This window comes from Phragmites australis, chromosome 10 (genome assembly GCF_958298935.1).
Source record: "Phragmites australis chromosome 10, lpPhrAust1.1, whole genome shotgun sequence".
Taxonomy (NCBI): Eukaryota; Viridiplantae; Streptophyta; class Magnoliopsida; order Poales; family Poaceae; genus Phragmites; species Phragmites australis.
The window spans coordinates 30,760,767-30,832,430 of record NC_084930.1 but is presented as its reverse complement, the minus strand read 5'-3'; the positions used below and the strand labels follow the sequence as shown (position 1 = coordinate 30,832,430).

At 48.2% G+C, this 71,664-nt stretch overlaps 3 protein-coding genes and 1 non-coding gene across 7 annotated transcripts; all 4 read left to right on the top strand.

Annotated features, from left to right (window-relative positions):
- The first annotated feature begins 43,659 nt into the window (after positions 1-43,659).
- On the top strand, positions 43,660-62,577 carry LOC133930680 (uncharacterized). Of its 3 annotated transcripts, none has more exons than XR_009911793.1 (2): positions 43,660-43,996; positions 62,344-62,577. XR_009911793.1 is itself a non-coding variant. In XM_062377382.1 (2 exons), the coding sequence occupies exons 1-2, from the start codon at positions 59,244-59,246 to the stop codon at positions 62,345-62,347; spliced, it is 588 nt and encodes a 195-aa protein (XP_062233366.1). In that variant the 5' UTR covers positions 59,116-59,243; the 3' UTR covers positions 62,348-62,577. The 3 variants fall into 3 exon arrangements, 2 of the variants coding, with proteins under 2 accessions (XP_062233366.1, XP_062233367.1); XM_062377382.1 differs by lacking the exon at positions 43,660-43,996 and adding an exon at positions 59,116-59,827; XM_062377383.1 differs by lacking the exon at positions 43,660-43,996 and adding an exon at positions 59,116-59,831 and having other exon boundaries at positions 62,348-62,577.
- LOC133930682 (uncharacterized) lies at positions 44,003-48,191 on the top strand. Its single transcript, XM_062377384.1, has 2 exons — positions 44,003-47,030; positions 47,767-48,191. Exons 1-2 carry the CDS (start codon positions 46,462-46,464, stop codon positions 47,771-47,773), a joined length of 576 nt encoding a protein of 191 aa, XP_062233368.1. The 5' UTR covers positions 44,003-46,461; the 3' UTR covers positions 47,774-48,191.
- On the top strand, positions 54,755-54,893 carry LOC133883793 (small nucleolar RNA Z247). Its single transcript, XR_009903001.1, has one exon. It is a non-coding gene; the product is annotated as a small nucleolar RNA Z247 (small nucleolar RNA).
- Positions 62,578-67,858: 5,281 nt separating the features above from the next.
- Positions 67,859-71,249, top strand: LOC133930677 (uncharacterized). 2 transcript variants are annotated; one of them, XM_062377378.1, is made up of 2 exons: positions 67,859-68,712; positions 71,011-71,249. In XM_062377378.1, the coding sequence occupies exons 1-2, from the start codon at positions 68,129-68,131 to the stop codon at positions 71,012-71,014; spliced, it is 588 nt and encodes a 195-aa protein (XP_062233362.1). In that variant the 5' UTR covers positions 67,859-68,128; the 3' UTR covers positions 71,015-71,249. The 2 variants fall into 2 exon arrangements, with proteins under 2 accessions (XP_062233362.1, XP_062233363.1); XM_062377379.1 differs by having other exon boundaries at positions 67,859-68,716; positions 71,015-71,249.
- The last annotated feature ends 415 nt before the right edge of the window (positions 71,250-71,664 follow it).

The following is a 71,664-nucleotide window of genomic DNA, read 5'->3' as shown; positions in this document are numbered from 1 at the left end:
TCATAGAAGTAGGTTTATTTGGATTATATTAATTAAATATTGACTTAGTATTTTTGAATCAAATCAATTAAAATGAGTTGCTAGTGAGATCTAATTTGCTCATAAAAATATTTAGAATTTTTAAATCACTCTTATATCTCTAAATAAAATTAAAAATTAAATAAAAAAATACATACATACACCGGCTGCACCGAGCCAGCCAGACTCACAAGAAACACATCCTAGCCGGTACAAAGGCTTTGCATGAGCATAGGTTAGGGACTGTTTGTTTCAGCTTCGGATTGTAGCTTTCAGCTTTTACAATCCGAAGCTGAAACAAACAGACAGCTTTTAGTTATAACTTTTTAAAATTTGTTAGTTGGATTGTGGGAATCTGAGAATCTGGTTTTTCTCAACTTTTGATAGATTATGAAAGTCTATTTTACTAAACTGTCTATCAAAGTTTTTTAGAATCTACAATCTAAAACCTATTCACAATCCAGCTTCTATAAACTGCTTTTCAAAATCTGTAGCTAAAATAAACAGACCCTTAGCCAGTCCACACGTGCAGACAACCAAACGTGCTAGGCTTGCATGTGCGGAGGCAGGCCGACGCTAGTGCAGCCAACCAAACGGGCTCCTAGAAGCCAGAAGGGTTGGGTAAGCACGAGGTTTTCAACTAGAGGTGATGCGGATAGGCGCGTTTTCCTGTAGTTCATCTAGAAGACGGAAACCGCAGGTCGCGCGCTCACGCACGGAACTTCTTCTTCCTTTGTCGCCTGATTCTTAGACCAACCCCAACCGTTTCCTTCCCTTCCCACTCCAAAATCCCTTCCCAGATTCATTCCCTTCAGGATCCTGCACTCCAACAGCATTCACTTCCCCGTTCCCATCCCCAACAGACTTTTAATATTATATTATATTTGGTACCGAATCCGTATTTTGATGATGAATGCGTTTGTACGGCGAATGTACGTTCGTATGCAGTACGAGTTAGAGTGTTGACTGTGTAGAAGGCTTGTGGTGGAAGGAAACGTTGGACTTTTCAAGCGGCTTGCAATGGAAGCTATTGAAGTGTGGTTTCTCAGGGAAGATTTGTAGCACTATAAAAGGGCTAGCATCCTCAAAGCGGACTCACACTAGTTCCCCGTTTTCCAAATACAAAATGAACTCTTCAGATTCGGAGGAAATGATGATGTTCTCCTCGGATTCGAGTGACGAAGAGGACGAGCTGCTTGTGCTTATTGCCATCGAGGAGGAAGAAGCAGCAGCTGCGCGTCGTAGCCGTCAGCGTGGGTCGATGCCGGGCCATGCGGTTATAGACTGGCAACACCGCGAAGGTGCTGCTAGGTACTGTCCCAATGCTATGAACCATTTCACTGAAATATCGTAAACCGAACAATCAAAAACATTGTCCTACACTACAGCAATCCTGCATGCACCAGAATTTAGGCAAATCATGCCCTTTCAACCGTTTCCAACACTGCATTCAGGTCCAAGACTATCACACCCATGGCCATTTGGGTACCAACACCTGCATCCAGCAAGTGTACCTAATCAAACAAGAGTACAGGGCCACTGCAACCCCCCTGAATCAAACACACAGGGCATGGGCTCACAAACACATTGCAGTACTATGAACCATTTGTCTCCAAGACTGGAAACCGGCATGAGGAAGCTACTCAAAGCACACTATAGGCATACAGACCTAGTTGCAGTGGCCCATTGCTAGTGCTACTTTATGCATCACTGAAACACAGAGGGCATGTCCTCACAAACAAATTGCTGTAGTATTCATGGACCACTAAAAGGACTTAAAATGAGGCCATACTGATAAAATATTATTGCCATACTGATACAAAACAAAATGGAGACAACAATCTTGCAAAGCAGATGCTTTTTTTGAGCGCCAACATGAAATGGACAGACAGACCTCCATCGTTCACATGGACACACAGCACACCAACACTAATACATGATTGCAATTCAGTTCATTACACAGATTAAGCCGACAACAAACCTAATTTTAAGGGTACGAACCAAACTACTACCAGCAGACGCTCATCGCACAAGAGGATGACACCAAATCACACCTTTCCATCCTAACCGGCCTCCAGATTACAGCCGTCACGACCTATCGGACTCAACGGACCCGCAATCATCAGTACTGCAGCATAGCACCTCATCCGTGCTCCATTCAGAATGCTCCATGTCATCGCCGTCGATGTTCAAGGAAGGCCATGCCTCTTCTTCCTCCCCCACGCTACTCCTGTCCACCTCCTCAGTAGACACGGACAGAGAGCACCGGCCCAGCGCATCCTCCACGGCTCCACCTGGAAGATGAGCTGACCCAAATCACCGGCAATAGCATCCACTTCTAGCAGCGCCATGTTCAGATCGACGGCCGCTGGTGTGCTCTCTAGGCTCAAGTTGTCATTCGCTAACTTCTTCAGCGCGTTCGCCGCCTCCTGGACATGGTCTTGCATCAACAAGACAAGTGCCGCCAGAGCTGCCGCGTCCATCTACATCATGCACCACGGCAATCCCATGAGGCCGATGACAACCCTTCACCGCCGGCAATGCAAGGTGACCCCGGGCCAGTAGGCCCGTGCACCCTCCCACCACCTCCTCCGCCGTAGGGCGTTGCACAGAACCCACCACCCCCTACGACGCCTCCATCACCCCACCCCGTCCGCCCTTCCCCCATGTCGGACGACTGGTGAATCGACCGACGCCGCCGCCTCCCCACCCCTCCGTCGGTCCCCTGATTCTCAGGGAACCTCCGACTCCGGTGGACCCCTGGACGACCGTTGCGCCATTCCCCCATGTCAAACGACCGGTCAATCGACCGTCGGTGCCGCCTCCCCCCTCCTCCGGTCCCCTGAGGCCCCGGACCCTCCGTCCCCCGCGGCACAAGGGCTGATGACCCTTCTGACCTAAAATCGATGCCGTGCCCGATCCATTCACCTAAGATCCCTTCTTCGAACCTACCCTTCCCCGGATCTAGAGCACGCATAGGGCTGCTAGGGCGTACCTGCTGTCGATTGCACTCTGCGCCACCTAGCCACCTCCGGCGACGTCGACGCTGCCGTCCCCGTGCAGTCGAACTGCCCCCCTCGTCCGAGTCGAAGGCCCGCCGACCCTTGCGCCTCTGTCGTCCCTGCTCGCGTCGCCTCCGCTTCACCTCTCCGCGTCTTCCGCACCAGCGCGCGACGCCAACTGCCGGACCCTTCCCTGCTGTACTTCTGCGCGAAGGGAACGGAGAGAGGTTCCCACAGCCGAGAGAACCTCTCTCCTTTCCCGTCCCGCGCCGCGCCGGGAGGGGATGCGGTTGGGAGTTCTCTCCCGTTCCCGTATCGGGCGTTTTCCCATCGCGAAGGGAATGAGCCCCGGGACGGGAACCCGTTGGGTTCGGTCTTAGCTGACCGGACTATGGCGTGCGTGTGCCACCGATGCTGCACCGTAGAGACGCATCTGTGTGGGGCCGACTGCGGTCGCAAGGTAGGGTGACCTCTGACTGCGGTAGCATCGACAAGAGAAGGGAATTGACAGGTCAAGTGGCTAGCAACGACCAAAGGCAAACAAGAAAATGTATTACCCCGGTTGGGGCAGTATTTGTTGGTAACAACACATCAAGGAATCACCTGTCCAGTTGCAATTATGCAATCCGGTTGCTGGCTGCTGCCGTGTCCCTGAGGACGGTGATGCCGTCAGGAGATAACCGATGGTCACATTTTGCTGCTCTTACAAAGCTGCGAGGTCCCATTGGTCGATGACTTCTGCCATGGTCGTGCCAATGACACGCCGAGAGAGAATTTTTTAAACGTAGAAGCTGGCCGCCCCGTGGCCGCCAGGATTGGGATCACATGATTAGGTGAACTGATTACTTGATTAGACTAGAGAAAATATCATTGTGAGGCAAAGGATGTTGACTTTTCAGTCTTCACGCACACGTTTCGGACATATCTCTATGATAGGTATTTATTTATAAAATATCATATTTTAAATATTATTTTATTTTAAGTTTTAATAAAATGATATTATTTAAAAATAATTGGAAGAGAAAGAGAAGAAGAGGAAGAGAAAGAGGAGAGATCCGTTTCTTTTTGTCCAGTTGTCATCCACTCTCGTTCTCTCTCCAGAACAAGGGATAAATGCAAAAACCCCCCCAAAAGTCACTTGGATTTTGACTTTTCCCCCAAAAGTTGTTTTGTTGCAAAAAAACCCCCCAAGGTTTGATTTTGTTGCAAAAACACCCCTAAAAATTCAAAAAAATTTAAAACAAATCACAAAAAATTCTAAAAAAAACTAGAGACAATTATAAGACCTTTTGTGAAATTTGTTTTCAAAAATAATATCCTTTGCATCATATTTCATAGAGAGTAAGTTTGAAAAAAAAGAAAAACGTGCAACTCATTTATTAATTCGAGTTAAATGCATAGTTAATTATTTACTAATCCAAAAATCATGAAACAAAATTTTTTAGTCTTCTTACATGATCCTCTATCTTGTAAAAATACATGAAATCTTGAAATAGTTATTGTAACGTGCAGGATTCAGTAGATGGGTTGCAGATAGATTAATTCATAACTAATCCATAACACCCCCAAAATTAGTGAAACCACTTTTATTAGTTTACTTAAATAATTATTTGTGTAGGAAAAATAATGGTAGACATGACAAATTTAAAATAACATGAGTTAATAAATGAGCTGCATATTTTTCTTTTTTTTCCAAACTTCCTCTCCATGAAATATGATGCAAAGGATATTATTTTTGAAAACAAATTTCACAGAAGGTCTTAGAATTGTCTCTAGTTTTTTTTAGAATTTTTTTAATGATTTTTTTATTTTTTTGAATTTTTAGGGGGTTTTTTGCAACAAAGTCAAACTTTTGGGGGGCTTTTTGCAACAAAACAACTTTTGGGGGGGAAAGTCAAAATCCAAGTGACTTTTGGGGGGGGTTTGCAGTTTTCCCAAAAAACAAATCAACCCACTGCGGGTGCGCCGTGCATACGTGGCTGTTAAGAAATTAACAGGAAGAAACAGTGTGCTCTATGCCTCTTTGGAAATCAGCCCCGATCACTGAGGTAGAGCGCACGAATCATGAGGCCGATCCAAGCCGTCCATTCTCCTATAAGATCACGAAGCACCCGACATTGGGGACAGGCCTTCAACCTTCTTCTCCCTCTGTCTCCCCCTTCGATCCAAAAAGGAGAGCTCTGCCATGGCTTTCCACGCCACACTCGTCATCCTCTTTGGTTTCCTAACCGTGTTCTGCTGCCTTGAACTCCTTGAAGTCACCAGCAAGATCCAGAGGTCGTCGACGCAGAGTTAGGCCCGGCTTTAATATTTCGGTGACTCGAGACGAGATTAAAAATAGGATCTCATTATTAAATATAAATCATCCAGATCTAATTTTTTCAGTTTGCTTTTGGACTGATATACACAGTATATATATACATATGGGGCCTTTGGATTTTAGGGGCCCGGGATGGTCATACCGCTCGACCCCCCCTCCGGACTAGCCTGCGCAGAGTCGCGTCGCCCACCTCGCGGCAGGCGCTTTCCTCCCGGCCGTTCTGACCACATTCGTGCTCACTCTGCTGCTCCTGTTCACGCACGTGCGCGCGCTCGGTCACGCCAACGCCGGAGCCGGGGCCCGTTTGCTGCGGCGCCTTGCCAAGGCTACCCTCGCCACAACGGTGGCGGCTCTTCTCACAGGAGCCGTGCTGCGGCTCGCCGCCGACGAATATCTTGGCGACGCACACGACGTAGGATCCCATATTTGTTAGGGAAAAATGCAAACCCTCAAAAGTCAGTGTGTTTTTGAGATTTCCCCCTAAGCTGTTTTGTTGCAAAGAGCCACCCAAAAATTACTAGCGATTTCTCATGTAATTTGTTCGGTAATCGTTCTTAAGAGGTCGGTAGTTCGTTGTGTGTTCGATTAGGATGATTTAGTGATTGATTCGTTCGGTTATCGACCATTTACTAGCGATTTTTCATGTAATTCGTTCGGTAATTCTTAGGAGGCTGGCAGTTCATTGTGTAGCCAATTAGGACGATTTAGTGGTTGATTCACTCGTTTATTGACCCTATTGTGTCGGTTTTTAGCCCGATGCGTACGGTTGTTACCTTGTACTGGCAAGGGTTGTTAATATTGGTCAAGTTTATTGTTTCTTGAGATATTTTTGCATGACTAGCAACATGACATCATATGTTTATCAATTTAACATGCATGGATATAATTATTAGTAGGTTAACCATTGAGCTTTCTTCTTCCAACAGAGACAATACAAATTAATCGATAGCGGATAGAGATGTGGTGTGACAGCACGGGGAAAATTTGACCTCGGGGTTTAGGTGCAATTACTGTAATAAGGAAAAGAAAGGCGGTGATGCCATAAGACTGAAAGAACATTTGGCAGGGCGCGGATCGAATGTTATACATTGTGATAGGATGCCTCCAGATGTACGTGATTATTTCAGACGTGAGCTAGATAGGGCGAGAGATAAGAATAAGGGAAAGGCTGAGGAGAGGTTTCGGAGGCAAGAGTCAGCAAGAGTTCAAGTAGATTTAACAAGCGATAATGAAGACACAAAAGAGGAACATGTGCATTATGTCATAGCTCAGTCTATGGACGATGAAGAGTTCATGAGGAGGGCAGGTGAGTCCTACGAGCATGGAGATGGCAGTGGAAGTGACAGAGGAGACACTGTGTTAAAGAGGATGCTTAGGAGAGCATCTTCAACTAGCGAGCCATCACCAAGTGTCAGAGATTGCAATGTTGTTGTAGCAAAAGCTCCTGTGCAGCCGAGGATTGACACCGGGTCATGGAGTGCGAAGGAAAAGAAATCGAAGGAAGCTACTGGTTTGCTATGGCCCAAATTTTTCCATACTTCAGGTATTCCTGGTAGAAGGGCAGACGACACATTCTTTGTTGCTGCAGTGAAAGAAACACAGAAATGGGGTGAGTGATTAAGTTTGTAATGAATTTATCGTTATCATATTTCTTTCTTTTTGACTTATGACCATCTGTTCTATAAGAGGCGAGGGTGTACCATCTACAACTAGCTGGGATATATATGGTAAGTACCTAGACAAGAATGAGAGTGCATTGAAGAAGATATTTGACAAGTGGAAGCTAGAATGACCAAAGTATGGTGTGACCATCATATGTCATTCTTGGACTGGACCGACACACATGAGTATTATTAATTTCCTTTTATATTGCAATTTTTGTATGTTTTTTCACAAGTCCGTAGATGCGACTGACTACAGTCAAGATGTAAAGTATTTGAACAAGGTACATTATTTTGCTGAGTTAGTAACATAGTATTTTAATTGTTGCATATTTATTTGATTGATTTGTTTATGCAGGAGATAAGAGCAGTGGTAAATGATTTGGAGCCACAAATTATTGTGCAGATCGTGACTGATAACGGGTCCAACTATAAGAAGGCCTATCAAGTTCTCAGAAGGGAATATCCTGCTATCACGTGGCAGCCTTGTGTGGCGCATACGATAAATTTAATGTTGAAATCAGTTGATGAATTTAGAGAACATGACATTATCATTCAAAGTGCAAGGTTCATATCGCGATGGCTGTACAATCATTCAAAGCTACATGAAATGATGAAGACCGCGATTGGTGAAGAGTTGGTGAGGTGGAATTCCACAAGATTTAGCACAAACTATCTATTTCTTGAAAGCTTTATATGGCGAAAGGATAGGTTCATACAATTGATGGCATCTAGTGAGCCCCAGCAGTCTTGCTACAATAGTTTTGATATTGGGAGATATGTACATAGTTACCTATCCAGCTTACCATGGTGGGATAATCTTAAAATGGTTGTCAATTCCGTTCAGCCATTGTATGCATTACTCCAATTTGTTGATCAAGACAAGGTGCCAATATTGAGTGAGGTGCTCCTGAGATACACCGTTGGCAAGCAGGTGTACGATTCGTTGTATCACAATGATAGGGATTCTTTTAAAAAGTACATGGCAATTGTCAGTTGTAGAATGCATGATCTAACAAATGAGATCTACATGAATGGCAATGATACACTCCTACCACTTGCATTTTTATTGTACTAATGCTTATGGTTCTAATGCTTTGATCATCAACTTGCAGCGGTCGCATTGAACCCTCGCACGCACTACGCGTATAGCACGGGTCCAAACTTGTTCGAAGATCTCCAGGAGGCATTCGAGAGGATGACAGATGTTAGTACTGCCGCGGAAGCACTAATTGAGGTTGAAATATATCAGACAAAGTCTCTGTCGTTCGCTGGTCCGCTCGCTTTACGGATGGCTTGTGATGCCAGGACTCAACCTGGTATGAATTGAGTTGACATATCTAACCTTTGCATCACTTTATCTACTTTTCCAAATGTTATATCACTTTACCTACTTACAGCGCAATGGTGTTCTATGTTTGGTTCGTCTACACCTACACTAACTATGCTTGCCAGGCGCCTAATGTCTCAGTGTGCTTCATCTAGTGGGTGTGAGAGGAACTGGAGTACATTTTGCATTTATCCACACGAAAGTTCGCAATCGCTTAAGCTACAAGAAGCTCCATAAGTTGGTATATGTCAACTACAACCTAAGAATACAGAATAATTTGGATCTAGACATCAGGTCAACTGTTGATGATGATCCATTTCAACATTTTATGGAGCTCACATTGAACGAGGAGAACAATCCGCTCTAGGACTGGACGGAGACCGGTAGATAAAATGATGTCCCAGAGCTTGACGAGGAGGACACGGACAGTGACATACCCCTGCCAACTCACTTGGTGACAAACACAGTGAACGCACAAGATTTACAACAGTGGGATAATAAAGTGGTAGGTGACACACAGGAAAGAGGAAGAAGCAAATGGCGCATCCAAAGAAGAGCAAGAAGATTAAGGGTAACGGCAAAAGACAAGTACAGAGCGATGAGAGCACAGATAATAACCCAAAGAGCCTAACTTACCAAGAATCGAATGACAGCAGCTCAAAGACAGATAGCGCTGATGACGACAGTAAGGAAGGTGATGTTCCTCCATGCCCATCCTCTGTCATTGCTCCCATGCAATTCACTAGTGAGAATCATTTTCCACATGCCACACAGGACCAGGACTACGGTACCCCATCCTCACCAAGGCATGCCATACAGAGTGGCTATGATGAACCACAAGATAGTGAGAGCTATTCCAGCAACTATAGCATGGAGATTAGTTCTGGATCGTATCCGTACCACTATCCTGTCCCCGATGCTCAGTCAGAGTCTTCTATTCAGTGGGTCTATGAGTGGTAAGCCCTGAGTTTTATGCCATATTGCAAGAACAATGGTCAACCACTTCTGCATGGACAGAGCAAACTTGGGTAGAGTGTAAGGCGGAGTTGCTATCTACACGATAGATAATACTCATATCCACCGAGGAGTACAATATAGTTGAATTTAATCGCCCTCTAAGCTGGTGGTTTTGAAGGTGATGATAATTTATTTTCTGCAACTACTTTATTTCCATACCATGGTATTATACTAATTTTTTTCATCTCGTAGGTTGCACGTGGCGTGGATACTATGCAAACTATATTTTAAGCATCGACTATCACTTTGGTAATTACTGATGGATTGTATGTGATTGTGTTTTTAGCATTTGTATGGACAATTTGACATATTTATTAATTTGAGATGCTACATATGTAATGTATGCATATATTCGATGAAACAATTATATGGTCATGCTCGTATTGCTATTAGTATCTATTTGTTTACTTAAAAATATCCAAAATATATCAAAGGTCATGCAAAAAAAATTCTGATTAAATAAAACATAGCAAATCTCATCCATATTTGTTACTATTTTTCTGATTTTTGGTGATTTTTTGTGTTTTTATTTTCCTAGAAATTCATAGATTAGGAGTTAATTCGGTCGGTTTCCGCTTCAAATCACTCGGTTTTAGATCAAAATCGCTCGGTTATTGAGCGTTCGGCAATCTTAAAAACCGTTCGGTTTATCGTAAAATCGCTCGGTAACCGGTCCAATTCGACCAGTTACCAAACGACGAATCTGGCTTTTTTTTTCTTCAAATTTCAAATTTTACCGAATAAATTTTGAGCGAATTTTAGCCGAATTTCAAATGGTTATCACAATAACCGCGATTTTTCGGTAACCACCGGGATCCGGTTACCGTTTGCAAAACAATTTTGAAAACTTGCCCCCACCTGCCGTAGCACTTACTTCTGTCGCATATTAAACTCGTTAAACGAGTCTTTAGAAACCAACCTTCAGATACATGAGCTGGATTGAACTACATCTTCCCTTTAGATTAACCGCATACTTGAACTATCTTTTATTTTATTTTTTTTAGCCTGGCGGTAAGAAATTCCTTGAGTGTAACCCGGGTTACTTGTTTATGGTTCATTCAGGGACAAAGACAAAGAAAAAGAAAATGCATCCAATAATTTGGCGAGTATACTAGTTCAGTCAAACTCATAATGGGAAAATTGAATAAGGATTCCTCTGTCAGAGTAAAATCTGGAGAGGCAAGCCTTTGCTGACCTGAGCGTATTGTGGATGATAAAAAAACTTATGTTGGATGATCCACTATGCATGTGTTTGGTTGAAGAGCAATGTTGCGCAGCTTGACCTGAGCGCGTGCATCTTTCTGTTATTTTGACCCATAAGTGTTGCACATCAGAGATTGAGATGAATGATGTATGTACAATTCTCTGAATCTGTCGGAAATATAGGAGTGCTACTAAGTTACGTACAAGGTGCTGGTTGATTGCAGCATGTGTTTGCAGATTATAATGAAGAGGAGGAGGATCGATTTGCCTCGATCCTATGCGCGAGCCAGCGAAAGAAAGAGGTTCGAGTGGATGCCTTTTCCCCGTGAAATTCCTGTGAAATCGTAGGGTGGCAACATTGTTCCTATGGAATTTCTTCGTTGCTTTCATGTGAACCAAAGGCCTCTACAGTCTCCAATCCTCGTGATTCCGAAATCCTACATTTTTCCTTTGGAAACCATCCATTCCAAAGGAGGAGGATTGCAGCATGTGTTTGTAGATTATGATTTTGACCCATATATACTCGCACAGTCGCAAGTTCCGCTTTCACCGATGACTGGTTTACATCTCGGTTCGACCTGAGCAAAGCAATTGGAAGGAAATCGTCAATCTTACACGATCACATCAACAACACTGACATTAATTTGATAGCAAGACTAAAAATATATCTATTCCTAGCAGACACAGTGATGCGCCACACCACATAACCGCACGTGCTGTCGTTTCTGCTGCAGCAAGTAGTCTTTTATTTTTATTTTTTATTTTTTTTACGAAAAGCAAGTGCTCTCTCTGCAAGTGGTCTGCAGCATGGTTGACGACGTAACACGAGACCGTTTCTTAATTTCTTATTCCACCAAGGTAGACGACGCAACTGCACATGGGAAGATCTTCTGCCCTGACGTGCAATCAACAAAAAAAATGCAACCAAGCTACTAAAGCATGATTCAAGGAAAAGCTTCTGAAGGCTTTTGTGTTTGTGGTCCTTGAGACTATGTAGCATCATTTCTTCTTTGAAACACGGAGATCACATTTGCCTGAATTTTCTTCTCTACTCCAGTCTCTAGCCAATTCGCAGATTTTTACGGTGCAGTCCAGAGTCCAAAGTCCTGTGGCCGGCTGCGACGGCATCAACTGCTCGGGCCGCCCTCGAATGTACTCCAACCCGTCTGGCATTTGCCCGTTCACACTTGATGACTGGCGCCGCCGTTCACATCTATCTAGCTGCCTTAGGTCACAAGGAAGAGGAGACGTCACAGCCTCACAGGAATACATTTAGGACCTGTTTGATTACCTGTATAGTTTAATTTGGTTGAGTTGAGACTAGGTGAGTTGAGTAGGGCCGGCAGGGTGGGGGGTGGGGGGAGCTAAAACTAGGATCATCTCTATATGTGTATATTGTATATATCTAGTAATCTGCACGATAATAAATAGAACTAGACTTAAAGTAGCAGGTAGAACTAAAAATCTGTACGATACGACGTTGGTGGCCTGGTTCTTTTGGTCTGTAAAAAATCAAGTGCATGTCCATTAGCCTTTCTATCTAGCTTATTTGGTTGGTTGCATATTTCCTGTTTACTTCCATCCAGATAGTCCAATTTTCTGTGTTCCTTAGGACCACGACTCCAAGACGTTCTGCATACCCATAGCTTCGATCGAGGATAGACGTCAGCTATTGCCATATGAGTTTTTGTCATTAGTTTTTCTCCTCTATAGTTTCTACTCTAACTCAAATGAATCTGACCCTTACTGAGATTGCACATTTAAAATATAGAAAGGTCCTCACTCATTCCGGCGATCAATAGGTCTGGCTCTGTTGCACGGTATGGGGGCGCCCCCCATGTGTCCCCAATCATCACCGTCACAAACCCCGACCAGGCACACCACCAATCACTGAAGCACGCAGCCGGTTGACCACCAGTGGTTGAACCCAGCTATTTAGCAGCAAGTAGCTAGCTACCAGCTCTGTGTTTGTGCTGTGGTTCTGACATCTACGAGTAGATAGCTCCGAAGCCATATTATAGCTGCAAGCTACTTGCTGCATGTATCGGTGAGTAACTAGAGCTGCACGCATCAAGTTGTACATAAGCATGCAGATGCATGTGAGTAACTACCTGCTATTCGAGTGAGTATCTCTACCTAGTTAGCATGCATTAACGTAAGCATACACACGTATACTCTGATTCCTCACAAATTTATTCCGATGAGTATTTATGATAATTTTATTCCCGCAAGCATTTACGATAAGTTGAAACAATATGAAATCAGACGCATTTCAGGTTGTTCCAGCTTACCGTAATGAACGTATTGTATGTTGGTACAGTTTATCATAAATGCTCGTGGACTCTATCCAGAATATTATCTTTGCAATTGATATATACATATTTCGATGTTTATGTTCAATAGGCTCCTATTTTTTGTTTCGCCCTAGACCACTGAAATCTTAGGACCGATACTGGAGTTAAGACAGGCTGGAGAGATGCAATAGAGTCTGTTTAGTTGGTCACATGTGCTCAGTTTGTCTAAGAAAAGATTGTATTTTGTTACACGCATGAGTATATATTGCATTATAAAGACATTTACTTCTTCATCAAATAACCTAGGGTTAACAATATTTTTATAAATTAGTACATCACATTATAAGAATACCTAGGATTTTTTTTCTTCTGATTTTTAGAGAATTTTAATTAAATATTGGTTTAGCTTTTTTTATCAAATAAATTAAAATAGATTGCTAGTAAGATCTAGTTTACTCTAAAAATATTTAAAAATTTTAATCACTTTTTACCTCTAAATAAATTGAAAGTTAAATAAAAAAATCACGCTTAGCCCGGCTCGCACCCCGCGAACCTGGCTCGCATAGCATTCTTGCACCTGCTCGTCCAAGCCGACACAAACTCCAAGGCAACCAAACGCGGGACACGCGCCTGCATTCACAGGCCTAGCTCGCTCGTCCAAACAGGCCTTAGGTCATCTCGAACAGATACTATAAAAATTCATCCCCTATAATACTATTACAGCATCCCTTAACACTATTACAGTATCACCTATTTTTTTTTTATCTCCAGCAGCTACCATATTTCCTACTTTTTATTACCCACCTCCTCCTTTCGGACTTACAGTGTCACGGCTGCAACACTGTAGTACTGGAAACGGGATTCGCTGGAGAGAGCAGCAGCCAGCAAAACGAGCAGTACAGGGATGCGGCTGAGTTTTGCAGACACTGCTGGAGCTGCTCTTAGCATCTGCTCGATATAGCTTTAGCTTAAAAAAAAGTTCTATAGATTCGTGGAGTTAGATATAAGGATATATTAAAAATATTTGGATAAAACTATCTTATTTACATTATTCTAGAATAAAAATAAATATTTAAATTACTTTATATTAACCTATATATATTAAATTTAAAATAAAGCTAGAACCGAAGCCCTGCTAAATAGAATCCTAGCATCCCAGCCTCCAACCTCTCATATTATCAGTTCATCAAGTTTCTAATGAACTTGGTAAGTGCATCCTTACGAGCAATCCAGATGCAAGATAGTTACCGGCCAGAGAAAAAAGGGAGTAGTAGTGCAGGACTAGCACTACTACAGTAGCTCAGTGTACGTGGACGGTAGATGGGCTTGAACCGATCGATCGTGTGAATCTCTTCATGATTGCCCGGGCCACTCGCTCGAGTTGTTTGGTTGGATTCGGATATGTGCCGTCGCTGGCGTCACGCCCGTCGCTGGCGCGTGCGTCATCCTGATGCGTGTCGTCGGTGTAAAACGTGTGCCTAGGGCTTCCTGAGGCTGGAAAGAAGATGAGTTGATGAGTTCGCGGCGGCGGCCAGTGCTGGAAAGCACCTTACTGTTTGTTTTGGATTCGTCCCTGTTCATCTAAAAGATTAAAATCTAAAATTACACAACATACATAATTGTATTTGCTGAAATAGATAATATATTATCATATTTATAATTTTAGTATTCGTATTTGACACATCATTTACTGAAAATAGAATTTCAGTACACCGTACGTCGAAAAACCACGGGCCCGATCATATTCGGCACACTACGGCACTGTAGCCCATATTCAGCACACCATGTGCCAAATAACCGTATTCAGCACACTGTGTGCCGAATACAGGCTACAGTGCCATATTCGACACACGGTGTGCCGAATATGGCATTTGCCTGCCGTACGGTTACTAATTCAGCACACGGTCATATTTGACACACCGTGTGGTAAATACGGCACTGTAGCCTGTATTCACCACACCGTGTGGTGAATACGACACTATAGCCCGTATTTGCCACACGGTATGCCGAATACGGTTGATACACAAGCTGTGCTGAATACGGGCTACAGTGCCATATTCGCTACAAGGTGTGCCGAATATGGGTTTTTCGACGTACGGTGTACCAAAAATACATTTTCGGTAAATAAAGCGCAGAATACAGATGCTAAATTTGTAAATACGATAACATATTGTCTATTTCGATAAATACGTTTATGTATGTTATCTAATTTTAGATTTTTGCCCATCTAAAAAGGGTTGGATAGATAATCCACAAGCTCTCTTTGGGGGCAGCGAGGTGAAATGGACAGGCGTATTTGTTTTTGTCGACGGATTATCCTATATCATGAAAAATGACGCACCCACGAAAGCTTTCCATCATCTCATACTCTCGTGTGACCTTGGCGAGAAGGACTCGCGCCCACGACTCCAAGAGTCTACAGTAGTGCTGGGACTTGGGGCCTTGTCATGCCGGCATGGTCCGGTCTCGTCGTATCACATGTCACGCTATATCATGTTTATTAGATATGATCGATATATGGCAATCGTACCATGCCATGTGGGCATGAATCAATTCCAGGAATGTCTAGCACACCTTCAACACGCCGTGCCATGTAGGCACGGTCATGCTCCATATCGTCTATTAATATATTATGTTTTATATCAAAGAGATTAAAGGATAAACACAGAAAAATATTCGTGCAAATTGTATCGTGCTCTTTTCGTGCAGTGCCGGCACATGCACGTCTTAAGCTATCATGTCATGACGACACGCCCACCGTGCCAAGGTCCTAAGCATAACACGACCCTCGTATTCGTGTCGTGCCAACTCAACCCAAAATATTTCATGTCGTACTATGTTTTAGGTCGTGCCAAACTCGTGCCGTGGGCGGCCCAAAAATGGCACGACTCAAATCCCACACGCTCGAGCACTAGAGGTGATCGCTGATCGCCCCATGCGCGCTCGGGCGGTCCCACACGCGCCCCACCATAGATAGGGCATGTTTGGTTGCCTGCACGGCGAGCAAGCCAGGCTCCATGCGTACAGGCGCGATGCGCGCGCGTGTTTGGTTGCTATCGGAGCTCGCACTGGTCTGGACGAGCGCATGCAAAAATACTGTGCCGGCCTGGTTGATGGGAAACGCCAGAATCAACTGTTTCTCCCCGGCCAGGCCAGCGCAATGCCGGGATTAGCGCATAATTAGCTAATATTAGATCATATTAGTACATTTTAAATTAGATTAAGGATTAATATAGTTAATTAAATATTATAGAGTGTATTTATACAAAATAAGTATTATGTTAACACTTGCTTTTTTATTTCAATCTTATACAACATATACTCATATGGGCAACCAAACACAATCTCTTCTTAGTCAGACTGAGCATATACGACTAACCAAACGAACCATATTGCATCTCCCTAGTCTGTCTCAGTTCAGTCCATCTCACTGGTACGAGTTAGATTAAACCCCAAAATTTTTAGGGGGTTTTTTGCAACAAAGTCAAAATTTTGGGGGTTTTTTTGCAACAAAACAACTTTTGGGGGGGAAAGTCAAAATCCAAGTGACTTTTGGGGGGGTTTTGCAGTTTTCCCTAGATTAAACCATCAAACAGACGTACAGTGACTGCAACCAATCTTATGACTGCCGCTGTCGGTGGATCCAAGCCTAGGCGGCTATTGCAGCTGCGCGCGGAGTTGTCTGTGCTGTCCAGCTAGTTCTCCGTGCACGTACGTGGAACGCCCCACGTACTCCACATCCTTTTACTTTTTGGTGGAGCTGCGGGTTATACTTTACAACAACAATTCTGTTTAACCTAAAAAAGAGTAGAATAGCAGATATGCGAAATTTAACTGCAAGTTTTTTAAACCCAGTATAACACGTAGACGTACATGCACACTCATATCACCACACATATGACGTACTCATAATGTGTCTACTGAAGACTGGATATACAGAGCTTGGAGAATGACAAAGTCATTACAAGTGTCTTACTTTTGACAAGTACATCGTTGTCGGTGGATGAACACAGCAAGCGGGGATTCTGAGGTACCTCTTTTGAGATTCGGTCGGGGGCTGATTCTGCATCCACCTCGTACGTGGGGTTAATGCTAATGTATGGGATCTAGGCAGGACGGACGATCATCTGCTAGGAGGAGTAAATGCACAAGAGATTTATACAGGTTCAGGCTGCACAGAGGCGTAATACCCTACTCCTGTGTGTCTGGTTTATTATCAAGGTTCTTGGAATGCCTTTTTCTGGATCTCTAGTGTTACAAACCCTGGCTATCTCAAGCTAGGTTTTTGCTCTATTTATCAAGTCTTGAGCTTCGATCTTGCTTCTTGCTTCTACTCGCCCTGTCCAAGCCTTTAGCTTCACTTAGCCTATCTTTCTAGGAAGTGCTCCCCATTTTATCCTACTGAGGGAGGCTCGACGTGCCCAGAACGAGGACACAAGTTTTCATAAACCATAAATAGAAAACAACCATCATGAGTCTACAGTTTGATATTATGGGGGGTTGAAAATACGCCCTTTGGAAGGTCCAGTCGGTCTTTACGCCCCAACTTTAGCAGGTACAGGGGGGCCCACCGGCCAGCCACAGAGTATCCTCTCATGCGCGTCCGGTCGGAGTAGATCTGACACGGTCTATGCAACAGGGCGACAGGCGATACGCTTTGAGCCCATCGACGACATCTTCAGGCCGTCTTCCTTTATGGGCCCCACGGGGGGACGTGCGATGGGACCCGTCGCATTAATTGTTCCCACGCCATCCTGACAGGCGGTGGCAGGGACTGACGTACTCAGTACGACAGACGTGGGGGGGGGCGTGGTTGGATGTGACCGGCTACGCTCCCCCTTAAATGCAGCATCGGGCCTCCCACCGATTGACACCTCACCGTGGAACCCTTGTGAGGTCTACCGGTAAGGGACTTCTTAGGTCCTCGGGGAACTTTGGGTACTCGGGGACCAAGCGTTCTTGGCCCCGAGCACCCCCTCCCGGGTCTGGCTCTTCTTGGATCCTCGGGAAACTCTGGATACTCGGGGACCAACCGTTCTTGGCCTCGAGCACCCCCTCCCGGACTTGTCTCTTCTCGGTCCTCGGGGAACTCTGGGTACTCGGGGACCAACTGTTCTTGGCCCTGAGCAATCCCTCCCGGACTAACTGCTTTTGGCTTCCATCGGGTCATCTGAGAACTCTAAGTACTCGGGGACCAACTGTTCTTGGCCTGAGCGCCCCCTCCCGGATCTGGCCCTTCTAACGTACTCGGGGAACTCTGGGTACTCGGGGACCAATTGTTCTCGGCCCCGAGCACCCCCTCCTGGACTTGGCTTTTCTTGGGCCCTCGGGGAGATGGTTTCCGAGGGAGGGCGCCATATGGCACTGCACTGTTCTGGCCTCGGGACTCGGAACCCCAATCCCATATCACCTATAATCGTCTATCATTAAAAATAAATTCATTTTGATGAGACACACAAAGAGCAAATACTGCAAGGTTTATTTGGTGCGAAGAGTGAATAAGTCTGCTAATATCACTTGCCATGAATGCTGAATTGATTGCCTCAATTCGGACAGAAATTTTCGCTTGTCATCTGCCTGCCCGTCTCGTGGATTGCTTTTTTCTGGCATAAAATTCTCAACTCGGGTTTGAGTCTTTGTGATATTACGCCCTGGAATAATTTCCTCTGTTCTATCGGACATGTGGATTGTTGCCTTTTTTTAACGATGAATATGGATTTTTGCCTTTTTTTTAATGATGAATATGGATTTTTGCTTCTGAGACAAAAAATACTAGTCGTGGTCACTCATCAGTCACTGCCACCTACACACCAAAGTAGATATAGATTGCGGGCGAAATACAAGGATCCGTTAACCCGCCGCCCGCTATACTAGTATAAATAGACCCGTGCTCTCTCCTTTGCTTCGCCTTCGTGCTCTCTCTTCAGTTCTTTCATCAAAAGGGGTAGCAGGATCTGTGTTGTGTTGCTCAAATCCAGGTGCATCAACGAGCTGTTCTTGCAAAGTCCTGGCAAGTCCTGAAGTGAATTCACTTCCAGATTTGTCAAAAATCATAGGCTTTCTCCTTCCACCGTCGCTCCTCTCTTCTTGCAACCTAGATCTACCGTTCCCAGTAGATCTGTCGCTTGCAGAGGAGCTTCCGAACATTTTGCTACCTTGCTCTCTCAACTGTCTCGTACGTGCCTCAGCACAAGATGGTTTCCCTCTGGCTCTCGGAGGTCACCGCGTTTGTGCTCTGCGTCGCCTTCGCCTGCCTCCACGTCCTAAAGCCGGTCCTCGATTTCCTGCACGGAATCTCCTCGCGCAGCCCTGCCGTCGCCGCGGCCGTGACCCTCACCCTCTCGACCGCTTACCTCATGGGCGTCATCCTTGTCTTCCTCCGAGTCACCCCGCCGCCGGCCGCGCTCGTCTCACCGACGGCTTTAAGGCGGTTCGCCGCCCTGGCGTGCGCCATGGCATGTGCCCTGCTTCTCCTCTTTGCCATGCCTCTTGTGCATGTTCTGTTGGTAACTGCCGGTTGGTGATGCCATTAAAACCGTGGGAATAAACTGATGGCCGCACGGATCAGGGCCACCAACTAGGGACTCTTCTTCCTCCTCTTCTTCTTCATCCTCTTCTTCTCTCTCTTTTATGTTAAAAAATTGAAGAGGAGCTCCCATGGAGGCTTCCCCCGGTTGGATCCGCCCCTTGATTGGCGAGAAGTTTGAGTATGGTCAAGTTATAAATAAATTCATAATATAGTGTGAAATCTCTGTACTATAAGTGATGTAGCCAACCGACGCTGTAATCTCCGGTGAACAACTGCGAGCAGCCCAGCCGACCACGGTGGTACTCTCTTTGTCCGAGAAGTGGAATGTTCCGGTTCCTTGAAGGGAGTCGACCAACTCCAGGATGAGTCGTCTTGGTTTTATGATACACACCATTTCCTGCTTGGCGTGGAGGAAGATTAAAAGAAAAGCTGTGTGGCTATCGGCGAGCTCCTGAACTCAATAAATTTGTTGTATCTCAGTTGCATGTGTATTGTATGTGTCATGTTATTATGTATGTAAATTTTACTTGTATTCAGGTCTGTTTGGTAGAGTTACAGTTCTAAGAATTTTTGAAGTTAGTTATCTCTAACTTTAGAAATTTTTAGAGCTGGAGTTATAAACAGTTTGAGATCTTTGATTGAAACATCTTATTCTTATTTTGAATTAAAAGTATATATTTAAGTCACTTTATTTTAACCTACAAATACTAATTTTGCATAGATTTCGGAGTTGGACCTGTGTCAAATAGGGTCTCAGTTGAATTGTTGAGTTTTCTTTTAGGATCTTAATTCTTGCAAACTGTCATGCACAGCACAATTTATTTTCAACCAACTATGTTTTTTCAAGTTCCAGAAAAGACATAGCTGTGCATTTTCATCGGTAAAAGTTTTTATATACCAGTCAAACCACTGGAGAAGGACAAGGGCAAGGATAAATAGCACGCTTTATTTGTTTCATTTCTTCTCAATGAAGCTAAGCATCTCTGGCTCTCTGGGCAACTGGAGCTGAACGGTGATATGAACAATCCAAGTGTGCAATTTCACAGCATAACTGAATCCCACCTGATAGTCGCTTGAAAGTTGGATGTCAAATCATGCAATTTTTGTGGTAAAATTGAGCAAACTTATCTTCTATGCTAAAATTGTACTAGTCCATCGAGGTGGCAAATAAGAGGTGGTTCAACGACTACCGAAGATGCTAATTTGGTGCTAACTGATCGATCATTATCGACAGAAAAGTCAAATTAAAAAATACATAGTAACCAGCAAGATATTGAAATTTAAGTGCAGCTAGGCGAGAGTTTTCCTATATGCTCATTAAAATATCAACCCCCTTTTGTGTAGTTGTGTACCTGAGATCTCTCAAAAATCTGTTCTGATACTGCCTTTCTTCTTTTTATCCCCCTTCCCTCGGCGCAATCCTTGATATCAGATATGATGCACCACTTCTCCATGACCTATATGTCTGTTTCAGATGTTGATCCGTAGTTCACTGCCGGTGCCTAAAGCCTTGCATGTTTATATAGCCTTATTGTATGAGTTGTATCATCTTGATATAAGAGTTAAAAAAACTTTCCTTTTCCAAAAAGGATTTGCTCACACCTGTCCCAGCCATCCAGAGTCCCCTGTGCCTTGCTCTGATCACTGATCCCATTGTAAACAACCTGCTGGAGCTGGAAGGAACGTTGTAAACCTTACATAAGATCATCTCCAATCATATTCTCTTTATTTTATTCTCTTCTCAAATTCTCTCCCCGTTCGCACTCCCTTTATTTCTCTTATCTCCAACAACTCTGTCGGAGGATGAACTCCTGTCGCAGAGATCCCGAGAGACCCCTTTTTAGAGATTCGGCCGGGGGATGATCCTGAACGAGCTTGTCGGGGAAATAAATGGGAACGGAAATAAATGCAGTGGTTGGTGGTGGGAGATGATCGACCTAGTGCAAGAAAGATGGGTGCACCGGGGTTTAGACAGGTTCGGGCCGCACGGAGGCATAACACCCTACTCCTGTGTGAGTGCTATACCTTTCCTTGAAGGAAATTCTTCAAGGATGTATCTGGTTACAGGGGTGAGCTGCTTACAGAGAGCTTGAGGCTCTCTGTTCTAGCTTGGCTTGAGCTTGTTTGTGATGTTCTTCGCCTTTTGATCTGGGCTTCCTTGCCTTGTTCACCTTGTTTTCCCGTCTGTCTCCTCTTTGCTTCTTGAGTTCTCCATCCTTTCCTTTTATAGGCGCGCCGACCTCGACTTACCCAGAATGGGAAAGAGGGGGCGCAAATACCAAGGCACCACGGAGAAAGGCGTCATCATTCCGTCTTGGCGAAGTGACAGGGGCGGTGGGAAATTGCGGCGTGCATCCGACCACCCGCCACTGCGGAGGTCCTCCGGCGCTATTAAGAGGGCCCACCGGGCAGCCGCAGAGGTGCCCGGTGCGCCCACCCTGTCTTGCCCTTCTGCCGGGGCAGGGTGGCAGGCGGAGTGCTTCGATTCTGGCAATGTTATCCCGAGGCACCCGGGTGAAACCGGACGGGACCCGTGCATTTAATGGACCCACGCCCCCCTGCCAGAGCATGGCAGGGTCTGACACTAGGGCGTGGGCAGCTGAGATTGTCAGGATGTCAGGATGTCGGGCCGCGCGTGCCTATTAAATGCGGCATTGGGCCTTTGACTGGTTGACACCCCGACGACGGGACCCTTCGAGTCGTCGGACGATCTTGCGCGAACCTTCGGGGAACCGAGTCCTCGGGGGCTGCCACGTGCAGCCCCGAGCACTCTCTCCCGAGCACTGGGGGAAACCTTCGGGGAACCGAGTCCTCGGGGGCTGCCACGTGCAGCCCCGAGCACTCTCTCCCGAGCACTGGGGGAACCTTCGGGGAACCGAGTCCTCGGGGGCTGCCACGTGCAGCCCCGAGCACTCTCTCCCGAGCACTTCCTTCCCGGTACTTGGACTCCGCGGATCATCGGGGAACTGGGGTGCTCGGGAACCAGAGGCGGCGGCCCCGAGCACCTTCTCCCGGGACTTAGCTTCTTCTTATCTCGCAGGGCGGACCTCGCGGGATGGTGACGCGTGGCGGATGGCCGGCCCGGTCTCGGGACTCAGGGACCCCTGTTGCCTGATACACCGACAGTAGCCCCCGGGCCCATTGGTAGGCGACGGGACGGAGACGGCGGATGGGCCCTTTGTCACGGCTGAGGCCGAGGCTAGTGCAGACGCCATGTGGCAGTCTTTCGAGATGTGGTTTTTACGGACCCATACCTCAAGTACCTCCAAACGGGAAAATGAATGGACGCGTATCCACACAACTTCCGAAGGGTATGATGACCGTATGGACGGCACGCGCGGTCGCCGCGCGGATCAAGGAAAATACGCCTGGCAGCCGCTGACATCGCGCGATCGGTGGGAGATTCGCTTGGCGGTTGCGCCGAACGAGGCGACGCTTCGCCGAGCGAACCGTTTCGGCGGCAGTTTTTGAACTTTCGAGATATAAAAGGGGGATATGATCGGTCCGTCCCCCTCTTTACGCTTTCTTGCTCTTGCGCTCTTGCCTTCTGTGTGCTCCGAAGCCCTTAGGAAATTCTCAGGTGACCGGAGCACTCTTCCTTCTCTCTCTTTCCACCGCCAAAACACCTTTCATTCTTGTCGAGATGACGAGGGTTGGAGGAGGACGCCGGGACAAGGCTTCAGACAGCATCTTGCCGGAGTCTCGTCTGAGGAACAAGGAGGCGGCGGTCAAGATCAGGAAACTGCTGGTGCCGGAGGGGCAAGAAAGTGCCGTGGTGGTGACGCTGGCGAGCCTGACGCCGGCGACGACCGTCCCGGGGCGGATCGTCCTCTTCACCTCCTTTGTGGCGGCGGGGTTGGTGCCGCCATTCTCCACCTTCTTCCTGCAAGTGCTGGAGACATACGGCATTCAACTGGTGCACCTAAGCCCCAACTCTGTGGTGGTGTTGGCGGTCTTCGCGCATCTCTGCGAAATGTTCGTGGGGGTGGCGCCGTCGGCGTCGCTGCTTCACCATTTCTTCGTCCTTCGGCCGGTGGGGAAGAAGAGGGGGCACTCCACGGCGGACGTCGCGGGGTGCTGCAACCTTCGGCTCCGGGACGGCCTGGGGGATCATTACATTCCCCAGGTGCTGCGCAGCAAGTGGGAGGAGTGGCGACGTGACTGGTTCTTCGTCGACGTCGACCCCCACGAGCGCCTCGAGCTGCCAGAGGCGGCGGCGGAACCTCGGCGATCAACGTGGGAGGCGCCGCCGCCAGAAGACGCGAGGCTGAAGCCGGTGTTGGAGCGCATCCTGGAGCTGCGCGAGTCCGGGCTGACCTCCGTCATGGTGGTCGTGGACTTCCTGCGCCGTCGGTTGGCGCCTCTGCGAGAGCGGGCCCGGCCGAGCTGGTTCTATACTGGGCCGGAGGATATCACCAGGACCCAGATTGGCGCGAGCTGGGATCTGGGGCCGTCGGAACTGCGGGGTATGACAAGGGTGATCACCGGAACGGAGGACATGGGCCGGACGGAGCTCCCGTGGCCGGAGATGGCGCTCTGCGCCAACCCCAACCGGGTGGCCATCATGGCGGGGCTGCCGGAGTTCGACGCCCAGGGGCCTGAGGACCAGCCAAGAAGCCGGAGTCCCGAAGCCTCCGAACTCCCCGGGCTGGAGGAGCTACTTGGCGAGGAGGTCGCTGGCAGCTCGGCGCGGGCTGGCGAAGGGGTCGCCGTAGGCAGCAACCTCCGTGCCAGGGAGGAGGTCGCCGCTGAAATCGTCGAGGAGGTGGCACCGGGAGACCGAGGAAAGCGTCCCCGGGCCCTGATCCTAGTGCCGGACTCTCCGCCGTCGCCAACGGCAGTGGTGGCATTCCCGGTGCTGGAGCCGCGGCTGGTGCGGATGGGGCCTGCGGCGGCGCCCGCGACCCGCATGGCGGAACCCGAGACCCGTGCGGCGGCACCCGAGGCCCGCGCGGCGGCACCCGAGGCCCGCGCAGCGGTTCAGCCGAGCCCCCAGCGGAAGAGGCGGCGGGAGGAGTCCGAACCGACGGCGTCGGACCCGGACATCAGGCTCCCAGCGGCTAAATGGCAGTATCGGTGAGTCTCGTTTCTTGCTTTTCCCTGGGCATTTCTGGCCCGAACTAAGCTTTTGGGATTTTTCATCGGTCTCCCGTAGGCCGGCCGCAGGCGCCACTGCGACGGAGAAGGCGCGGGCGCCGAGACCAGAGCTGAGCCCGCCGGCTGCTCCGACGGAGGCGGGCACAGGAACGGCGGAGGCGCCAACCGTCGTGGTGGCCACTGGGAGAGAGGCGGAGGCGGCGGCCGAGAGGAGGACGGAGCAACCGTTCGGATCCTTGGCGCCGGCGGAACCTACCCCGGGCGCGGAGAGCCCGGGGCGGATGACGGTGGAGGTGGATGCTTTGCCGGGGCCGGCGGACAAGGCGGCCGATGCAGGAATGCGGCCGCCGCCCGAGTCTTCGGCGCCGACGGAGCCTACCCCGGGCAGCCAGAGCCCGGGGCGGATGGCGGTGCAGGGCCCTGCAGAGAGCTCGGACCCCCTGGAGGCACTCTGCAGAGAGGCCTGGGCCCCACCGGCGCCCGGACAGCCCGCTGACCCCTTCCTGGCCGCCATCGAAGGCGTCCAGGTAGCGGTTGGGCGGCTGGGCGCAGCGGTGAACGCCAAGGAGGGGGAGCTCGAGGCTGAGCGCGCCCGCCTGGTATTGGAGAAGGCGCAGCTGGCGGGCGCCCAGGAGGAGGCTCGTGCGGCGGCCGCGCGGGAGCAGAGGCTCCTAGAAGATATCCGCGTGGAAGCCGCGCGGGAACAAGAAATTTTGAAGACCGCGCGGGAAGAAGCCGCGCGGGAACGAGAAGACGCCGCCTGCCTGGCTGAGGCGTCGAAGCAGCAAGCTGCCGAGGCCCTTGCTAGGATGGGGCAGGCGCAGGAGAGGGAGGTAGCAGTCGCAGCTCAGGAGCAGGCGGCGGAGGAGCGGCAAGCCGAGCTGACCCGCCGGGAGGGCGCGACCGAGAAGACGCGCGCCGACCTCCAGCGCTGGGAAGACGACCTCCGGAAGATCAGGGAAGAGATCCACCGTTGGGAGGAGGACGTCTCCCTTCGGGAGATGGACAATGAATTATCGGTGTCGGAGCTCGGTGTTCGGGAGGATTCGGTGGCCCAGCAGGAGGATGTGCTGGCCCGGCGGGAGGGCGAGCTGAATCGCTGAGAAGACGAACTGAGTCGCCGAGAGGGCGAGGCTGCCGCGGCGGCAGCGGCCACTGCTACCAGGGCGGAGGAGAACCCGAAGCACGAGGCGGAACTAACCACCCGTGAACGCGCCTTATCCGAGATGGTGGCCAAGACGAAGCAGGCTGCCGGCTCCGCAGCAGTCGGCGCTTCTTCCGGTCCGGTCGGGGACCAGGGACTTGAGGCGCAGCTGCGGGCCGCCAAGGAGAAGCTCGAGATCGCTTTTGTCTCGCGGGTCAACCTAGAGCATATGCTGGAAGACATACTCCGGCGGATGCGGCGGGCCGTAGAGAAGGGTGGTCTCGGACGGCTCGTTGAAGACAAGAAGGGCGACGGCCCCGCACGACAAGTGTTGGGGCTGCAGCAGGTCTGCGAGCGCCTCGAGGCCCTGCCTTGGGCAGTCCAGGAACTTGCCGTCCGGGAGGGACGTGGCTTGGCACATGCAGTGGCCGAGCACGTCCTGGCCTGCTACCGAAGCAGGGACCCGAACTTCCCGCTGGAGCCGGCGCGGGAGGGAGTGGTCGAGGCTGAGAGAGAGGCCGCCCGGGTAGCGGTCCGGAGTACCGCCGCCGTGGTGGCGGCCGGCTTCAGGCGAGAGGTGCCGCCGCCGCCATCCCCCGGGGACGACTCAGAGGATTCAGCCGACGCCTCCGCCGCCGACTAGGTCTTTTGTAGCTTCTTTTTCTTTTGTCGTCTTGATGAATGTAAATATAGGAGTGAACCCTTAGGAAATGCCTTGTATATGTCTTGTGAACATAATGGCAGCTTTTCCTTGGGCTCGCAACTCCAATTTCTCTGAGTGCTTGATGTTTCTTCTGATATTTTGCCTGGAAGTCCCGGGGAGTACTCAGTTGGGCCGTTCCCGAACTTCCCGTCCCCGAGAACGAAGTTGTTCCGATCGCTATTGCCGGCGTAGTCGGCCTTTCGAGCTCTCGCGAGTCCGCATTGCCTAAGTTAAGAAACAAAGACACAGACTTCCTTGCCCGGGAGATAGATCGATCCCGCTCGGAACACACCGTGCCTAGTGAACACTTTTTCACCTTGCGACCACTCAGTTAGTAGAAGGGAGACGCGTGCGGGCGAGAATGTGACCAAGAGTCCTCGTGGTCCGGTGGTGCCCGGGCTTAAAACGGGCCGGACCGAGCACTGACAGCCCGCCCCCGAGGCCTGAGCTCCGGACTACTCGAGCAGCTCGAGCGATAGGATTACCCAGGGCACCCGAGGACTCGGTAGTGCTCGGGGTCCTTAAAAGCGGACCGAACACCACGACCACCACGAAGGGCTTCGGTCAGACATTACCGCGCGCGCGGTACTCCTTTCTACAAACCGCTCTGTCGTTCTGGGAAAAAGTAGACACGCGGCAGGGTTTTTGCGTGCGAGGAGACCACCTCACCGAACAGATTAAAGCGCGAGAGCCCCCGAGAATGACTCGGGAACATAAATTTACTGAAAGCAGACTTGTCTGAATATAACCACTCACCGGACAGCTGTCGGCCTTCCGGCCAACCGATCCAGGAGGGGTGTGCTTCCGAGCTCGGGTGCCGGGGACATGATTCTTTCAACGGAGCGCCCGAGTGCCCAGAGGCATACGAGGTTCCCGGGGTCGGGTGATCACGACCACCCAAGCCTAAGTGGTAGGACCACCCGAGGACCCTTGGGGCCGGCCAGAGACCGGGGCATTTAAGCCCCTGCGGCCGAACTGCTCGTGATTGCCAGCCTGTGACTTAAGAGAGAATATAGAATTTCTTTGTCTGGTGCGCTCTGTTAGTGCGGTACTTGCTATAGACTGCTCTCGTTTTCGACCCGAGACCTCTTGAATACCCGAACCGGCGGACAAGAGCGGACAGAGGCATAACCCAAAGGTCCTATGGTTCGGTGGCGCCCGGGTATGACAGACCAGACCGAGCACCGACAGCCCGCTCCGGGGGCCCGAGCTCCGGACTACTCGAGCAGCTGGAGCGATGGGATTACCCAGAACACCCCGAAACTTGGTAGTGCCCGGGAGCCTGTCACGACACCGAACACCACAGCCTACCATGCCGGACGTAAGTCAGCGGCGACTTCTCGCATGCATACCGATTGGGATTCTTTTATCAGCGGGGAAAAAGAGAGAGCGAACTTTTTCTGGCACAACCGAGCACCTCACCAGACAGATTAAACACACGGAATCCAGAAAAAATATTTCGACATAGCGATTGCTTAGTGAAATACCGAATGTAGAACATTTACAAGGTGGGGCGACAGTGACTTACCCAAGGGGCAGAGCCCTCGGACTGCTTGGGCGAGGAGAAGCCCCCGGCCTTGCTGACCTGAGCTGCGAGCACGACCATCTACGGGTAGAAGCGTCGGAGATGCTCGATGTTCCACGGATTCGGGAGTGGCTGTCCTTCCTCCGTCGCCAACCTGAAAGAACCTGCCCGCGGGACCGCGATCACGGTGAAGGGACCTTCCCACACAGGGGACAGCTTATTCATTCCTTCGCGCGACTGGACGCGTCGGAGAACTAGGTCCCCCACCTCGAGAGACCGGGCCCGGACATGGCGCAGATGATAACGCCGCAGACTCTGCTGGTACCGAGCCGCCCGGACAGCGGCACGCCGCCGGCGCTCTTCCAGGTAGTCCACGTCGTCGCGCCTTTGTTGCTCCTGCTCACCCTCAGAATACGCATGCACTCGAGGGGAGCCCAGAGTGAGCTCGGAGGGGAGGACTGCCTCGGCGCCATAGACGAGGAAGAACGGAGTCTCCCCGGTGGCGCGGCTTGGCGTAGTCCGATTAGCCCACAGCACGGCTGGCAGCTCGTCTACCCATCCCTTCCCGTGCCTAGCGAGCACGTTATAGGTCCGGGTTTTGAGGCCCTTCAGTATCTCCGCGTTGGCGCGCTCGACCTGCCCGTTACTCCGAGGATGAGCGACGGAAGCGAAGCAAAGCTTGATGCCGAGATCTTCGCAATAGTCCCCGAACAGGGCACTTGTGAACTGGGTGCCGTTGTCGGTGATGATCCGGTTCGGGACGCCAAAGCGGCTGGTGATGCTGCGGATAAACTGGAGCGCCGTGTTTTTGGTCACCTTGATGACTGGGACCGCCTCCGGCCACTTGGTAAACTTGTCGATGGCGACATATAGGTATGCATAGCCCCCGATTGCTCGGGGGAACGGACCCAAAATGTCCAAACCCCAGACCGTGAAAGGCCATGACAGGGGAATGGTATGAAGAGCCTGAGCTGGCTGGTGAATCTGCTTTGCATGGAACTGGCACGCCCTGCAGCGCCGAACCAGCTCGGAAGCATCCTGGAGAGCCGTAGGCCAGTAGAAACCTTGCCGGAAGGCCTTCCCGACCAGCGTGCGGAACGATGAATGGCCACCGCACTCGCCCTCGTGGACCTCAGCGAGAAGATCGCCGCCTTCTGCCCGGGAGATGCATTTCAGGAGTACACCTCCTGCGCTACGCCGGTAGAGATCCCCATCTACTATGGCATAGCGTCTAGACTGCCGAGCAACTCTTTCGGTAGACGTCTCATCCCCGGGTAGGAACTTTTCTTTCAAGTACCCTCGGATGTCAGACATCCACGAGGCATCTTGAGAACATTTGGCGAGCACAGCGCACTCGCCGGACGGCGGCGCCCTGACGGGGCTTCCCACTGAGGGCACCGCCGGGGTCCCCTGAATTGAGCTTGAGGTTTCCCCTTCATCCTGTTCGGCAGGCAGGACGGAAGGCCGTGCGAGTCTTTCTTCAAAGACTCCGGCAGGGACGTGCGCACGTGAGGAGGCCAGGCGGGAGAGCTCGTCGGCCAAAGCGTTGTCGCGGCGAGGGATATGTCGCAACTCGAGGCCATCGAAGCGTCTCTCGAGCTTCCTGACTACAGCCACGTACGCCGCCATTTGAGGATTCGTGCACTGGTACTCCTTAGACACCTGGTTGACGACCAGTTGGGAGTCCCCTTTGACTAGGAGGAGACGAATCCCGAGCCCCACCGCAGCCCGGAGGCCGGCGATGAGACCTTCATACTCCGCCATGTTGTTGGATGCGCGGAACTGCAACTGCACGACGTACCGGAGCTCTTCACCTGTTGGGGAGGTGAGAACCACTCCGGCCCCTGCGCCTTTCAGCGAGAGGGAGCCGTCGAAGTGCATGACCCAGTACCCGGGCGCGTCGTGCCCGGGATAGGCAGAGATCTCTTCTGGGATGATGCAGAGGACGGGCGTCCACTCTGCCAAGAAGTCGGAGAGCGCCTGGCTTTTGATTGCCTGGCGACTGACGAAGTGTAGGTCGAACTCTGCCAGCTCTACTGCCCATTTGACAACGCGCCCGGTGCCCTCCCGGTTCCGGAGAATGGGCCCCAGTGGATAAGTGGTAACCACCGAGACCTTGTGCGCCTGGAAGTAGTGGCGCAGCTTCCGGGAGGCGACGAGCACGGCATAGAGTAACTTCTGCGCCTGGGGATATCTTGTCTTGGCTTCCCGGAGGACTTCGCTGACGAAGTACACCGGTCGCTGCACCCGGTGAGCCCGGACGGCGGCCCCACCCGGGGGGCTGTCGCAGCCCCCAGGCTTGGCGGCACGGTCGGGGCTGGCCGGGCACTCGGGCTCGACTCCCTGGTTGGGAGGAGTCGCGGGGATAGGTGAGTGGTCGGGGGCCTCAGGGAGCTGGGACCCAGCATCCGGCCCTGAACACTCGTCGCGCTCCACCACCAGCACTATGCTCACGACCTAAGGTGTGGTCGAAACGTAGAGCAGTAGGGGCTCACCTTGAGAGGGAGCCACCAGCACGGGTGGCGAAGTGAGGTACTTCTTTAGATCGCGGAAAGCCTGCTCGACCTCCGGCGTCCAGTCGAAACGACCGAATTTCTTCAGAAGCTTGAAGAGGGGGAGCCCTCGCTCCCCGAGCTTGGAGATAAAGCGCCCGAGGGCTGCCATGCAGCCGGCGAGACGCTGGACCTCCTTGAGTCGAGTCGGGGGTCGCATCTGCTCGATGGCCCGAATCTTCTCTGGATTGACCTCGATTCCTCGGCCAGAAACCAGGAACCCAAGGAGCTTGCCCGCCGGTATCCCGAAGACACACTTCTCCGGGTTGAGCTTGAGGCGGGTAGAGAGGAGACTGTTGAAAGTCTCGGCAAGGTCCTCGAGCAGGGTGGCGCGGTCTCGGGTTTTGACCACGAGATCGTCGATGTAAGCTTCGACGTTGCGGCCAACCTGCGAGTCAAGAGTAATACGAATAGCGCGCTGGAAGGAGGATCCAGCGTTGCGCAGGCCGAAAGGCATTGACATGTAGCAATAAGTCCCCACCGGAGTGGTAAAAGAAGTTTTTTCCTCGTCCCCTACGGCCATGCGAATCTGGTGATACCCAGAGTTTGCATCTAAAAAGCATAAAAGATCGCATCCCGCAGTTGAATCTATAATTTGATCAATGCGAGGCAAGGGGAAGGGATCTTTATGGTAAGCCTTATTTAGGTCGGTGTAGTCCACACACAAGCGGAGCTTGCCGTTGGCCTTCGGGACGATGACTGGGTTTGCTAGCCAGTCGGGGTGGAGGACTTCTCGGATAAATCCGGCGTCGAGGAGCTTGCTGACGTGTTCGCGGATAAACTCCTGGCGCTCTGGCGCCTGCCGCCGGACCTTCTGCTTCACTGGGCGGGCGTCCGGACGTACCGCCAAGTGATGCTCGATCACCTCCCTAGGGATCCCGGGCATGTCAGACGGTTGCCAGGCAAACACGTCTGCGTTAGCCCGGAGGAAGGCGACGAGCGCGCTTTCCTATTTGCTGCCCAGGTCACCGCCGATCCGGACGACCTGGGTAGCATCCTCGCCCACCACGACCTCCTTCGTTGGAACAGAGGCGTCGGCGGCGAGTCGGGGTTTGGATGAAGAGGGTCCCGAGCCCCCTGTAGAGCCATCGACCTCGGCCTGCGCTGAGACCAGAGCCATGTATGACTGTTCAGTGCAGGAGACGGCGCCGCCGGAGTCGGCGATCACGGAGATGGAGCCTGCGGGGCCGGGCATCTTAACCGTAAGGTATGCATAATGCACGGCCATCATAAACTTGGCGAGCGCCGGACGCCCGAGGATGGCGTTGTAGGGGAGATGGAGCTCCGCGACATCGAAGAGGACGCATTCCGTGCGGAAGTTGTCCCGGCTCCTGAACGTTACAGGCAACTCAACCTGCCCGAGGGGCAGGGAGTGCCCAGGGGTCACTCCACAGAAGGGGAGCGACGGCTTTAGGCGTCGGGAGGACACCTGCAGCTTCTCAAAAGCCTCCTTAGAAAGGAGGTTGAGACCGGCACCACCGTCGATCAGCACCCTGCCGACCTTAACATTGCAGATAGTTGGAGACACTACCAGAGGTAGCCGCCCCACGGCTGCAGTACTGGCAGGGTGGTCAGCCGTGCTGAACGTGACCGGAGCATCCGACCACCTCAGGGGCCTCGCGGCCTCCTCGCTCGGGGTTGCCGAGCACACCTCGCGTCGCATGACCTTGATGCCACGGCACGAGGAAGGCGTGTACGCGCCTCCGTCGATGAAGGCGACGGTGTGCTCGGGCTCCTGGAAACCGAGCTCGGCGTTGTCGGGGGCAACCTCAGCATCGCCTCCTCCGCGGGACTCGTCGCGCTCCCTCTGGCGCTGCTCCACGAGTCCTTTGATCGTACGACACTCCGTGAGGTCGTGCCATCTGGTCTGGTGTATGGGACACCATTTACCTGGCTCGGGCCCCGCGGGAGCGGGGGCCCTTGCTGGAGCAGGAGCTCGGCCGGGGGCGGGGGCTCTTGCGGGAGCCGGTGCCCTAGCTGGTGCCGGGGTCCTTGTGGGCACGGAAGCCCGAGGAGGAGCCCTAGCAGGGGTCCTTGCGGGGCGTCGGTCGACGCCCGGCCGGCGCTCTTGCCGGCGGTCGGGCGCTTGCGACGCCATATGGGTGGAGCCTTGGGTCGGCTCGATGGGAGCGGCCTCGCGCTTCCTTCTTCTCTTCTTTTCCCGCTTGTCGGAGCGGGAAGAACTTGGCTGGTCGGAGGTGGGGCGAGGAGCATGCCACGCCCTGGCCTCCGCAGCCTTAGCGCACTTATCGCCCAATGCGAAGAGCTCCGCAGTGGTCTCGATCTCGTGCGTACCTAGCTTTTCGAGCATCCGCTCGTCGCGGACGCCCTGCCGGAAAGCGACAATAACAGCATGGGGGGCCACTCACGGAATAGTGTTGCGGACCTGGCTGAAGCGCTGTATAAAGTGCCGTAGCGTCTCCCCTTCCTGCTGTTGGATGGCGTGGAGGTCGCACTCCAAACCGGGGTGCGTAAACGTGCCCTGAAAGTTGGCCTCAAACTGGTGGCACAGGTCATCCCAGGAGCTAATAGACCCTGGGGGTAAGTTCATAAGCCAAGAGCGGGCGGAGCCCCTCAAGGCAACATGAAAATAGTTTGCCATCACCTTTTCGCTGCCTCCGGCCGCTTGGACGGCTGTCGTGTAGATCTGGAGGAACTCAACGGGGTCGATGGACCCATCGTACTTCTCCGGCAGCTCGGGGCGAAACTTGGAAGGCCACCTGACCCGGCGGAGCTCGGCGGTGAAGGCACGGCAACCGGTGCCGTACCCCGTAGCACGAGCGAGGGTCCTCGGTGGCGAGTGACGGCGAGCCGGGGATTCCCGGTGGCCTTGGGCCGGGAGAGAGGAAGCCTGGTCCTCTGCCCCGACCCCCTGCCGGGTCTCCCGCTGGCGCTCGAGAGTAACTCGGGCGTCCTCGTGGCCCCTCCGCTCATCAAGGCGCAAGCGGAGGTCCCGGGCTTCGGACACGGCCAGGGGGACGGCACTCCGCCTGGAGGCCCCTCGGCCCGTGCGGGCATTGCCCGTTGAGGAGCTGGCTCTGGCGGCGCCACGCTGAGAAGTGGTGCGAGGACTCCCGATCTGCACCTGGCGGCGAGCAGTGCCAACCAAAGCAACAACATCTTGGATCCACCGGTCTTCCGGAGTGTTCGGCGTGGCCTGAACGGGCGGGTGCCTGAGGAGAGCATGTGCTGCAAGCAGCGCGCTCCCCGGGCCGTCCTCGCTGAATGCGAGCCTGCGCCGGGATGGCACCCGACGTGGTCCAGAGGCGGACCTGGCGGCCGAGGTCCCGACCTCTCGCTGGGGGTCGGAAAGTGCATCAGCAGCGGCGGCGGCGGCCCTGCTGGGCCCAGCGCCTTGATCCCCTTGAGCGGGAAAAACCGCGCACGTGGATAGCGGCTGCTGATGGAACGCAGCAGCGACTGGGCTCTCCCGAGCGTCGGGCAGCACTCCGTCACTGGAAGTGGAGCCGGAACGCTGGAGACGATGCCCACCAGCCATCTTTTCCTGTGGAAAAAAGCGAAACAAACAAATCCAGGGATATTCCCCCCTACCTGGCGCGCCAGCTGTCGGAGGATGAACTCCTGTCGCAGGGATCCCGAGAGACCCCTTTTTAGAGATTCGGCCGGGGGGATGATCCTGAACGAGCTTATCGGGGAAATAAATGGGAACGGAAATAAATGCAGTGGTTGGTGGTGGGAGATGATCGACCTAGTGCAAGAAAGAAGGGTGCACCGGGGTTTAGACAGGTTCGGGCCGTACGGAGGCGTAACACCCTACTCCTGTGTGAGTGATATACCTTTCCTTGAAGGGAATTCTTCAAGGATGTATCTGATTACAGGGGTGAGCTGCTTACAGAGAGCTTGAGGCTCTCTGTTCTAGCTTGGCTTGAGCTTGTTTGTGATGTTCTTCGCCTTTTGATCTGGGCTTCCTTGCCTTGTTCACCTTGTTTTCCCGTCTGTCTCCTCTCTGCTTCTTGAGTTCTCCATCCTTTCCTTTTATAGGCGCGCCGACCTCGACTTACCCAAAATGGGAAAGAGGGGGCGCAAATACCAAGGCGCCACGGAGAAAGGCGTCATCATTCCGTCTTGGCGAAGTGACAGGGGCGGTGGGAAATTGCGGCGTGCATCCGACCACCCGCCACTGCGGAGGTCCTCCGGCGCTATTAAGAGGGCCCACCGGGCAGCCGCAGAGGTGCCCGGTGCGCCCATCCTGTCTTGCCCTTCTGCCGGGGCATGGTGGCAGGCGGAGTACTTCGATTCTGGCAATGTTATCCCGAGGCACCCGGGTGAAACCGGACGGGACCCGTGCATTTAATGGACCCACGCCCCCCTGCCAGAACATGGCAGGGTCTGACACTAGGGCATGGGCAGCTGAGATTGTTAGGATGTCAGGATGTCGGGCCGCGCGTGCCTATTAAATGCAGCATTGGGCCTTTGACTGGTTGACACCCCGACGACGGGACCCTTCGAGTCGTCGGACGATCTTGCGCGAACCTTCGGGGAACCGAGTCCTCGGGGGCTGCCACGTGCAGCCCCGAGCACTCTCTCCCGAGCACTGGGGGAAACCTTCGGGGAACCGAGTCCTCGGGGGCTGCCACGTGCAGCCCCGAGCACTCTCTCCCGAGTACTTCCTTCCCGGTACTTGGACTCCGCGGATCATCGGGGAACTGGGGTGCTCGGGAACCAGAGGCGGCGGCCCCGAGCACCTTCTCCCGGGACTTAGCTTCTTCTTATCTCGCAGGGTGGACCTCGCGGGATGGTGATGCGTGGCGGATGGCCGGCCCGGTCTCGGAACTCAGGGACCCCTGGTTCCTGATACACCGACAAACTCCCTTTCGAAGTAATTTGTAAAGTGAAAGAAAAGAGAATCCCGTCTTAAAGAGAATAATATTGAAAATCCTTTGGTGACGAAAACTGTAAAGAAAAACCGTTGGAGCGCTGAAGAGAACGAAAATCCCTTTGTGAAGGGATTTTAGTCCCTGATAGAAATTTCTTGGAGATAGTCTAACAAACTATCCTTGATGTCCAACGCTCCCTATCAGCTCCGGTGATCGCCAATGCAAACAAACAGCAGCAGCAACTGATAAAGCCAGCCACCTCGCTCCCATCTGCAGTTGAGATCCTGACATGGCTAAGTCACCCGTACCTTCAAGCCAACCTTCAACCGAGCAAGCAGAGAAGTCCATTGACGAAGCTAAAATGAGCCCGAGGTAGGTACGTAGCTCTGGCCACACTCTCACGGGAAGGATGAACTTTGTCAAGGTGCAAGGCAGGCGCTACCGATGTGGCCATATGCCCAAATATATATGCTTTGTGAAATGAGAACATCTGAAAAGGACGTTGTCAGTTCCGTGAATGGAGACGGCAGGTGACATGGACAGACCAGAGGTCGGAGATAAAACCACCAGGAGGAGAGACATCTGAAGCCTCGGCGAACTTTCTTGCTTAGCGATTAAGGTTCAACCTTCAACGCCGGAAATTTCCGAGAAGGTTTCGCGGAGGCCATGGTTGGTTTGGAGGTGTAGTTTTTCGTCGCGAGGAAACATCCCCGAAGCTGCCGCGGCGGATGATCGACAGCAACCTTGAATGGAAGGTCCACTGGGACGTTTCGTGGAAGCTGTGGGCTGTGACTAGATAATTTCTGCCAAAACCGGTGAGCGGGGAGTGTTAGAATTTGGCTTAAGAGGACTAATTCTGAAAATTTCAAAGCTATTTCTCTTTTTATTTGTGCCAGTCATAAGCCACAATTAATGAGGTTAATTGTTGTTTTTTTAAGCATTTTTAGTGCTGTTTATAGCTGCTTACTAAGCGGTTACTAGTGATGTTTATGGTTGTTTACTGAAGATAATTTCAGTCATTACTAGTGGTGCTTACCGTTACCTATATAAGCTCACGTGTAGCCACGTAACTCTAGGTGGCGTTTGGATACAGGAAAATGAGGGGTGGGAAAGGGATACGAGCGTTGGGATACATTTAAAGCCATGTTTGTTTGGAGGGAATGAGACAAGAGCTAGGTTAGGGAAAGGGAAATGAGGGGCTCATATCCCACCGATCGTAATCCAGCGAGGGAGGTGAGTTTAGCTGGGATATGAAACTTGGACGCAGCTGTCAATTGTTGCTCGTCGGAGGGGTTGCTAATGAAATCTATTGGGATAAAGGGCAATTTGGTCCAGAAGTTTTTATATACCAATCCCAAACCTGATGGATCCAAACAAAGGATAGGGTTAAAAACTTATTTCCTAAATCCAAACCCGGCACTTCATATCCAACCACGTTTCCATAACCCTTTCCTAACGTTTATCCAAACGCCACCCTAGTTTTTGCACACTAGAGCACGCAGAGTGTGCTCAAGCCGAGTGCAATGGATGTGGCGACAGCAGTGGCCAGCGTGCCCCGTATGCTGCTGCTCCTGTGCCCCCTGGCGACAGCGATGCGCATCTTGGTGTCAAAGTTCGCGTGCGCACACATGCTAGTGTTAGACATCGAGTCAGCGGTGCGCGTCATGTGCAGGGATCGATGATGTTCTAAGAAAAATAGAGTGAATTAGGATTCTTAGAATCTATTCGGCTCTAAAAACTACACAAGATAAACCTATATCAAATTCTATCTAAAAATGCTCTATATTTTATCTAGTGTATTTACTCTACCGATCAAAAGAGCTTACAACCTATCTAGAAAGGTAAATTGTAAGTATGTAAATACGGAAATATAAATAAGATAGAGAGAGAAAATTTAGCATAAGGATTTTTATCCTATGGTATCGATGGCATGCATGTCATCTCTAATTTACGTTAGAGCTTCACCAAGAATATGTTTTCAATCGGTAGTCGATCACGGCTCTTGAGCCACCAAGGCCTCAAGTAAGTTGAGCAACCAAGCCACCAAAGTAAGGTCTCACCACAAACTTCTCTTCCGGTCACTTGCTGCCGTAATCACTTCGGAGCTTGAGCCACCAAGGCAAGAGTTTCCGTGTCCCTATACACGTGTCTTGTCACCGCTCCACACTAAGTCAGAGGGCCAACAAGCTTGAGTGTTACCAAGACTCAAAGGCTTCGACGTACCACCCAATACAAACTGGGATCACTCTTTGATCCACTCTCTAGGCAACAATCACCTAGCAACACCCTCTTTAGACTTATAAGCATTTATCACTCACCAACCATGTGCTTAATTGCCTTGGATGATCACATTAACCACTATGGTGACTTGGATGTTTTCTTAAGTGTCTCTAAGTTTCTCTGGACTCCCGCCACCTCAAATGATCGAGTGGAGGGGTATTTATAGCTCAAACCAGCCAACAAGTCATTTTCCCAACAGCTCAGAAAACCTGTTAACACCGGATGATCCGATGAGTACAACATCAGAAACTAGCTATTGAAACTCTACTCCAAGCCTTTGTGAACATTAGACATTCTGGTGTACCTTCAATTCCATCACTGGACCATCTGACGTGTTGTCTTGAGCCCAACCAAGCCACATCATGCTTCTCTGTGTAAAATAATCTGGTGTAAGCCTCTGATGCACACAATATTAATCACCGGACCATTTGGTTCCTTGATCTTTATTCTTCAACTCTAGAAACGCCTCTGTAGGAAATATTTTAGTGTAAACCTCCAGTGCACACAGTACTGACCACCGGGCCATCCGGTATATGACTTCTTCTCTTTCTTCCTTTGAAAATACTCTTGTGTGTACTACACATTAAGCACCAGATCATCCAGTGAGGTGATCCTCACCCACTGTCAGAATACTCCGTGAGCACACTTTTTAAGCACCGGACCATCCGGTGGGGTCTTTTGCTTTCTCTTTGCACTGTTCATTATCCAGTGTGTTGAACTTGCTTAACACCAGACTATTCGGTGAGGTCATTTTCTCTGCATCTTCTCCAATTCAACTAAACTTTATCCTGACTTTGACGGTTTCTTCATGTATTGCATCCATGAGACCTACTAAAGTATATATTTGACATACATGCTAGTCCTATTTACTATGTTGTCATTAATCTCCAAAATTACATAAATTTTCTAAAGTAAATGCTATAATATCCGTAAGGGCATGTTTCCTACATCGTGCGGTCGTGGTTCTACGTCGTTGACGTGCACTCGAGCATGTGGAGGGTGTTCTCGGCGTGCGCCTAGAGGCACGTGGTGCTCACGGACATATCGAGGGTCATGGCTGAGCCATTCCTCAAGGAGTGCCTCGGCGTTGACGCCGTTACGGGCACCGAGCTTGCCACATGGCACGGGAGTGCCATGGGCTTCATGGACACACGCAGAGGCATGCTCGTGGAATGTTGCAAGGCCGAGGAGCTATGGGAGATCTTCGCCGCTGATGGTGACGTGCCAGATGTTGGCTTTGGGGATAGCCGGTCCGACTACCCCTTCATGATCAGAGCATTTTGGGAGGCAACAAGGCTACAACCAAATTAATCCTATTTGTTTTTCTCTCCTAGGAATAGATGTGTTTTTGTGTTGAATTTCTGAACCTCGCTGACCCTCTCCTTGACATGTACCGAGGTTAAGGGTGAGCGATATCTCCAAACCGTTGCTGTTGTGAAGCCTGCACGAGAGGCAGCAATGAAATTTCTGGGTAGTGCAACTAAGCGACCGCTCGCGCACTGCCACTATGACTACATCCTCGACTTCAACTGCATCCGAGAAGTTGCTTCCTCGACATTGATGTAATCACCCTTGCGAAAGCTCAACTTCATCAACCTAACAATTTCCTCTTCGATCTGTACAGCTGCAGATCATCACTATATCGAGTTGTTTTATTCAACAATCTCGACTGTGCGATAGATTATTTTGCATCAGTAAAAAACTATAAATTATGCCTCTGAGTAAAATATGATTTTATTATAATAATAGGCATATTTTCAACCGGGAGAACGTCTGTGCCCTTGGCCCTTTGTTAGGACATGGCGACGAAGTTGAAGTCTTCAGGTCCTGTAACATTTATATTTTTCCTTTGAGATGTTGGATATCCATCCGTCAGTAGACTGCTCTCTTTCTTCCGGAGAGGATATGTGTTTTAATGGTGAAACTCGTTCGAATTCGAGACTCAGTTTGGAATGGTGAAACTGGTTCAAATTTGAGACTCATTTCACACTTTCTAGTGCTCTTTTCAGTTTCAACTTGAGCACCTCGCGGGGTGTTATATAAACGCGTCTCATCACCCATGCAGGTTACAAAAAATTTCTAGAAGAAGTTCCATTCAGGCTCGAAGTGTGCGGAATCACGATTTACGAATCTCAATCACGAAGAGTAAAAGGAAAGAAAGAAGGAAGCAGGAAGACGATTTTCACTGCAGCCAGCCTGCTGCATGACCTCCACAAGTACAAGTGTACAACCGGAGTTCTTGCTCTCCACACCCTGTGGTGGATACAGAGCCAAAAAAAATAGAGGCGCTCCCTCCTCTTTCTCCCCCCCCCCCCCCGCCCCTCCCTCCCTCCCTCCCTCCCTCCCTCCCTCTTTCTTTTTTTCTCTGCTCATCTTCTTCCTCTCACATATTCAAAAATTGAAAAGGGGAGAGGGCAGGGGGCTGGGGGGCTCAAGCTACCGATGGATCTGCAAACGGGCAGGAGTCCGGTGGCAAAGCACCGAGATAAGTATCGAGCTGGCGTGGGATTGAATTTCACGTCCTGGACAATTATCCGATAAGGCTATCTCTAACAGGATAGTCATTTTCTCTTTATATCACTATGCTCGGTACTATGTTGCCCTTTTGTCGATCCTTAGCTCCCATATTCGTTCCTAACAGGTACCGTATCACCTGCTACAGGGATACGGTCGGGAGGGATGCTTCAAATTTGTAAACTACTGTAGTGATCCTCAATACTGTTTATAAGTATGACTGTGAGGCTGAAGAGAAGAGGAGAGTAATAGAAAGCAGAAAATATGATAGTTGTTGGAGATAAAAAAAAATAGAGAATACTGTAATAGTATTAGAGGATGCTATAATAGCATTATAGATGATAAATTTTTAGAGTATCTACTGTAGATGATCTAAGATATAAAAAAAAAGCTACCATGGATCTGCTGCTGTCCAAACGCAGGGGAACTGGTCAACAGAATTTGAGCGATCGATGCGACCGAGCGTGCCTGCCATGGAATCATCACGTGGTCTGAGTTCTCGACGAGTTTTCAGCTTAGCCAGGAGTGAGACAAGTAATGCAGCGGACGGCATGTCTGTGCTTCGCTTTGCGCTGCACCTCGTGGGGCGTCGTGTGAATGTGATGCTGACATAATGACATATTCTGATGGGGAGACCGCGGGCTATATTCTAGTATCTATCTATCATTTCAATCTACCAGAAACGGGAGGCATATCTAGTAGGGACAAGCACTAACTCACGGAGGCACCAAAGTGCACGACGAGGACGAAACATTGGACCACTTGGAGGAATCTTGGTTGGGAGCTCCAGCTTGCAATCGTTCAGTTACTCCTCGAAATTCCGGGCTTTCTGAACGCCATCCTTGCATCTGTCATGTCGTTCCTGCCAGTGTTTGTGTCCTCAGACTAGCTGTATTTCTACTTGACACTTGAAATAGAATATTTCCGGCTTGATTCTTTCTACTCAGGGTTAATAAATCCGTCGATTACCGTTTGAAATTCACGATAATCGATCTTACCATTCCGTTTCAATAATATAAATCGATCGGTTACTGAATTTGAATTAAAAAAATTCAAAAAAATAAAAATAAATAAATAAATCAGAAAATCCTAAAAAACTAGAGACAATTCTAAGAAATTATGTGATTTTTTTTAAAAAAAATAATGTCGTTTGCATTATATTCTATAGGGAGGAAGTTTGAAAGAAAAAAACTAAGTGCGCGGCTCATTTATTAACTCGTGTTAAGGAAAAGATTAACATGCAAACACAAATTTTTCTTGTGTAGGATGTATCTTAAGAGGATCTTTAAAGTTGATTTTATTTGAGTTAGAGTTTTATTAATTTCTCCATAATTATTACAAAGTTCAGAAGCATAAAGTGAATATATTAAGAAACAACACTACAATTAACTTATTCATGTCTACCATTATTTTTCATACATAAAATATAGTATAAGTAAACAAATAGAAGTGACTTCACTAATTTTGGAGGTGTGATGGGTTAGTTATGAATTAATCTATTTACAACACATTTATACAATCACGCATGTTACAATAACTATTTCATGAGTTCATGTATTTTTAAAAGGCATAAGATCATGTAAGAAGACTAAAAAAATTGGTTTCATGATTTTTTGATTAGCAAAGAGTAAAATATGCATTTAACTTGGTTTAGCAAATACATTTTCTCATAGAAAATAATCAACTTTTTTATGAGTATAAATACTTTTATCATGTAGATCATGTTACAAGAAAACCAAAAAAAATTGTTTCACTTGATTTGAAGCTCAATGAATTAGTTATTGATTTTACAAGATTGAGCTATTTTTTGGTTTTTTTGTTGAACATCACTGAAATTCGAGAAACCCGTTTGATAAATCGCCAAAACCGAATGGTTACCAACAAAACCGAGCGGTTACCAATAATGCGGAAAATACGCTCGATAAATTGGCGAAACCGCTCGGTAACTGGTGCAAATCGAGCGGTTACCGTTCGGTTGATTCTATTCGTATTCTCGTCGAATTTCAAATTTGACCGAGTAAATTTTGAGCAAATTCTTGCTGAATTTCGAGCGGTTATCGCGATAATCGTGATTTTTCGGTTACTGCTAGGTCTCGATTTTTGTGCTCCAAACGGTTTTGTAAACCTTGTTTCTACTTTAAGTTTGATTCACCTTATTCGATCTAGATTTGACAGTACTCAATTAGACATTTATAGAAGCCTTCCCTTCTGATCAGAGTTAAGAAGCTAATGTCGAATATCTAATTATAAGGTATATACGTATAAAAAATACACTATATACGGACATGATATACCGTATACAAGCTTAACAACTCAAGATATTACAGATCCGAATCTGTAGGACCCAATGCACTCAGAGATTTAGAAGAAATATACTAGGAAGGTCTCGATCAGATTAACCGACTCGAGTATGACTATTATCCAGATTAGATTCATCTACTTTGCCTTGACCAATAAGATAAAAGACTCCCTATCGATTACGGTCGGAGCTAAGGTGGTGCCAAAAGCCCTTTATAAGGCGGGGACCCTGACCCCCGGGAGAAGAACTTTTGAACCACGAGATAATTTATGCCTACGCAACTTGACGCAAGCAGGACCAAGGCCCTAACAATCGAAGATGCTCGACGACTTCAATCATAGATTAGTCTAGATTCAATCTCTTCCATTGTAATAGGTCTAGCTATATTGCTCATACTTGAGATAATCAATATACAACAACATCTACACATGACGTAGGATATTACTCCAGCCAGAGGCTCGAACCTATATACATCATGTGCCTTATTTCCTGCTCGATTTCTGATCTCGAATGTACCACAGTTTAATTATGGACATATTGTCGAGCACTAATCTTCAACAATGTTATGTTAGGTCCCGTAAACTTTAGATATAGCTTTTCATTGATTATATATTGCGATAACTGTTATCTCCTAATTAAACTTAATCTAGAGCTTTTGACAATTTTAGACGGGACAGAGCGGATCAGAGTCTGTGTTCCATGGGACATGATAGGACAAGAAAAAGTTTTAGACTCACAGGGCAAGATGAGGCACCGATGTAGGACATATGAGTGAAGGTGGGTGGAGACAAAATCCACCCCCACCCCCACCCCTATCTAGATCCCTTAATGGTGGGGTTCTATGCTTCCATTGATTTGGCTACTCACGAAGGGGTTGAGAAGGCGGCCAAGTGATGAAGACAAAGAAGTTGTCAGCGCCTCAATCGGACTGACAGATCTGATGAATACCTTGTGATCTGACGGTGGTTAAATTGAGTGATATGAACGAACGAGAGATTAGCTTTAGAAAATTAATAATTACAGTTAGTGGGGATGAACTATATAGATATTTTAGATTTGGGTAGAGATTTCAGCTGATTTTCTACGTTTTGAACTGAACATGAATACTCTAGTAGTTCGGTGCTTCGCTATGGTTTAACTTTTTTTTTTTAATAACGATTCTTGTTTCTGAACTCGATCCATGGTTAGCCATTCGATGCTTGAACGAGTCCTATTACCTGCACCAGTTACCAGTAAATTTGTATCTTCTGTGTAGAGGACGGATAGGGTCCATCGAGCACTAAAAATATTACCTGTTGCTTTCTACAAGACTGCAACGTTGTTTAGCACCTACTGCTCAATGATGAGCCGTAGATTCCCTCGCAAAACGACTTGGCTTATTCTAAGGTGTGCGACGCATGCGATGTTGTTTTCTTCTCTCTGATAGGTGGAGGCGTGGAGCCGCTGCACAGACGCACAGTGATGCCTGTGGTGCGGAGTGATGGCGCTTCGTTCGCTTCTTATTTGGATGCTGAGGAGGAGGAGGAGGAGACTTGCGAGTCAACGTGCTCCGGCTCTCAAATGAGCTTGCACCTCTCCGTCCCCATGCTCGCCGATCTGCTGCTCTCGCCTCTGCAGATGAGCTGCGGAGCTGAGCTTCTCGGCTGCCACAAGCGGCAAGGCAATAGCAGGTTTGTCTGGTCTCCCAATTTCAGTGCTCGTTTTTGTAGTTGCGCATGCTAGCTCTGCCCTTTTGCTTGCCTTATTTTGAGACCAAATCCTTACTTTGAGATCCTGCTCGCTAGAAAAGGTCCTACACTTGTAGATAATCTGATATAGGATGGAGAATTTCTTGTTGCTGTCACAGTGTCATATATGGTACCTGCATATACTGATCTTCCTCATCTGCTGATAAATAGGCCTTCTATATCGCTTAATTTGGTTACTTCTATCTTTAAACGAAAGGGAGGCCTTGAGATCACCGGAGTGGGTTGATTTCGAACAGTTTTTTTTTTCTTTGACCGGGAGTCCGAAGTCCGAACAGTTGTGTAGAGGCACGGAGAGAGAGCTGCCAGCCAAGGCCATGGCACAGTGATTGACCATGAGCCAGAGTCCGGGCCAAAGAAAGCCTGGTTTATTGCCCTAAAGTGGGAACTTTTTATTTTTATTTTTTAAAATAAAAATTGCAAATATCTACCTCCGTTTTGGAAAACTGCATTTTTAGACTCTTTTCGTCTATTGAAAGGGTGACTGGACAAGTTTTAAAAAAAATATTACGTTTCAATGCTCTTAAAATTTAAAAAATATCAAAATAGTCATAAAATTCTAAAAATATTATGTGGTGTAGAGTATGATATCATCCGGCTCTCCCAAAAATTTAACTCAAAAAATTATTGGTGCAATGAGAAGGAAAAAATAGACAAATTTCAATATATCTGAAATTTGTCTTTTTTTGTTCTCATTGTACAAGTCATATTTTTGTCTAAATATTTTTAGAGAGCTAGATGATATAGCATCATCTCCACTGCATATTTTTTTCAGAATTTTTCATGACTATTTAGATAGTGTTTTGAATTTTGAGAATATTGAAATGTAGTTTTATTTTTAAACATATCGCCTATTGGAACTTATCGCCCTTCCCACAAGCGACAAGTAGGGTGGTAGGAGTCTAAATTTTTATATATTTTAAAACATAAGCATGTAATTGCAAATTTTTATTTAAAAAATATAAAAATAAAAAATTCCCAAAGTGGCGGCCTAGGCCTGACCCAAGAAGTTGTCATGCGCAAACTATAACACCAAGTAGGGGTTTGGATCAGGCTTGGGCTTTTTTTAGAACATACTTTTTTTTCAACAGTATATATAGTTGCTGTCTAGAGACCGGACTTGGGTCGGTAATGTTATATGCTGCATAAGGTGGACACGCGACACCAGCCGCACACCCTCCTTCACTAGCTCTGGCGCCATCTCGGTTCCTCACAGCCCCGTCCACATGCTCTGCTGTCCTTTTTCTCTTGCCTAATGCCAGCAAGCTCTCTCGACCAGATCTGGCCACCGACAAACACCCTCACCCTGACTGGACATTGATTTGCCCTCCATATCCAGCTCGGCTCCTCTCCCGACTCCGTTTTCGCGCTCCTCCATCCTCCCTGCGCGCCCACTACCCTGATATAGCATCTCGTTCATTGGCGAGCCCTCCAATGGCTTCAATATTACCTGGAACAGTTTCTCTCATCCATGGAACATTTTGTTTTCTCGGTGGGAACCATCTATCTCAGCCTTGGAAAAAAATACTCATCGGTAGCTCGCGTGAGATCTCACAGCGCTGGAGAAGACACGAGCGACAACAACAACGCTGGTGGTGGGGAGCGGCGGTGCATGGCTCACAAAATAGTCGCTATACTCTAGCTCAGGGATTCAACCTCTTTTACATATTTTTTTTCACCGATAAAAAGACATAAATTAGTGAAATTTCATCGAAATTTCGTTATTTTCTTCTATGTGTCTCACATAGCAGTGAAATAAAATTTCAAAATTAGATATTTCATTTTTCTCTGAAGTTTTCAAAACTCGTAAAATTTCAGCAAAATTTTAATCCCTTCTCTAGCTAGAAGACAGGTATGCACTAAGACCACTTAAGCTTTGGTTCCCACTTTCCAACATTAGAAGCTACCACAAAAAGCACAGAAGCTAAGAATATCCATTTTAGGCGAGGGCATAGGAGCAAGAATTACCGGAAGGGGTCAGCTAGACAAAATTAGATAGTGTGGAAGCTCAAATCGGTAATAGTGCATGGGCCTGATCAGATAATGGAATAGTTTAGGGGGTGTATTATTTAACTTTGACAAAAATAACAAAAAAAAATTGAATTTCATCTTATGCGTCTCATGCATGGAACAATCCCAAGAAACTTCGCACACACGCATACGCATAGAGAAAGGGCACACATCACACATGAGCAGGGAACGTGGCCCTGAGAGACGTCCGCAGTATGTGTATTTGTATTCCCCCTTCGGTGTAAGTTACCAACACAGTACCTTCTCCCTCTCTCCCAAGACCAAAAACCCTAGCACGCCATAGCTGTTCCCCAAGAACTCCTCCAAAGCGCCGATCGAGCCCTCCCTCCACACCTCAAGATCCTCCCCGACCGACCACCATGGTAAGAGCGCCACCTTCCGTCGTCGCCGTCGCCGACCTGTGCACGGCGCTCACCGCCGTCGGGCTCTTCTCCTTCCTGGATCTGCAGTCGGGCTCGGGTACGACGACATCCACATCCACTCACCCCCTACCGCTCGACAGCGCAGTTCAGGTAATGCTGACGTTGGCCGCGACGGCGACCCTCTTCAGCTCCGTGGCGTTCATGTACCGCCACCTGCATCGCGCCGCCGCAGCCGCGGCGGGCGCCGGAACCAGGCGCCTCCTGGAGGTCGTCACCTTCATCATGTGCGCGACCGTCGGCCTCCTGGAGTTTTTCTTGTTCGTGCAGCCTGCAGGTGGCGTGGACCTCGGCATGGCTGCTGTCGATGCGCTGCCCGCTGCGGCGACGGTGACGTTCTTTCTGGGCATGACGCTCATCATTGTACACATCCGCGCTGGCGGCGAAGGCGGTGGCGGTGCCATCACCGGCAACCGACCGGTCCCAGCGCCCGTGGAGCTCCTGAAAAAGGTGGCGCTGGGAGCAGCTGCAGCACTCGTCAGCCAGATGGCCATGGCGCTCTACGCGAAGTAAGTTCCCCAAACTCTTCCGCCGGTGCCCCTTCCAAAGCCGCCCTCACCCTGCCCAGCCGCGCCGCCGTCCCCCGTAGGCCGTAGCGGCCAGCGCCTCGGCTACCCGCTGCACCCCGCCTCTCCGTCCACCACCGGCAGCCGATAGCGTTCTTACCGCCTCGTCCCCGCCCGACCTCTCCAACTGCCACACCTCCCCCTGAACACCCCCCCCCCCCCAAACCCCATCCACCCGCGCGCCCTCTCCTTCTCACCGTCACCGACCACCGGCTCAACGTACACCTCACCTCGGACACCTAAACCTTAGATGGCGCACTCGAACAGGTCTTCTCCTCGTCCCTGATGAGCTGACCTGAGCTAAGCATTCCTCACCGCGTAGGCGCGTACGACGACGGGTGCGACGCCTTCTCAGCTGCCGGCAGACACGCAGCGCTTACCTTTGGCTGGCACGGGCGCTGCGGCATCTTGGACTTGGAGTTCCTGGAGGCCGGGCGCTCAGGCTGGTACACCGGTCCCTTGCCGGAGTTGATCTGCTTCTTCGAGTTTAACCTTTTCATTTCTTCTATAATTGTCATTGGTTGGCGTGATTACTGATAGACTCAGTTGGCGATCAGCAATCGCAAGCCTTTTTATGACACACCGATGCGTTTTACAATTGATATGTTCCCTTTTTGCAATGTTCTGTTCGTTTGGTTGCATTCAGATGATATAATGTGGGCAATCTTGTGTAATGCAGATTATGAAATTAAGCTAGCGGAAACAGGTGGCTAGGGGCTACGGGCTATAAGTCCTGGTTCATCATGGTGAGAGAAATTAAGAAGATCATCTGACGTAATCAAGGACCAACTCTTAATAGGCCCCGCGTGTCAGCGATGAGGTCACACCGTGCAGTTACGTCAGGGTAACCGCTTCCGTGATCAAGATATCCTGATATCGCCATCTACCGAAGAATGAATTTTATCATGTGTAACTGTGAGATGAATGTTGTACTGAATATGGTCATGCTGTTTATTTGTGACTATTTGAGTTGAGTCAGGGGTGATACTTTGAACTTGTGTGTGGCTATTACGATCAAAACTTGTATCTGGATGATCTATCGTCGTTTGATACTTCTAATACCGTAATGTGTGGTGGGGTTAATGTGATGCAATTTTCTGTCTAGTGCCTGTACCTAATAATTGCTGCTTTTACTAATCTGGGGTGTTATACTAGTGTTCTGGTATCAGAAAGTGTGCAAATGAGTTGGCTTTTACCTGCTGGGATGAAGCCATTACTTTCCATTTACAGGTTGACACCGGGAGCTTCCAGCGGAACTTGAAGAGAGCTTCATGAGGAAGTGAGGAGGCGAGGAGCTGATGCAAGTTTTGGCTCATATGCATTTTTAGGTTTCATTATTTTGGTAATTCCATTAACTCTGGACTTCTGTAAAAACATTTTTCCTGGCTTCTGTTGGACCTTTGGATTAATATAAATTCCTTTTGGTCTAAAAGATTTGGTTACATGCTGATAATTTCTCTAATTGTTTATTTTGTTTTTTTTTTCATGTGCAGGTAGAGATCAAGGCCTAAGCATACTCCTTCAACTCCATCTTGTCGTATCACGGCTGAGAAATAATACATGATGCCATGAGTTTCGCCTCAAAACTTATCGATGGTAAGACCACCATTGACCCCTTCGGTATCTTTTGAGACTTGAAAGGAGTTAGTCGCATGTAGTGTCATCTTTGCTTGCTATCCAACATTGTGCAGCTCTATGGCAATCTAATTGTGGCTAGTTCTTGTTGATGGTTCTATTATGAGATTAGTTATAGCCATGTGATTGCAGGATTATATACATTCGTCTCTTTTATTTTGTTGTTGATGGCCCTATTGATCTACTCATCATGGAATTGTGGGGATATAATATATCTTGAACTGCTTAAGATGCCACTTCTTGGTGGTGCCATGTGTTTATGGTGTTTCTATATCCATCATTGGTGGTGAACTTTTGTGATACCTGGTCACCAGAATGATCTTTGTCACGTGTAATGTTGATATGAATGTTGTACTGAATATAGTCGTGCTTGTTACTTATGGCTATTGGACTAGAGTTAGGGGTGATACTTTGAACTTGTGTGTGGCTGTTCTGATCAAAACTTGTATATGCCTTTGTCACCACTGAATACCATTATCTAATCTGGGAATGTGAGGTGGGGTTAATATGCATGATTTAATCTTCTGTCTGGTGCCTGTACGGTTGTACCTGATCATAGCTGATTTTACTAATCTGAGGTGCTCAAATGAGTGCTCTGGTATATGCAAGTGTGTAAATGAGATGGCTTTTGCCTGCTGGGCTGGAACCATTTCTTCTCATTTATAGGTTGATACTTCTGTAAGACATTTTTCCTGGCTTCTGTTAAAGCTGGCGGTTTATGCTAATCTCCCTTGCTCTAAAAAGATTTGGTTGCATGCTGAGGATGTCTCAATGTTTACTTTTGTTTTTGTCATGTGCAGGTAGTGACAAGGCCTAAGAATATTCCTCCAACTCCATCTTGACCATATCATAGCTCTGAAAAGACATGATGCTGTAAGTTTTGCCTCAAAAGTCCAAACTTATCCACAGTAAGACCATGATTGACCATTTGGGCTTATCTTGATACCTGTAACGAGTTAGCCACATTTGGTGTCATCTTTGCTTGCTATCCAGCTTTGTGTAGACTTATTGCAATATAATTGTAGCTAATAATTTGTTGATTGTGCTATTGTGAGTTTAGTGATAGCCACGGGATTGCCGATTTATATGCATGCGCTCTTCTCTTTACTTCATGATGATGATGGCGCTATTGATCTACCCTACATGGATTCTAGTGATACAAATATATTGAACTGCTTAATTAAGATGTTATTTCTTGGTGGTGCATTTTTATATCCATCATTTGTGGCGATTTTTTGTGAAACCTGATCCACATATAACTTTTATTTTTTATTTCAAAAAAGATTCTGCTGTGTGAAAGGCTACTGAATTTTCCTTAAATTTTAGTCACCGTTTCTAGGCTTCTAGCCCTCTGATCAAGTAACAAAATTCGTGCACTGCTATGTGTTCTTTGCTTGATTGGGTGGTTTTTGGTCTGTGCAAAGTTGGCTGAACCATACAAAATTCGTGCACTGCTATGTCACTTGGCCGAGACCAGCCACGCCATGCCGACGACGGTGGGGTCGATACGGATGGATGCATTCTTTACTCCCTCTTGTAGTCTTGTCCGATCAAATTGCCGGTACGGCTACAGGGCCATGCATGTCAAGATGCCTGTGGAAAAGCGGCCGGGGACAAGGCAGCATGGCTGGCTCACGGCATGCACTTGGGGAAAACGCGTGGGCACGAGACCACCAGTCGATGCGGACGAGTGGGCGCAAACGAGAAACAAAGAAAATGGTTATGCACATGGATTTGGCGCAAAACCTCTACAAGCTTGCATGCGAGAACCTCACTGATTAGAAGTGGACGAGGGGGCTGTGGGGAATGACCATCGTAACTGAAATGGCAGAGTTTGTGCAGTTGTGGGATTGGGTGCAACAACTGCAATCACTCGGAGATGTACGGAACCAGGGATTAAAATTCTGCCAAAAATTTGGTTAAGTTTTGCCAAAAATTCGGTGAAGTTTTATGAATTTTGGAGGGAACAAAATATCTAATTTCAGAAAAAAAAAATTTATTGACATGTGACACCCATATAGCAGATGACGAAAAATGACAAATTTTGTGAATTTTAGTTTTTTTCATCCGTGAACGAAAAAAAATTATAAAATGAAATTGAATTTCCTGACCGAACGTGTTGTGTAAACGACAAAATCAACTTATCGAATGCAATTTCAAGATTCCTTCCGTCACTTTTGACCATATGGCGAGTGCATGAATGCAGAAGGGAAATACAAGTTTTTCGCTTGGCTCCTCGTACAGAGCAAGATTTTCACGACGAACAATCTAGCATAGAGAAATTAGCCTTGCAACCCAACATGTCCATTTTTTTAAGACATACGGAGCAGACGGCTACCACTTTAAACTTAAGAAAGAAGGTGTGCCGCGGGTTCAAGCCCGGAAGGGAGCCTCCACAGCGGGAGGGCTTTCCAACCGAGCTTAGCTCACCTTTGTTTACATTGCAACCCAACATGTCTGTTGTGTGATCAAGAACATGAGAATGCAGCTCACCTTTGTTTACATTGCAGCTACGTCAAGCAAGTTTGGGAGAAGGGCAGAACTTGGACGCACAGTATTGTCACTGTCCCATCCTTCCCTGATCTATCCATCTCGGATTGGTGGACAACCTCTTTGTCCCATCTTCCGAGGATACAGAGAAGAACTACTGCGGCAATCTTGATGTGCAGGGCGTGACATATGGAAAGAGCCCAACCGAAGTCTTTGAAGGACATTCCCAGACTCGCAGAGCAGGCCCGACCCTGGGATAGGGCGAGCGGGGCGATTGCCCTAGGCCGCCAAAATTAGGGGCCTCCAAAAGTCAAGTACCATATGTTCTCCGACCTCTGCCTTCAGCAACTCACCATGCCATGACTGGCAACCTAGCGCCGTGCTCTATGTCGCGGCCAAAAACATACGTCCATGCGGCGTGGTCTCCCCAAGCTCTTGTGAGCCCAATTATCTAGCAAAATAAGGCCCGCAAGCCACTGGTTTGCCCCAATCAACCGGTACACAATGTTGCTCGGAGCCTCGGATGCTTGGTCGACCTGAGCTGTAAGCAGAAACAGAGGCTACTGAACCCTAACGTAGCACAGTCACGTGGCGTGCAAGCGAGTGGCGGCAGCGTGAGCAACAACGATGGTACAAGGTGAGCTCGTGGCGCGGCTCATAGGCGACTGGTGCTCAGCATAGGAGCATAGGGAGTCAGGGATGGCACGTACGCCAAGAAACAGGTTTTTATGCACATCTAACAAGTCACCTATGCCCTTCGGGAATTTTCCCTCTTTGCTTTTGCCTTTGCCCTGTAATTTGATTTCATAGTTTTTATTTCTAGGAACTTCACTGGCAGGTGTTCTCTGTAAAAGAAGAGATGCACTGCAGCAAAAGCATCATGAAGAACACGAACAAAATAGCAAATGGTGCGATCTCTTCTGGAAGAGATAAGAATCAAAAGGTGTCTTTGACAAGAGCAGATGATAGACCATACAATTGTTTTACATTACCTACTATCAAAATTTTATTTGTTGTAAAGCTTCAAAATTCCTTGTCTTAATTAGTTCGATATATTTGAATGCCCAATTTGTGTGTTTAGATGTTCAAATTAATTTATAGCATGAAAAAAGGAACCAAGTGCCACTACGCGTAGGCGTAGCGAATGGCATCGTGTCCTCCCTATGGCTCTACCTATGATTATCATCTACCTTTTGTTTTGCCCCGGCCTTCGAAATGTCAGGGTCGGCCCTAAGAGCCGATGCAGATTTTTAGTTTCGTCAAATATATCTAAAAAAGATGACATGTGATAACTGCAATAAAATTATCACTGCAGAGAAGGAATAGTAAAGTGCATTAGGATCATTTTCCAACCGTCGTATAAAAACAACCGACTCATATTATATGCTACAATACTCAGTGGAGAGTAATACAGATCACTATACTGCTACAGGAACTTCATACGGTGTTAATGCGGGCCCTGCTCACCCTCTCACAAACGGTGTAGCTGCTACAGTGCCTGCATTGACTCCTCTCCTGCAGAGGTCAGGTGATAGATTACTTTCCACTTTCCTATGTAATCTCTGTCATGTAAAACTCAAATGCTTTCTTCTTATATGATATAGCAGTGCTCCTGCTTTAAAAAAAAAGAAACAAAGAAAACGGCCACTGCTATCGTGCTAATCGCCAATCGATCTCTCTGAAAGCTGCGTTTGAATAAAAAAATGCCACTGCAGTTTTCATTGGTTTATCAACGATGAAAGATGCGATCGAACCTCCTTAAACGAGAACAATCCACAGCCAAAGTGATCTCATCATAGGGAGCTTTCTGTAACAACCAGGAATTTTTGGTCTTGATTCTCGGAATCTGACAAAGCAGATACGTACCAAATCCATCCATCGATTGAGGATCCAACTTAGCTTTGCACAACTGCACGTCACACACGGATACGATACTCAGGCTAATCAAAACAAATGAACTGTCCCCGTGTGTTGATTTGCGCGTCTGAGTCAGCTTTCAGATTCGGTTCCAAGGTCGCGGAAAGCAACACAAGACGACACCTCTGCGCTGAGGACCGGTTCAGCTTCGAGAAAAAACACTGCCACAGTAGCTGCAAGCGAACAGGCTCGCCTCTTTCTGGACGGACAAGCCGGCCGGCACTGCACGTTAAGCATCTGGCTGTTGGCCGCCGTCGTTGAGCTCATCATTTGCAGATACGCATGGCAGGCCGGCGGGAAATTTGAAGCCCGCTGCAGAACAATAGGAAGAGGTGAGAGAAGTAGCAAGGAACAAACATTGTAATACCATGACTCGTCCAGCAGCAATGACATGATATCGCGATCACGCGATGCGAGGGATAAAAAACCGTGAAATCTCAGCACATAGCGGCGTTTTTTTTTTCCGTAGATAGATACAGGTCCATAGTGGGGACCTCGAGGATGGCACCCGAAGGTGGACCCTCACGGGTGAAATGAAAATCGAACTGAGTAAGGTCTCGTTTATATTAGGTGTCCAGTATTTGATATTGTCTAATTTTATTACAATTTAAGGTGGGAGTATTTATAGTCTTTTACCAAACCACTCAGAGATCTTTACTGTTCTATCTTTTATAGAGCATATTATCTGAATACAAGACTCTATTTATATTGATCTTATGACATAATAATTTTTTCTCATTTACATGTTACTATACTTGGCCTCACCATGAAACGGTACTACGCTTAGACCCTTCACCATCGGAGGCGCAGAGGATCTTCGCTTCATCTTCACCTTTGCGTGGCTCCTCTTCACATGGCTCTCTGTCCCTAGTCGAGGGTGTTAACAGATAAGCACTTGAATAGATAGATATGCGTGTATTGTAACAACAAGTAAATATCTTTGAGTTAAGTTAGGCGGTAGTTTAGATTCCAACAGAGGTGTGCGTGTGCGCATCTATCTCTATATATGTATGAGCCATGATTGAGGCTGTTTCAATCTAATGATCAACGCGTATCACCGATGAACCTGAGTTTGGGTCACGGTGTTCTCCATCTGCGCCTCTGATCTTTCATGGTACCAGAGCCAAATCCCCACAAAATCCAGCACCATGTCTAGCTCAAATTCATCAACCAATCTTCTCTCCGGCCAATCTGTCTCGGAGAAATTGGGAAAGCTGAATCATGCGTTGTGGAAAGCCCAAGTTCGTTCAGCCGTACGCGGCGCTCGTCTTCAAGGGCACATTACCGGCGACACCAAGGCGCCCGAAGCGGAGCTCGTCGCCACCGTTGATGGAAAATAAGAGAAGAAGCCAAACCCGGCCTTTGATGAATGGGAAGCGCTGGACCAGCAGGTCCTGAGCTTCCTTCTGTCATCGCTCACCAAGGAGGTGGCGATCCAAGTCTCCACATGTGAGACTGCGGCGGAGGTCTGGAAGGCCATCGAGCAGATGTATGCGTCCCAGACGCGTGCACGCACTGTGAATCTTCGCATCGCCCTCGCCAACACCAAGAAGGGGAATTCCACCGTTGCTGACTACTTCGGGAAGATGAAGGCGCTCAGCGACGAGATGGCTGCAGCTGGACGCCGGCTTGATGATGAAGAACTGGTAGAGTATATACTCACCGGACTTGGAGAAGACTACACTTCTCTGGTCACAGCCCTCACTGCTAGGGTTGAGCGCATCACTGTTGGGGAGTTGTACTCACAACTTCTTAACTTTGAGACTCGCATGGACCTGACCTATGGAGGCAGTTCCGGGTCTGGATCGGTGAACGCCGCTAGTCGGGGACGCGGTGGTTTCACAAGAGGAGGAGGACGCAGCCAAGGAAGACATGGCGGCCAGAACAATCAGCGTGGCCGAGGTCGCGCCGGTGCATTATCACGTGGTCGCGGCAACTTTGACAATGCTTCGCACAGGGGCGGCGGGCGCGGAGGGTACAACATCAACAACCACCGTACGCCGTCATCTGATGGTGATGAACGCCCTCTATGCCAAGTCTGCTTCAAGCTCGGGCACACGGCGGATCGATGCTGGCACAGGTTCGATGAGAACTACGTGCCGGATGCGAAGCTAGTAGCGGCTGCAACGAACTCCTACACCATCGACACTAATTGGTACACCGACACCGGCGCCACCGACCACATCACGGGGGAGCTGGAGAAGCTGTCCTTCAGAAACAAATACCATGGGGGTGATCAAATCCACACCGCAAATGGAGAAGGTATGAACATTAGTCATATTGGTCACACTACATTTCATACCCCGAATCGTGATATTCATCTCAAAAATGTCTTATATGTTCCACAAGCCACAAAAAATCTTGTCTCTGTTCATAAATTAGCATCTGATAATTCTGCATTCCTAGAATTTCATCCTGATTTCTTTTTAATTAAGGATCAGGCAACGAAGAGAACAATTCTTAAAGGGAGATGTCACAAGGGTCTTTATCCTCTTCCTGCGCATCCAATAAAGCAAGTCCATGGTGCTTCCAGGGTCTCTCTGTCCAGATGGCATAGTCGTCTAGGACATCCTGCTTCCAACATTGTTAAACAAGTCATTAGCAGTAATAATCTTCCTGTTCAAAAGGTGTCATCTAGTGAGTCAGTGTGTGATGCCTGCCAACAAGCTAAGAGTCATCAACTACCTTATTCCAAGTCATCTAGTATGTCTACTGTTCCTTTAGAACTTGTTTTCTCTGATGTCTGGGGTCCTGCACCAGAATCAGTTGGAAGGAAAAAATATTATGTCAGTTTTATTGATGATTTTAGTAAATTCACATGGATCTATCTCCTAAGATACAAATCTGAGGTATTCCAAAAATTTCAGGAATTTCAAGCCTTAGTAGAAAGGCTATTTGATCGCAAAATTCTTGCTATGCAAACTGATTGGGGAGGAGAGTATCAAAAACTCAACTCATTCTTTGATAAAACAGGGATTGTTCATCTTGTATCCTGCCCTCATGCACATCAGCAAAATGGGGCTGCTGAACGCAAACATCGTCACATAGTGGAAGTAGGACTCTCCCTGTTATCTCATGCGTCAATGCCCTTAAAATTTTGGGATGAAGCATTTCTTTCAGCAACTTATCTCATTAATAGAACACCCAGCCGTGTCATTGACAATTCCACTCCTCTAAAGCGCCTATTTCAGCAAGACCCTGATTATGATTCTCTTCGAGTTTTTGGGTGTGCCTGTTGGCCCAACTTACGACCTTATAATTCTCATAAACTTGAGTTCCGATCGAAAAGGTGTGCCTTTCTTGGGTATAGCCATTTACATAAAGGATATAAATGTCTTGAAATATCTACTGGTCGCGTTTACATCTCCAGAGATGTAGTTTTTGATGAAGAAGTTTTTCCTTTCTCTGAATTGCACTCTAATGCTGGTGCTCGTCTCCGTTCAGAAATACATCTTCTTCATCCAACTTTGCTAAATTCAGGGGGAGAATTTGTAGTGAATCAATGTGCTAATGCTTCTAATGAATTTTCTCGAGATGCTTGTGAAAATCCAGGTGAAAATTCATCCAATATGGCGCAAGAAAGGGTGGAAAACCAACAGCACAGGAGTGGCACAGGACACGAAACAAATCTGCATCTGGCGCCTGCTGCAAATGGCAGCGCATCAGCCTCGGGATCTTCGTCCAGGACTGATGTGCGTGATGTTCTCATCGACGAGGTTACGGGCCAATCAGCGCCAGGCCGGCCTCCCACGCGCGGCAACGTACAGCATGGCCCGTCTGTACACAGTCAGGGGGAGGCTGCCTTACCCGGATCGACTGCGCCGAGCTCAACGCGGAATGTGACCACACCAACACCAGCCGGATCTGCTGCACCAACGACAGCGCCAAGCGGATCTTCTGCGCCAACAGATGATCAGCAGGCGGGATCCTCTATACCTGCAGAAGGAGCAGACTCGGGTGCGGCTCCTGTTGAACATCAACGTCCTCACACTTGTCTTCAAAGTGGCATCAGAAAAGAAAAGGTATACACTGACGGTACCATTAAATATTGTTGCCTGACAATATCTGATGAACCCTGGAGTACAGATGAAGCACTGTCCAATGACAATTGGAAGGCAGCAATGGATACAGAGTATGAAGCCCTGATGTACAATAAAACTTGGCATCTGGTTCCACCTCAGAAAGGTAGAAATGTTATAGGATGCAAGTGGGTATACAAGATCAAAAGAAAGAAGGATGGAAGTCTGGACAGGTATAAAGCAAGGTTGGTAGCCAAAGGTTTCAAACAGAGATATGGCATTGATTATATGGATACTTTCAGTCCTGTTGTTAAGCATTCCACTATTCGTATTGTTCTGTCACTTGCTGTTTCTAGAGGCTGGAACCTTCGACAACTTGATGTGCAGAATGCGTTTCTCCATGGTTATTTGAAAGAAGAAGTATATATGCATCAGCCACCTGGTTATGAAGATCCTGCCAAACCAGGATATGTCTGTAAACTTGATAAAGCTATCTACGGGCTAAAACAGGCTCCTAGAGCTTGGCATGCAAGGCTCAGTACTAAGTTGACTAGTCTAGGTTTTCAGGCATCCAAGACTGATACATCTCTATTTTTCTATAATAAGAAGGGTTTAACCATATTTGTGCTTGTCTATGTAGATGATATCATAGTGGCCAGTTCTACAGGGGAAGCCACGGATGCTCTGCTCAAAGATCTTCAAAAAGAATTTGCACTAAAGGATCTTGGAGAACTTCACTATTTTCTTGGTATTGAAGTCTCTAAGGTACGTGATGGTATTGTGTTAGCACAAGATAAGTATGCCTCAGATTTATTAAAAAGAGTAGGGATGTCAGACTGTAAGCCTGTTGCTGCTCCCCTCAGTACTAGTGAAAAATTGTCACTCCATGAAGGGTTACCACTAGGACCAAAAGATGCTACATATTATAGAAGTGTTGTTGGTGCTTTACAATATTTGACTCTTACCAGACCTGATATAGCATATTCAGTAAATAAGGTTTGTCAATTCCTTCATGCACCAACCACAGTTCATTGGGCAGCAGTTAAAAGAATACTAAGATATTTAAAATAGTGTACTTCACTGGGACTTAAAATACATAAGTCTTCTCCTACTTTGGTAAGTGCTTTTTCAGATGCAGATTGGGCTGGCAATACAGATGATAGGAGATCTACAGGAGGTTTTGCTGTATATCTAGGATCCAATCTTGTGTCTTGGAGTGCTCGTAAGCAAAGTACAGTTTCTAGATCAAGCACAGAATCAGAATATAAAGCAGTCGCTGATGCAACTGCTGAGGTAATGTGGATACAAACTCTGCTTCGAGAGTTGAACATTAGTAGTCCAAGAACTGCAAAACTGTGGTGTGACAATATTGGTACTAAGTATCTGTCAGCTAATCCAGTCTTTCATGCCAGAACAAAACACATAGAAGTTGATTATCATTTTGTCAGAGAACGTGTTGCTCAGAGATTACTAGAAATTGAGTTTATTTCTTCAGGTGATCAAATTGCAGATGGCTTTACAAAAGCTTTGTCAGTTCGACTTCTGGAGAATTTCAAACACAATCTCAACTTAACTAAGTTGTGATTGAGGGGAAGTGTTAACAGATAAGCACTTGAATAGATAGATATGCGTGTATTGTAACAACAAGTAAATATCTTTGAGTTAAGTTAGGCGGTAGTTTAGATTCCAACAGAGGTGTGCGTGTGCGCATCTATCTCTATATATGTATGAGCCATGATTGAGGCTGTTTCAATCTAATGATCAACGCGTATCACCGATGAACCTGAGTTTGGGTCACGGTGTTCTCCATCTGCGCCTCTGATCTTTCAGAGGGTCCCCTCGCATCATCTCCGCTAGGTCCTGTTTGCGCTTGTTCATGTTCCTTTCCGGCCCTAGTGGACAACGATGTGCCAGTGCCACTCCCCCAACACCTCCTCCGCCTCGATAAATAGTCCATTTGGGATCGGAGGGAGTAACTCTAGGGTCTAGGTTCCAGCTCCCTCTCGGCAGCAGCAGTAGTGCAGCACCATTTTCCCACGCCCTTCCCGTCCCCATTCCCCCACATCCGGAAGATCCCAACCCCAAGCCAAACCCCATGGCGACGCGCGCAGCTCCGGTCATCGCCTGCTTCGCCGTGTTCGTGTCGATCGTCGCCGTCCAAGTTCCATCCTTCCTCGACCAGTCGGCTGCCACCGCGACAACCGCTGAAGCTTGCCCCCTCGACGGCGCTGTACTCCAAGTCATGCTGCCGTTGGCCGCGATGGATGCCCTGTTCACCGCCGTGGCGTTCATCTACGGCCACCACCTGCACCACGCCGCTGACGCCGGCAACAGGCGCCTCACGGGGGTCTTCACCTTCATCGCATGCGCGTCTGTAGGCCTCCTCCAGTTCTTCTTGTTCGTCCAGCAGCCTTCACGCGGCGTGGACGGCGGCGCCCAAGCTCACGCGCTCCGTGTGGCTGCTGTCCATGCGTTGCCTGCTGCGGCTGCTGTGACGACGTTCTTCCTGGGCGTGACGCTCATCTACGTGCACGTCGGCAACGGCGGCGGAGGTGCTGGCAGCGGCGCGGTCGCCGGCAACGGACCGGTCCCGGAGCTCGCCGTGTGGGTCCTCACCAAGACAACACTCGGAGCTGCACTCATCTGCCTGATGGCCATCGTCCTTGCCCTCTATATCAAGTGAGTTTCTTGAAATTCTGAAGTTATGCACCCTGAATCGCGTTCTTGCATGTCCCCGCGTCGCTCTCGCTCAGGGGGACGACTCCGGCGGCCACCAAACCTGCCGCGCCGCCAACCCTTCCCTCGGCGTACCCGCCTCGCCGCTGCCTGAGTGCGCGGCCGCAAGGACGGTGGTGGCGAGGCTACTTTTCGTTCACGTCACTGTCCTCTCTCACGTGGCGTTTTGAGGGACGGGGACCGGTTCCGGCGTCGTCACCATGCCCGGGACGGTCGGTTCTCGCTAGGCCTGGGAACTGTCAGACGTAGGTGGTGGCGCGCGGAGCTGTGCCGCCGCGGCCTCGTGGGGGCGCTGTGGCGCTGGTCAAGCTCGTGCTGCGGGGTGCACTCTGCCGGAGAGACGACGATGAGTGGTTAGCTGGGGCTGGGCGGCGGTGATGGAGTGCGCGGTTGGCTCCCTCAGTTGAGCTTCTTGGGAATGCCGAGCCGATGACGACAACTGGTGGCGGCTTGGGCCCGAATCCGGTCTGGGCTGGCCGGATCCACGTGGTGCCAACCAGATCCAATCGGAGTCGTGCCGACGACAACAACGGACGGTGGCTGGAGGCGTCTGGAGGCCGGTTCGCAGGGCAGAGGCAAGTTAGATGCGCGATGACATGTGGTGGTGGTCTTGTGAGGGCGGCAAGGGCTGGCGTGCGAGTTGGCGTGGCAATGGCCTGTGGTGTCTTGCCCTATTTAACAGCGGCAGGCTCGGTGCGGTCGGTGCGGCGCTTGTTACTACGGTGATCTTGGTGGTTGCAAGGGGTGGAGGCTGCAGAGGATTTTCAAGATTGGAGGCCACCAAGGAGCTGGGTCGGTGTTGCTGGCAGCATCTGAGCTTCTGTTCGTGTAGTGCGGTCGTGATTTTAGTGGTAGTAGGAGGATTTGTACGAGTTGCAGGCGGGGCTACGCACCCTAATGGTGAGGCAAACCGGATCCAAAGTGTGGTATCTGGCGGCGGGTGTGGGACGGCGCTCACGCACTATGATCGAGATCTTGATTAAAGTGATCTTGAAGGTGACTAGATCTAATACGATATTTTAGTCGGCGGGTATGTGGAGTGCTGTAGTGGCACTGTGGTAATGGGTCCTGTATAGTGACGGCCTTCTCGGTACCGATGTCGAGGCTTGCAGTATAGATGTGGTGAATTGGTGATCGGCGAATTCGGCAACATCACCGGTGATGGCTGTTGCACTTGGCGGAGGCCCGTTCGAGATCGGGGTAGGAAATTGGGAATGGAGACCACTGATCGGACAGGTATTCTCTCGTGCCCGGTGAGAACCGCAATCCTTGAGGCGTACGGCGCGCGACGGGGACGCCCTCTCCGGCCGGACCTCCTGTCTTGGCCTGTTGAGCGTCAGCACAGCACTTCAGCAGCCGCAATAGAAGCCGAACTCACCTTTGGCTGCGCCCACACGGTGGCATCTAGCTACGACTTGCCTTGGAGGTCCGAGGGAAGTAGAGCGCGCGGGAGCACCGCTAGCCGGCGTTGATTCTTGGCCGCATGCTGCTTCTTCGAGTTTAGTTTTTTTTTCACCTAGATTTGTCAATTGTTTAGGGGTATCGCGTGATTACCGAACATTGCTTGTAGCGATCGAGTCTCGGTTAGCAAGAACGTTGCATAGCTTCATATGTCATGTATTGCTCGCAAAAAAAAGAAGTGTGTCACCATGTCATGTATGTGAGCCTTCACCAAAAGACATCAACTGTTGGTGTTGCAAAACGATATCCATATGAATTATGTTCTTTATTGGATGATTGTGATTCGATTCCACCGTCCTTGACCGGCTGCTGTTATCTTGCCATATGACAGTTGACAAACAGCAATAATTATGTGTTTAGGTCAGTATTGTCCATTGAGTTGACACAAAGTTTGTGATCATAACATATATTCTTCTCCGTGGAGCACCGTGCGGAACATACCATCCGTGGCTAATTATTACATTTTGTTATTCCTAGTTTTATGGCACAAGCCTTTCGAGTTTCGACACTGTAAGGGCTCCTTTGGAATAAAAATTTTTTAAAGAAATTTTGTAGGATTTGAATCATATAGGATATTCCCCCTATATAGCTCTTTGAAACAAAGGATTGAGTATGTAGAGTCCTATGAAATTCCTATGTAATACCTCAATTCATAGGAATTTTGGAGGAAATCTACTTCAACCTCTCGGAAAGTTTTCTTTGTGTTTTTATCTCTTCTCAAATTACTGTGTTTTTTCTGCACTCAATCCAAACGGTTATTCATATAGTTTTCTAGTACTTTTCATTCCTAAGGATTCAAGAAGCTATACAATTTCAATCATGTATTTCTCCTATTCCTATATTTTAGCAATCATTTGTTTAAGAGGAGGCCTAATTCAGTTTCGTTGTACTATACTCTTTACAATTGATACGTTTCCTTTTTGAAACGCTTGGTTAACTTGCATGGTTACACTGTACGATTTCTCTTTACCGATTGTTTTCGCTTGTATTGTGTGCAGGTAGCAATTGGGGACTAAGCACGTTGCTTCAATATATACCATCTTGATCGCACGCGGGGATCGGAGATAAGACTTGATGCAGATTTAGCCTTTAAACCTAGCTACAACAAGAGCATGATTGATAACTCATGCTTCTTTTGAGACTTGAACTCTATTGTAATCGTGCTATGTCCTGTGATACTTCTTATTGATTATACTATTGTGAGATTAATAATAACCATGAGATTGTGGTGAGTATAGATCTTTATTTTGTTGATGACCCGTTGATCTATACTCCGAACTACCCAAGTACCATATCCGGTTTTAAATATTTGACGTTTTGATCAAGGTTCGATCAAACTTTGAAAATTTTGACCGTCAATAACTTCCAAAATATTTATTTTGAAAATATAAAAATCATACGTGTAGATTTATCTTGAAAAATACTTTCATAATATTATATTTTTATTAGATATTATAACTATATTTTTTAAATCAAGTTAAAATGTATCTTGATTTATAGATGATGAGTGATTGACAAGTTAGTTGTATTGGTTTGATGAGTTGTTGGATTGCATCAACATGTCTATGTACTACAATTATGATCACGAATAATCAAAGTTGCAAAGAAAAATACAGTTGGCGTATTTGTCCTAGAGTCTAGAAAAATTGCATATGCTGGATGTTCTGGTGCTTAGAAAATTGAACACACCATAGCATTTCAAATCAGAGGTAGAATTTAAAGTACACGCCGGATGGTCCGGCGATGTAGGGACATGAACGCTGGACTAAATTTTTCAGAGATGATGCAAAATGGTTGTCTGATGGAGATGCACACACTAGATGGTCCGGTGATGAGATGATATGTATGCCAGACTAATTTGTCCAGAGAGCTTGCAGACAGCTTGATTGAAGACTTACACACGTCGAATGGTCCGGTACTCAGGAGGGGTGAACTTAGGATCATCGAGCGGGATGTGTTTTACAATAGAGATTTTGATTTCGTCTAACTTGTGATGAAGTAAAATGGTGTTGGGGATATCTGTTGTCGTGTCTCATAATGTGTAGGTAATAGATGTAACTTGGCGATTGGCGGCGGGATGATCGGGGTCAAGCGAGGTGTTTGGTGCCGGACAATCGAGGAGGTCAGATTAAGTCGAGGATGATCCTAACTGTGCACGTGGAGATCAAGCAAATCATGTGAAGGTGGATGAAGACAATGTGGTCACAACGTCAAGTGAAGAGGATGCCGGTGCAAGTGATAAGGCGGTCCGAGGGATCGGAAGTGGGAGAGACTTGCTGGCGATCAAGATCATAAGATGAAGTACACGTGTCGACATCGGAATACTTGCTTAAGGCGTAAGCAAGTGGCAGTAAATTATGCTTTGAGAAGCGTGCAATACGGTTTCGTGGTTTGATCTCAAAACCGTGAAAGGGTGAAGTGTACGTGGTATCATCGCGAAGGTTGCATCAAGGTGAAGCTAAGTCATGAAGAAGTCACTGCCGTTCAATGGTCGGAGCGAAAAATAGATCAAAATACCCCGGTGGTAAGTAGGAGACCATTGAAAAGGAGAGGTATTTTAGAAACAAGGAAGTTTAAGAGCTAAGATATATTCTTAGGTCTATAAATAGAGAAGTAAAATTGTATGGATGTTTTGAGCTAGCCATTTGAGTTTGTATGCTAGGGGTTTAGAGAAAAAGAGAGATACGATAGCTTAGCTCTTGTAACAGGTGAGAGGTTTTTTAGTAAAATATCTTGTAATCTATCAAAAAGAGGGATAACATTTGCAAGAAATGAAGTGTTTATTTTTTTCCGATATTTGTGTTCATCTTTTTCTAGTTTCCCTTTATTAGCTATCTTGCTTTGTTGCTATAGTTTTTCTCTTTTTGTTTGTGATTTTCGTTTTTTGCTTAAGGGCTGAAATTTTGTCTGTTGTTGAAGCTATTCTTCTTGTTGCTAGAGGTATAAAATTTATATACAAATATATACAAGTTGGTCTTAAATTTACTTGCCTCTAAATCATCAACCTAGAGAGTTTTTTCAACCGAAGTCTATCTATTTGTAACTAAGTATTTATTTTTCAAGTTGCAAGCTTTTGTGTGCGATGACGCGTAGATTGGATTTCAAAAGTGTTCAATTCCAACTATGAGAGTTATGTTTTTTTTAAGAATATTTTGATGCAACATGTCTTTTTTAAGTTTTCGCATCCACATAATGTTTTGAGGTGTGTTGGTTAACAAAATAGGAAAAGATCATAAAAAATTTTATAAGACATCTATTCACCTCTATCTAGTCGTCATTCTCAATCTACAATTTTAGAAGTTATTGACGGTTAAAATTTTAAAAGTTTGATCACCTTTTAATCAAAGCATAAGTATTTAAAATTGGATGGAGTATATTGAACTGCCCGCATTGTTGTTTTTTTGGTGGTATCATATGATTGTGACGTTTTGTATGCATCATAATTTATTGTCATGTTTGGCAAGAGAACTCTTGAATATACCTGACGCACATATATGGTACTTATTGTGCAACAGTGCCTGGTCTTGTATATGAGGTCATCGGATGGCTATTTAAAGGTAACTTTACACGAACGAAGCAACCAACCATTCGGACAATTGATTTTTTCGAAAAGACAATAAGAGTATTACCGATTTTTTTTATAAAAAAAGAGAATTGATTTACTTTATAGAAAAAATTGGATCTAAAACTCTCACAACTATGCGGTTTAAAAAAAACCCGGTAAACAACCCAAAACGACAATACGATCTCAACTCTGCAGGCGACGCTAACACCAGGAGCACAATCCAAACAACCGATAGGACTAACCAACTTAACTCACGTATTAACCAACCAAACATCCTCATAACTCGGTCGACGGAGCCTTACTCCCACGCCACAGCTTTCTGTCAAAAGCCGAAATTGTCACCATGACTCACGACTCGGCACGCTCCCCCCACCCTTGCGGCTATAAAGCGCCCAAGAACCTCATCCGAGCCCCTCTTTGCATCACCGCACCCACACCTCTCCATTCCCACGCAGAACCATCACCCGAGCGCCATAAAAGTCCTCGCTGAAGTTCGCTACCGCCCTTCACGTCGTCGAGCTGCTCCGCCGCTCCCAGACGCCTTCTGAGTCCATGCCTACGTCCATCGACTGCATATCATCGACGTTTGTCGCTTCCCAGTGAACTTCGGCCACTGCACGAAACTCTAGCCGCCACCGAGCCTCCGCCATCACCCATCGCTGTCATTGAGCTACTCCACCGCCCTGCAACGCTGATGTTCCTGTCAAATGGACTCCACAACGCATAAGGATCGTCTTCCGTTGCTCGCCGGAGTTCGCCGATCGCCGCAACGCTATTTTCACCATCTCCGATGACACTCCGTTGTCACCCGAGCTCGCCAACGTCGCCCTCAAGCTGGAGCCCAGGTAGCCCCTTCATCCACCATCGGATCTCACGCGTGCAGTCGAGATTAGATTCAGCATGTACCCCTTCGCGAATAATAGTAAACCGCCATGTGGCCTCATAATCCCAGTCAGCTTATGAAGCCACGTCAATGTGCCACGCCACAGTTTCATCCTACATGGCAATTCCAGCAATCCGACTCGAGTCCAGTCAACAGTGACATCAGCGTTTGCGCGGTAATTCAAATTTCCTTTAGAAAAATAATTTGTGAAAATAGAATATTCCAAAAAAATAGGTTTTCTTTAATAGAAAAATTCTAGAAAATTAGTATATGTTTTAATAGGTTTTCAATTCTATGTTAATTTTGAAAATAGTTTTAACATTAAGAATAAATATTTTAATTAGAAAACAGTTTTAGAAACCTAGATTATTTCAAATAATATTTTTAATGTGTTTTCTTAAGTTAAATAAATATTTTTAATATGTTTTATTGTATATAAAATTAGTTTTAATTCTAGAAAAATATAAATAAAGTCTATAAAATAGATTTAATCAGTTTTGTGCTATAAAATATTTATGAAAAAAATTAAATAAATATTTTAGGCCCTCCCTGTATCACAAATAATTTTTTCCATATACTCCCTCCCTGCTGTAAAACCCCCTGTTGATTTGTCGGAAAAAAAGAAAGCACAAGGAAAATCAGGAGAAAATATTGATCATAAATATACTAGCGTAGAAGAGATGACCCATCTCCTTACTACTTCATTGCTTATTACTCTGTACCTTGAATGCCATTCCTCTATTCTGCTTCCAGAATCTATCTTTCTTAGATCGGAGATATCCCTTCGATCAATACTCCAAGTCTCATTAATTTGATCCACGCTTGCCCTGCATCATTCATGCCAACCAGGGCCTTGTGGACTCTGAACAGTGACGGCTGACCATGTTATTTTCAAATTGACTTGTCGCAGGGATATTATGATCCACTTGATTGACAAAAACAGTGGAATTCTAGTACGTCCGGATTAGAACGAGCAAGGCCTTCGCTGTCACTTGTCAGCCGTCCTTGCGGTGCGACGCGAAGGCAACACGCCGGCGGCTTTCTCATCAGAAGTTAGTGGCATCCCGTTAGGTAGAAAATTCTATCAAACCGGTTTATAGAAAGACATCTTTCTATGTATGATAATAACTTTTCTATTAAATATTAGTGATATCCTATTACAAAATAAATTTTATGGAATTAATCTTATAGAAAGACGCTTTTCTACGAATGATAAATGTTTTCTCTCCTCCCATCTATACTGCGCTAAGTCATTAAATTAGTAAAAAATAATATAAGAGAGAATCTTTTTCGATTCTTTCTATAAAAGATCTTACTAAACTTCCAACCGCGTTAATGTGCGAGGAGAGGAAGGAAAAACTATTGAAACAAGCCCAGCTGACTGTTAGTCGACATGATCCAATAATTCAGCACATGTCACCGTTAGGCAAGCTGTAGTTGTTACAATCTGGTGTGGCTTCTTTCAAAGACTCTACGTTTGATCTTAATCAGCACTTCACGTGTATCGCCACGCATGTTCAATGTTAAACAATCCTGATTAGAGCGTACTTGTCATCTCTTAATGACAATCAAGAATTGATCTAAGTTAGATCAATTAAGTTTGGTTGTAACTTGTAAGACAGCTTGATTAAACAATAGTATGCATCCGATTGGAATCGGAAGGTACACTGTTCTATTGCAGGCGTGTAGAAAACCATCTACAGTATATGATAATATGAGGGAGTCAGCAAATTAAAGACTGCTAGAGACGGAATTCGCTGCTTCATCCGGTCCTTGATCTGCTCTTCGTGTTGACATCATCGGTTACATGTGATGAACATTTTGCTTGTTCACTCGGAAACGGATTACATGTCATATATCATATTATCGGGGGCTACAGGTAACTAACCAATTAAGTAGATCAATATATATGACTTATTTGATTTGGATTGTATATGGATATTGATGGTTTATTATAAATGAGTGTGTGTGGAGAGAGAGAGAGAGAGAGAGAGAGAGAGAGAGAGAGAGAGAGAGAGAGAGAGAGAGAGAGAGAGAGAGAGAGAGAGAGAGAGAGAGAGAGAGATTGAGACAGAAAACAGATCGAGTAGATTCATAAAGAGAGTAGAGAGAGGAAAAAAGAAACGCACAGAAACACACTGAAGCTTCCACCAAAGTGACCTGCTTCGGAACCGAAACCTCCTCCGCCTCGATAATTAGTCCATTTGGGATCGGAGGGAGTAACTCTAGGCTCCAGCTCCCTCTCGGCAGCAGCAGTAGTGCAGCACCATTTTCCCACGCCCTTCCCATCCCCATTCCCCCACACCCGGAAGATTCCCACCCCAAGCCAAACCCCATGGCGACGCGCGCAGCTCCGGTCATCGCCTGCTTCGCCGTGTTCGTGTCGATCGTCGCCGTCCAAGTTCCATCCTTCCTCGACCAGTCGGCTACCACCGCGACAACCGCTGAAGCTTGCCCCCTCGACGGCGCTGTACTCCAAGTCATGCTGCCGTTGGCCGCGATGGATGCCCTGTTCACCGCCGTGGCGTTCATCTACGGCCACCACCTGCACCACGCCGCTGACGCCGGCAACAGGCGCCTCACGGGGGTCTTCACCTTCATCGCATGCGCGTCTGTAGGCCTCCTCCAGTTCTTCTTGTTCGTCCAGCAGCCTTCACGCGGCGTGGACGGCGGCGCCCAAGCTCACGCGCTCCGTGTGGCTGCTGTCCATGCGTTGCCTGCTGCGGCTGCTGTGACGACGTTCTTCCTGGGCGTGACGCTCATCTACGTGCACGTCGGCAACGGCGGCGGAGGTGCTGGCAGTGGCGCGGTCGCCGGCAACGGACCGGTCCCGGAGCTCGCCGTGTGGGTCCTCACCAAGACAACACTCGGAGCTGCACTCATCTGCCTGATGGCCATCGTCCTTGCCCTCTATATCAAGTGAGTTTCTTGAAATTCTGAAGTTATGCACCCTGAATCGCGTTCTTGCATGTCCCCGCGTCGCTCTCGCTCAGGGGGACGACTCCGGCGGCCACCAAACCTGCCGCGCTGCCAACCCTTCCCTCGGCGTACCCGCCTCGCCGCTGCCTGAGTGCGCGGCCGCAAGGACGGTGGTGGCGAGGCTACTTTTCGTTCACATCACTGTCCTCTCTCACGTGGCGTTTTGAGGGACGGGGACCGGTTCCGGCGTCACCATGCCCGGGACGGTCGGTTCTCGCTAGGCCTGGGAACTGTCGGACGTAGGTGGTGGCGCGCGGAGCTGTGCCGCGGCGGCCTCGTTGGGGCGCTGTGGCGCTGGTCAAGCTCGTGCTGCGGGGCGCACTCTGCCGGAGAGACGACGACGAGTGGTTAGCTGGGGCTGGGGCGGCGGTGATGGAGTGCGCGGTTGGCTCCCTCAGTTGAGCTTCTTGGGAATGCCGAGCCGATGACGACAACTGGTGGCGGCTTGGGCCCGAATCCGGTCTGGGCTGGCCGGATCCACGTGGGGCCAACCAGATCCAATCGGAGTCGCGCCGACGACGACAACGGACGGTGGCTGGAGGCGTCTGGAGGCCGGTTCGTAGGGCAGAGGCAAGTTAGATGCGCGATGACATGTGGTGGTGGTCTTGTGAGGGCGGCAAGGGCTGGCGTGCGAGTTGGCGTGGCAATGGCCTGTGGTGTTTTGCCCTATTTAACAGCGGCAGGCTCGGTGCGGTCGGTGCGGCGCTTGTTACTACGGCGATCTTGGTGGTCGCAAGGGGTGGAGGCTGCGGAGGATTTTGGAGATTGGAGGCCACCAGGAGCTAGTTCGGTGTTGCTGGCAGCATCTGAGTTTTTGTGCGCGTGGTGCGGTCGTGATTTTAGTGATAATAAAAGGATTTGTACGAGTTGCAGGCGGGGTTGCGCACCTCGATGGTAAGGTAAACTGGATCTAAAGTGTGGTATCTGGCGGCGGGTGCGGGACGGCGCTCACACACTATGATCGAGACCTTGATTAAGGTGGTCTCGAAGGTGACCAAATCTAATATAATATTTTAGTCGGTGGGTATGTGTAGTGCTGCAGTGGTACTGTGGTGACGGGTCCTGCATAGTGGCAGCCTTCTCGGTACCGATGTCGAGACTTGCGGTATAGATGTGGTGAAATGGTGATTGGCGAATTCGGCAACATCACCGATGCTGGCTTTTGCACTTGGCGGAGGCCCGTTCGAGATCGGGGTGGAAAATTGGGAATGGAGACCATTGATCGGACAGGTGCTCTCTCATGCCCGGTGAGAACCGCAATCCTTGCGGCGTACGGCGCGCGACGGGGACGCCCTCTCCGGCCGGACCTCCTGTCTTGGCCTGTTGAGCGTCAGCACAGCACTTCAGCAGCCGCAATAGAAGCCGAACTCACCTTTGGCTGCGCCCACACGGTGGCATCTAGCTACGACTTGCCTTGGAGGTCCGAGGGAAGTAGCTAGCGCGCGGGAGCACCGCTAGCCGGCGTTGATTCGCGGCCGCATGCTGCTTCTTCGAGTTTAGCTTTTTTTCACCTAGATTTGTCGATTGTTTAGGGGTATCGCGTGATTACTGAACATTGCTTGTAGCGATCGAATCTCGGTTAGCAATAACGTTGCATAGCTTCATATGTCATGTATTGCTCGCAAAAAGTTTGTGATCATAACATATATTCTTCTTCGTGGAGCACCGTGCGGAACATACCATCTGTGGCTAATTATTACATTTTGTTATTCCTAGTTTTATGGCACAAGCCTTTCGAGTTTCGACACTGTAAGGGCTCCTTTGGAATAAAAGATTTTTTAAAGAAATTTTGTAGGATTTGAATCATATAGGATTTCCCCCCTATATAGCTCTTTGGAACAAAGGATTGAGTATGTAGAGTCCTATGAAATTCCTATGTAATACCTCAATTCATAGGAAGTTTGGAGGAAATCTACTTCAACCTCTCGGAAAGTTTTCTTTGTGTTTTTATCTCTTCTCAAATTACTGTGTTTTTTCTGCACTCCATCCAAACGGTTATTCATATAGTTTTCTAGTACTTTTCATTCCTAAGGATTCAAGAAGCTATACAATTTCAATCATGTATTTCTCCTATTCCTATATTTTAGCAATCATTTGTTTAAGAGGAGGCCTAATTCAGTTTCGTTGTACTATACTCTTTACAATTGATACGTTTCCTTTTTGAAACGCTTGGTTAACTTGCATGGTTACACTGTACGATTTCTCTTTACCGATTGTTTTCGCTTGTATTGTGTGCAGGTAGCAATTGGGGACTAAGCACGTTGCTTCAATATATACCATCTTGATCGCACGCGGGGATCGGAGATAAGACTTGATGCAGATTTAGCCTTTAAACCTAGCTACAACAAGAGCATGATTGATCACACATGCTTCTTTTGAGACTTGAACTCTATTGTGATCGTGCTATGTCCTGTGATACTTCTTATTGATTATACTATTGTGAGATTAATGATAACCATGAGATTGTGGTGAGTATAGATCTTTATTTTGTTGATGACCCGTTGATCTATACTCCGAACTACCCAAGTACCCTCTCCGGTTTTAAATACTTGACGTTTTGATCAAGATTCGATCAAACTTTGAAAATTTTGACCGTCAATAACTTCCAAAATATTTATTTTGAAAACATAAAAACCATACGTGTAGATTTATCTTAAAAAATACTTTCATAATATTATATTTTTATTAGATATTATAACTATATTTTTTAAATCAAGTTAAAATGTATTTTGATTTATAGATGATGAGTGATTGACAAGTTAGTTGTATTGGTTTGATGAGTTGTTGGATTGCATCAACATGTCTATATATTGCAATTATGATCATGAATAATTAAAGTTGCAAAGAAAAATACAGTTGACGTATTTATCCTAGAGTCTAGAAAAATTGCAT

Bases quoted from the DNA above. Each gene is read 5' to 3' on its own strand.
- LOC133930682 (XM_062377384.1), top strand. From the start codon at position 46,462: ATGGTAAGAGCGCCACCTTCCGTCGTCGCCGTCGCCGACCTGTGCACG.
- LOC133930680 (XM_062377382.1), top strand. From the start codon at position 59,244: ATGGCGACGCGCGCAGCTCCGGTCATCGCCTGCTTCGCCGTGTTCGTG.
- LOC133930677 (XM_062377378.1), top strand. From the start codon at position 68,129: ATGGCGACGCGCGCAGCTCCGGTCATCGCCTGCTTCGCCGTGTTCGTG.